Source organism: Gambusia affinis, linkage group LG18 (assembly GCF_019740435.1).
Source record: "Gambusia affinis linkage group LG18, SWU_Gaff_1.0, whole genome shotgun sequence".
NCBI lineage: Eukaryota > Metazoa > Chordata > Actinopteri > Cyprinodontiformes > Poeciliidae > Gambusia > Gambusia affinis.
Window position 1 is genome coordinate 6,586,922 of NC_057885.1, and position 50,513 is coordinate 6,637,434.

A 50,513-nucleotide genomic window follows, 5' to 3' on the forward strand; every position below is an offset into this window, starting at 1 on the left:
GACACGTTCATTTTTTTATTCCATCTATTGTCTCTAATCATATCGTTCTGGACTAAAAAAAACAAACACTTTAACGTTCAAATAATAATTCTGATAAAAATATAGGGTGAAAAATAGGAAAAACACACAGAGAGCGCCTCTGTTGGCGAGGAGGAAGTACAGTAGTTGTTCGTGGTCACACTCACACAGATCAGCAAACTGAATTTGCAAAAAAGCAGCAAAGTATCGCCGTATCAGAGCTATTTAGACCCTGTTGGAGCTCAGTGAGCCCTCAGGTCATAACATCTGCACACCTCAAGATAAAAATAACTTTATTGTCATATGCTCCAAAACAAACTGGGTACTCGAAATTGTACTCCACAAGTTCCCCTTCAACACCTCTCCTGCAAAAAAAAAAACAACATCTCCTGTACTAGTACTTTTCCCTTTTGGGGAAAAAAAAACAAAACTTTATTAAATATACCAATATTGCCAAAAAGGAACAAAATATGTGGCACCTATGCAAAGAAAACTCCAGCTTGTTGACTGTGCAAAATGTTCAAATGTTGTCCTTGAAAAATGCCTGAAAAATGACATCACTCCTCAGAAGGAAAACATAAAGCCTCAGCAATCACTACAGAGAAAATGGAAAAACGCCATGTCAAGAAATGTAAACCATTTTTTTCTTTTTTTGCTGGCTGATGAAAAAGCAACATAAAAAAAACATCCGGTTAAAAAAAACCAAAAACAGTTCAGATCATCCTGGAACAATCCTCCACATTTCTCTCCATGAAAACGAGCCAACCGTCAGATACACGACAAGAGACCACAACATGCCGGAAAAATGGGGGTTTTAGAAAAACGGAGCAAAGACACCGAGGTGAATGTTACAGCAAACTCGTTTGTTACTGCCGCCACAAAATGAACGCCATAACAGTCAGCCAGCCAGTCAACACAGTCTCGGGAAAACCAGCCAGGAAAAATTGCAATATAAAAAATAACATTTAAAAAAATTAAAATCCCAAAGACGCTTCAAAATTCAGAAAAAAATGAAAAAAGCGCGAAAAATCTATCGTTAAAAATACTCACCAGGACCTTAACACTAAAAATGAGAACAACTGAAAGCTTGCTTTACTCGGGAGATGGATTATCCTCTTAATGTTCTGCTCGCCGAATGTAGGCAGCACCTTAAAACCGGCTGACACGAAATGGCGTCGACTCACACACTGTGAGCAGAGCAGGTCCAGCCCCCTCTTTGTATTTCTGGCTTCTGATTGGATTCCCCGACTTCCCCCTTCTGGGAAAGTCTATCACGGATTGGTTGCTACACCGGACAGACGCGTCAGTCAACAGAGACTTCTGCAAACCGCTGTCGCTCGACCCAAATGACGACGTGAGAAAGTTCAAGCCGAAAGCTTAAACAAAAGACGATTAACGTCAGAAATATTGAAGACTAAAACTCAATACGAAGGCTAAAGACTGAATATTTTGTCAAATTGACTTAGAAACAATCTAGCATTCATTCTTGTAATTGTTCATCTGAATTTTTTGATTCCTAAGAACTTAATTTTATGTTTCCACAAAATAACAATATTAAACTTGGCCATGGTTACAAAATTTGAATTTACGATTTTTACACTTTTTGAAGACTGCTAGCCACTCAAGACAATTGCATATAAAATCTGTATGCGGATAAGATTTGCCCATTTCTACCATAAAATTGATTGGGGTTTAAAAAAAACCTTTACAGGTGACTGCAGTTGCAAAATGCTATAAAATTTTAATATTAGCTTGTTATTATTTAGACTACAGCTGGGCATTTTAATTTTTAATTTTTATTTATGCCTTAAAGCTCAGCTTCAAACACAAGTATTGTTCCTTTGCTAAATCATTTTATTTCTTTTCTCTAAACACACATATGTCAATATGCATATTTAAAAAAAAAATCAGTTTATTACAAACAACAGCAATTTATGACCACTAAATGCAAATTAAAATATTATACAAATGCACATTTCTTGCCGTCAAACAATGGTGGCAATATTTTTGACTGAAAACAGAAAACCTTTATTGCATAAAGTACCAGACAGCAAGAAAAAATATGAGCAATACAACAAGCGCAATGGTTTGACTCATGCAAATTACAAATATCATCCTCAACGCAAAGTTTCCCACATATCCCACAAAAGCTCTGCCGCAAAAAACACCGGCTGTAAAATATGGGAATATAAGAAATCAACATTTCAGTGTAACAACAACATCATAAATAACTTTCTCCGGTGACTAAAAGGGAACAACAGCAAGGTCATGCCTTCAGTTTTCTTGAAAACGAATCTGAAATAGAAACAAATGAGCACTCAAGTCAACAAATCATACAGTAAACTCACATTAAATTAAGCAGAAAATCTTATAAAAAGTAAGAGTAATAAAATTTTTTAAAATGTGTGAAATACCTTTGATGTCAGCCATCCGTCGGCGGCTTCGTGGTAAAATGCCATCCCTCCTCGGAACGGACTCCGGCGTTCTCAGCACTTCCTCCAGGCGACTTTGCTCATCGCTTTCCTGCATGGCAGATCAAAAGTAGTTTACTCAGATCTTTTGGAAGAGAGGTGCTGTTCAAAGATGATATATTTCATATGGCTCTGAGTTAATTTCCCTCTGTACCCACATGTTGCCTTTTTCCCCTGTCTGCCAAATTGTCCCCTTAACAGCTAGAGGTGTTGAATGGTTTGGTTTGGGAGTGTTTGAAACACCAACCTGTGACGCTGGGGTTAGCTGACCTTTCCTCCTGCCCACAGGCGTGCTGGGCCCCGGGCTTTCACCTCCGATCTTCTGCCGCTCCCTCTGCAGGAGGACGGCCTGCCTCATGGACCTGTACTCCAGCGAGAAGTTGCTGATGGTCCTGCAGAAATCCTCCGCTCTGGTGTCTCGCACCATGGCTCGGGAGTAACCCAGGAACATGAGGAACGAGTGGAACCTTGAAGAAGGAAAGACAAACGGCAGGACAAACGATAAGTTCTAAATCACGGGCGAAGATGTTCAACGTTCGGTGTGTGGTAAACGTGTGCAGCGTGCCTGTTGATAACCCGACGGTGGACGGCTCTCAGGACCTTCAGCCGCTCCTCGCACTCTTTCAGGATCTTGGGCAGTTTGTGACGGAGCGAACCCTCCGGAGCGAACATCTCCACGTCTTTCCCTTTCCGCTTATCTCCTTTTCCTCCTTTCCTCTTTTCCTCAGCCTTTTCCAGAACCTTCAGCTGCTCCCATGATGCTTTGCACATGGCCTCCAGCTGCGCAAAGTTGGACTGGACTAGAGAGTAGTCACACTGCAGAGATGAGGGAGACCTTTGAGCACCAAATGTGACTTTGTTTAAGTTTTAACATTTGTTTTTTTTCGTAGTTATTTCCCACCTTGCTGGCTTTAGTGACGGCGGTGATGTCAGAGTAGAGGTCAGAGGATTGTGGGTAGAGCTGCAGCAGGAGCACGCAGACGTGGTGCAGCAGCGGCTGGCGCGTGTGCGTGTCCCGCACCTGGGACAGCTTTCCGAGGTAGCTCAGCTCAAAGCCACGGGCCTTGGGGAGATGAAACCACTTCTCAAACATGGATGAAATTAAGTAGAAATGAAAAACGAATCTAACAGCTGCACTCCCTCACCTTACAGCCGTTGAGAAAGTTACCGATGGCTAACACGGTCGCTAGGATGCACCTGAAGGTCTGGCTGGCGGCCAGCTGCTCCATGGCCAGCTTGAGGTGGAACAGAGGCTCAGCGATTTCCTATAAAATGGATGGACACACATATAGAGGGCATTGTGGGAACTAGAAAGCACACTGTGCCTTGCAGAAGTGCTCATTAGTTGCTACAGTCAAGGATTTTATATAGACTTACACAACTTAGTGTGTCAGTTTTTAAAAAGTTTCACAACCGTAAAATGTGGCTTTAGGAGTTGTGCTCTGTTCAAGATTTTCCTCACAACAACGACACGTGGTGTGACAAGACGTTCCGGTCAGAGAAAACCATGTGAGTAGAACATGTTGCTGGAATATGCTGATAGTTGCCATTAGCAGCTTGCTAGCAGGCAAGCGAATTAGTTTCTCGTCGGTCGCTAATTTGCAAGCAAGTTGTTTTTTAAGACAAAATCTAAAATGAAACCAGCCCTTGATACAAGGCAAAGCATAAACATTTTCAATGACAAATAAAATCTATTTGCAGTTAGCAACAATTTGGTGCTATCAACAAGTTGTTGCAACAACAATAAGTTGTCGGCAACAACCTGTTGAGCGTTAACGTATCAGTCAGATGACTTGTAGCGCCTTTATTGAATTAAAATTTTTAATCTCTGGACGTTGGGAGAAGCAGCAGAGCTACATTTCCGTACCATTCGGAGATCAGTCAAAGTGACAGTCATGACAGGTGTCGCTGCTTCTGTCTACCTTCTCTAAGGAGTCGTAGTCCAGAGCGAAGGTCCAGAGCTGAAGTCTCGTACTCAGGTGAGGTATTTCCCCCAGAGTGAGCAGGCACAGTTCAGCCTGGGCCAGAGGAGTGTGGGGGTTCTGGGCCTTGGCTTCGTTGATCAGGCAAAGCTCTTCCTCTGTTGGGATCAGAGCTCCAAGTCGCTGTTGCAGAGGAAATGTGAAAACGGTTCAAGCTCGTGCTGAAGAGAGCAACGTAAACGCCCTGTCAGAACAAAAGTTTACAGGTCAAACACACAGGGTGGGTGTACCTGAATGTCCTCTCTGTCCAGCACGCTGCTGTCCATGCTGTAGATAGCAGGAGGGAGGAGGCGAGGTGGAGGCAGGCTGCTCAGGGCGATGGTTATGATGTTACTGCGCTTCATGCCCAGCACTGAAACAGACGACTGCTTCTGTTGAAGAGAAACAGGCAACACACTGTTATGATGCGATGTAATGTGTTTTTGACTGCCTTTTGATTGCAACACAGAGATTTTGTTGCCTTATAACTTAGAATTTGATATACATTTGGATGGTTGCATCATTTTATAAATCACATAAATCCTTCAAAGGACATGGACGCCAATTTCTGCCACTATTTAAAAAAAAAAACAACTTGACTCTTGACTCCATTAAGTCTGACATGACTATGACTATCTCATAATGAGATAGTTTCTCTCATAAGAATGAAAAGCTACCTAATAACTATGACATTCACCTGAAGGGTATCTCATAATGAGATCATTACTGTGAGATATAAATTTATTTATTGTTTTCATCAAAGTGGCATGAATGAGCCTCCATATGTTTGAACTAGTGTTTCCTAAAAAAAAAAACAACAACAATGTTTTGACCTAAATTCAAAGAATACAAAAAACACACAAAATCTGAACATTGGAGATAAAATAAAACGTACCTGGTGATGAATCTTCAAACATTACCATTTTGCTGCATTGATTTTAAAATCATTCACTTATACACCTACAGCAAATTGAATGCGGACTGAATGACCCAGTTACACTGAATTTAATAGAAAAAGTAATGGCTAAAAGATTACTGTCATGACAGCTTTTTGATTTTGACTGGATTTTCACTAGACTTACCTACTTTATAGCTGCTGATGAACTATAAGCCATTTTTATTGATCAGCTGACTTCAAAAACCACCAAGTCATCCAATCTTTTCATAGATCGTCTGTCTCATATAAAACTGTCACAACATGGCAACAGTTTCAACAAATATGGAAGAAACACATATTTGTAAAGGTTGCATACTGCTGCTTTAATAGAAACATGAAATTGTGTATTTTTGACATTAGTGGAATGTCCACAAGTTTTTCTGCACATTTGTAATGGAAACTTGATTATTGCTACATCCAACCCTCAACACACATAGAGGCTTACTAAATCAGCTGCTGGGCCTGACATAACCAGATCGCTATGGCAACTCACTTTGCCATTTTGTCTTTTCATAAAACACTTCTTATAAAACAGAAGTCATTACAATAGTCCTGGTTTCAAGGGTTTTATCATTCTCACCTGCCGCCCAGAAACCATCTTAAAACTGGTGCTGGTGGCCTTAGACTCAAACAAATACTCCAGATGGTTCGTGTCCAACTGCACTGGCTCCAGCCCGGCCCATATAGTCTGCTTCCCAAAGCGCGTCATCTTGGGAAGCGGGGTCAGGTTCTGGAGTTCCCTCCAGTGAAGCTTCAAGGTGTGGCTCTTAATCCCTGCACCTTCAGATGGTGAAGGTAAAGCGGGAGGTGCAGGAAGAGGTGGTGGAAGAGGTGGCGGAGGAGGTGCCACGGACAGGTGTTGACTTGGTGGTGAGGTGAGGAGCCGCTCTTCCTCTTCACTGTCGTCTTCATCGAAGAGGTCCGAGAAATCCAAGGTGTTTAGGCAAAGGCACGCGGCCGGTTTAATGATCGAGTCCCAGGATTGGTCAAAATCCCAGGTCAGGTCCTTGATTTGATCCGATTCCTTCATTGGTCTCTTTAAGAAATGAACGTGTTACAAAAAAAACTTAGAGAAGTTATTTTTTCCTCAGCTGACTCCAAAAGGCATACCTCTTCTTCATCCTGAAAATGAACGAAAGCCTCGTTGAGGATCTACCAGACCTCGTCTTCTGTGCCCTTCATTCCTCATGGAAAAATAACTCCTTGCTTTTCCTGTACTGTCTCTTCTCACTGCGCAGTCAGCCTCCACCTCACAGACACTAAATCTCCATCTGAACGTCTGTGGATGCTCTGCCTCACTTGTCCACCACAGGAGTGCTGCGCTCCCACGCCCAGAGTCCCAATTTCTGAGCCACCTCTGGCCAATCCTCACTCCACCGTAACCTGTAATTGCCTCCGGTGTCGTGTTTGTTCCCTCACATTCAAAGCGTCTGACCTAAACGTCCGCTGTTGTTCTTTTGCAGCAGAGCTCTGCAACCTCAGAGAATTCTTGTGAGCCTTGACGGGCTGTGTTTAAGTCCTGGTTCCAACTCTGATGAGAAAATTCACGGAATGCCTTTCCCTGCTGCTCTTTCAGAAGTGCCTCTGCAGCTGCCCTCTGACTTTCATCCCCCCCCCGTGTGTGTCCTGAATGAACGTCCGGCGAGTTTCGGTTGGAGAGCGACGAGGGCGAGGGATGCACTGGCGCATCGGTTATGGTTTATTTGAGCTGCGCCCTTTTCCTTCATTTCCTTATCGAGGCCGAATCTCCTGTTTGTGTTAGTATCATGGTGTATATACAAGCCTCTTTATCTCGTTCTTTAGATCCGTTACTTCCGTCCACTTCAGTTAACACACACACAGAAGAGCACATCTTGCTTTCAAGCAATTTCCTCTGTCAGTTTTATGAAGACATATTGTTCTTACGTAGGGCGGTGAACTTTTTATGAGCAGAATTGCTCCAAATATGGAGGAAATATTCTCTTGAAAGCAGTACAATGCTTTTGTCACATCAGTACTAGTTGCTTGTTTTGAAAGAAAGCCAGGTAAAGGATACTGCAAACAAGTTCTAGTCAGATGAGACCATGCAAAACACTGCGGGGAAGCTAGTTACTGGTGCAAAAGATCGAAGTACAGGGCTTCCAATGCATCGTCAGTGTGCATAATATTATGAGTATTACATTGCACATGTCATAATCTCACATAAATAGTATATTTTGCTTATCAGATGGAGTCTCACTGCAGTAGATGCTAACAATGCCGACGTTGGAGGGCCATTCTGTACCAATCCGGTACAGAATTTATGTTTGTGAGTCTCGTACTTGATCTGCTTTAGGTTTTATGTTGGATTTCCCTTCCTGACACAACCCTCTGCATTTTCCAGACTTGGGTCTGGTATGAGGAATCACTGGCTTGTGACCTCTTATAGCTGCGCTTCTATCGATGTAACAAAATATTTGCACAAGGCGACTGAATTCGACAGGATGCCACAATTTTCGGATTTTATTTGTAGAAACAAAGAAAATTCTCAGTATTTGTCTATCGCATTAAATATCAATAAAATACTTAACGTTTGTGAGGCAAAATGTGAAAAGACTTAAGGACTACTGCCAGATGCTAGAACAGTCTCTAAAACAGTATTTGGTTTGTCCCCAAGGGTCTTTTGCATGGTCCACATGCAGCCTTAATGAGGATCCCACCCTCGGCCATTAGGTCTCCCCTAATTACACTTTATCTCACTCAGTAGTCCTGCTGTCTGCAGCAGAACTCATGGGAGAAGTCAGTCAAAATGAGCTCCATTTGCCAGACTTAATATCGTTTAGGCGTTTATTTATCAACACGGCATTTTAAAAGTCTGCTCCCAAATGTACATATTCACTGCTTGTCTTGGCAGTGTCTAAACTTTTACTTCTTCAGCCTCCCAAAGACAGCTTTTACTCACAAATAAGCAGCAGACTTGTTTTGGCCGGGCTCCAGCTACCAGACCCGATAAGTGCAGCTGCAGAGTTGTGGGGACGATGCGGCGCCCTTACAGAAAGGGACACGTTTTCTGTGGGAAAAAGCAATTTTCGGGATGCGAGGATGTTCTGTGTCTCGGTGTGTGTCTCTGTGCGGTGGTGGCTGTTTAAATAAACGCTTGCAACTCCCCTCCCCCTCTTCCTCTCTATTGCGGGTCCCTAAATGGGAACTCAACCGTCTGTAGATCGACTCTAACAGCGCCAAGATAAAGATCAAGACAGAAATCACATGTAATTGCTGCATGTTTGAGGGTTTTTAAGATGTCAGGGTCAAAAAAACTGAACTTTGACTTCGTCATGAGAAAGGTCAGCTTGAAACGGGACGCTCTTCCAACATGTTTAAATGTAGTTTTGTAAAACTCAAGCCTGGTCTAATTTTTTTATTTTTTTATTTTTTTATCACCACGCCATTATTGTCGTCTTGAAAACTTTACGTGTCTCCACAGTAACTGTCGAGACCTGCTACTCAACACTTTGACCGTGCACCGTTTTACTTCAAGTAAACGTCTCATTTTCCTCAAAGACAATAACATAGCAGTGTACCAGATTGCCTCGCAGCACGTATTCAATACAACAATGAAAAGTGGCAGCAGTGACCTGCAATCCCATGTCCAGTTGGTATGCGCCTTTCTTTGGGAAAGATGATTTACGGGTTCACAGAACCACTTTTAAGATGTTTTCCAAAGCAAAGGTAGAGGGAATGCAACATTTCAAGTTTTTTGCATCAAAACACTTTTTTTTTTTCCAGCAACTATTTAACTTAAACCAACACTATTTGAAAGATGCATCTTTTGACACACAAAGGTTGATTTCCATCATCTTCGCCGTGAGCAGGATGGAAGATGAAATGGAAAAACCTTCAGTCCATTAGATCCACATGTGCTCTGAATATTGCTCTCAATTCAAGCGTCACTCAGTCTTTTTATAGTTTTCTAAACGCACCCATAAAAGTCATATAATGTTCAAAACACAATAACGTAAAACACTTTGCAAACTCATAAACCCTGTGATTAAAAATTTATTCTGTCTGGTCTCACAACACAAGTTAATCAATTTCTTTAGCAATTTCCTTTTTGCATGCACTAAACATACATTGTCCCTTTGATTAAATCGCAATTTAATCAAAGTTATCTACTGCATTTTTCAGAGTGAGAAACAGACTAAATCCACAGTGAGGGGAGCAAAACAGTGGCAACGATTCCCAACAGAGCACTTCAAGACGGTCTTCAATGAATTTTAAACCAACTGTTCCAAATGTTTTAGTTTAGGTTTTGTTTCCTATAATTGGTCATAGTATCTTTGTTTTTTATCCACAATGATTTTTTTCTGATCCTTCAAAAAGTATAGCAATTTATTTTTATATGACAGAATACATTGTTAGTGAACTGTTATGTAACAACATGTGGGAATAAAATGCATGAACTTTCCTTTTTAGATACCATTGTGTTTTTTCGCTGTCCTGATAAAGTAACGTTTATAAGGTAACACCTTATAGATCGTAGCAATCAAAAATTCCTATGATCTCAGTATCTGGCATGTGTACCGTATCTGTTCAAATCGCATATTATTGCACGTTTTTATGTCGAGTATTTTTTTAAAAAGACTGCTGTTAAAGAAGAAAAAAAGATGGTGTCCCTCCTTTTTTTAAAAAAAACCTATCTTCTTAATTTGGACTAATAAAGGAGAATACCTCCCAGATCTCAAGTTACCAGCAAAAACGTCAAGAAGTCAAAGAATTATTTCACAATAAAAACATTTCAAAATATGGATTTAATATTAATAGAACATGTTTTTTAAACGATTTTATAGTTTTATTTTTTAAACGATTTTATAGTTTTTATTTGTCTTTATTTCTGTACAGAAATAAAGACAAATGAATACAGCGCCACTAACCTCAGAATTTAAATGATCCGACTAAAATCTTTACAACTAAACTCAACATGTCAAGACATAAATAGGGGGATTTGATGAAGAAAAGTTTGAAGAGACACTTGTTATATATTTATTACGTATTATTTACTATGATAGAGCAACAAGCTGTAAAACGGAAGAAACGTGCACGTGTCATTGTTTTCAGGTCGTTCTAATTTCACCTCGTTCAACTTATTTTGAAAGCCACGTTAAAACGGAAGTCGCACCGATCTCTGGCTCGCGCTCCCGCGGTGCTTGGTGTACTGTGTGAGTGAGCGCGCGCGCGCCTTCCCTGACCATAGCTGCCTGTCATCGCTCGCGCTGACATCACGCAGAGGATTTGCCACAATGTCAAACATAAGCGAACAGCGCGAGCTCATGGCTTCACCGCGCCACAATGACACGCACCGCCGCGCGCGCCGGCTCGTTCTCTAATCAAAAGACTCTGCCGACCTTTTATGGGTTTATTCTCTGTCCTACGATGCTTTTCGGGTAAGATGGGTTACTCCGCTCTTATTTTGTTATGTCTTATATTTGGGAAATGCCGGAAATATTGAGTACTTATTCAGTAAATATATGTTTGAATGTTTCGATTTTAATTTTAAAAAATCGAAATATGTTGTCCGCGTTTATTCTTTATGTGAAAAGTTCTCAGGCTACCTATAACAGTGATGCTCTTTGGTTATTACGTAATGGGAGTGCGGACAGTGCTGAGCAGATGTTAGAGAGGTGCTGTGATGATGTGATGTGATGTCAAACCCCGCTGTTTGCGTAAAGACAGCATCACTTCTACACCACTGCAATGCTGGTTTTCGCAATCCATCAGTGAATCATTGTTTAAAAAAAAAGAAAAGAAAGTAGAGCACTCAGAAAATTTTTTTATAAATTAAACCTCCAAATGAAATGAGTGTTAGCATAAATAATTTTCAGAACAAAGTCAAGTCCATGAAAATAATAGTTTCCCCCCCTCTAGATCCACGTAAGTGTTTGAACCCAGTCAGAGGTCATGCTGCGGAGGGAGTCTGACACCCACAGCCTGTTTACCTCTGGAGAGACGTCAGATAATGACTGTGAGGTAAGGCTCTAAATCCTTTTTGTTTTTATTATTATCTTTTTTTTTTTTTTTTCAAAACTTGTTTTTGGATTACCTGGCTTTTGACGTTACATTACCGTACGTAGAAATGAAGTCATACAGCCAGCTGAGACACCTAACAAGCTTTCATACCGCCTAAACCAACTTAAAATGCAATTTATAAAATTGAGGTGACAAATTGCATGCATTTTATTTTGCTAAATTTGAAAAACTATTTATGTTTAAAGGTCATTTAAATATATCTTGTCATGTTTAAGTGATGGCATTCTATTTTGGATGTAAAATATTCAACAATTGTGTTGGCAAAGTTCCCAGCTCAAATATGAGTTTATAAAGTGAAGCTTTGTATTTGAACAAGTGATCATTTGTAAGAAAATTGTAATTTCAAAACAACTCGTTTGTGCTTCAGCAACTTCCTCCCAGCAGCTGTTTCCTAAATAAACCCCACTTTTATTTAGGAGAAGAAGAGCTACCAAAAAGTACATTCTGAGGACACCGTCTGTGTCACAAAAATAAAATCTAAACACCTAATCAAACAACATCTACAGTCAAACTGAGAAAAAAAAGCTAATTATTGCAACTAAACATCCAGAAGAATAATTTGGAGAGAGGATTTTGACTCAACACAAATGTGGATTTCAACAGTAGTTGTCAAGTTTGTACTAAGAGAAAACACATAAAAGTAAAAATTGTTGTTAAAGAGTCAGTTTTAACTCAGTAAACTTTATGCTCACAAACAACAAACAACGGCTTTGGTTGATGCCTTGGTCTGACTGTTGACTGCCAACTTCAGTGTTCTGTACTATCTCACTATAACATGAACCGAACCCTCAGATTTTCAATTGTTTCATAATTTTGGGGGCAATTACATCTTTCCAGTTGACATACTGTTTTCAGTCAGCAGCAAAAAATCCATTTCGCTTCCATGGTAACCCATTCGCATTTCCTTTATCACTTAAAACTTGTCCCAATGCAAATAAACAATACAGAAAGAAAGAAACCCATTTTAATATTGATAGGTTTTATGGCTTTGAAATAAAATGGTGTTTGGCTTTTAGTAGCTAAAATATCCTGTTACAGTTTCCAAACATTTAACCGATTCTGGAAACCAACGTTCTCAACTATGTAGCTCAAGCGGTTTGTCATTAAAGCCCTAAACTCCACTGACGTAGGAGTTAGCTTTTAATATTTGGGCTAGTAAAACTGCTAGCATGTTAGCTTCTGCTAAAAATAAGCTTTAAAAAAGCTTGTAGAAAAAATCTGTCAGCTTAAAAAAGCTTAAGAGCTTAACTTTTTGACACAAGTGAACCTTTCTGCTAATAAAAACCACAGCTCCGGTGTGCCATTCATCAGCATTATATTTCATTTTCAGACCTCTGCTGAAGTGGATAAGTTTAGTGGATAAAATCGAATTCACATGTAAGCATCAGCTGATATCAGCTCAGCCAAAAGTAAGGAAATCGGGGCAGTCGGTCGATTGATCAGTGCAGAAATTAAATACAACCCATATAAATATCTCACCCTTCCTGTTCTCTGCTCAACGTTGACGGACAAAAATAATGGTTTATTGAAAATTTTAAGGAAAATTCTCCAGATCAAATGTTTATGCAGCGTTTACTACCAAAACAAATTCCTTGATATTGTTGAAACGTCTGCGTTATTGAACACTGGGATTGCAAACTAACATACTTGATTAAAATTGTAATAATTTGTGAGATCAACATACAATGCTCTCAAAAAAACCAACAAAAAAAACCCAACTTTATTATGTAATCTACAAAGAAGTGTCTTTTATGATAAGTGGATGTGATGTTAATTCCTTCCTCGGCTTTAATTACCCCGGTTTTTAAGCATTCATGATTTCCAGCGTCTGGCAGAGGCAGCCTAATCAGCGCCCGGTTTTCAGCTCTTGAAAATACAAGTAGGTGGAAAAGGTTACATCACAGAGCCATTAGGAGATGCATAATTTAAAAAAAGAAAAAAAGTTTAAGGAAACAACATCTTTAAACTTCCTTCACGCAGCTTTGCTAATCTGCCGCTGGCAGGCAGTGAAAAGGGGGTAAGAGGCATCAAAGAGTCACCAGTCCGTCCTCTCTGTCTTTGTGTCTGTCTCAGATGGGGGCGAGTTGTGGAGAGGTAGATATAGTGTGCCTGTGCGAGGCCGGTCCCCGTACACTTTATTCAGAAGCACACGCGCCTACGCTGGTGAGTGCTCAGGCTTCCCACTTAAGTGTCTGTGGCGCGCGGCAAAAAAAAAAACTCCACCGCGCTGCGCCGCGCCGCTCACAGCTTTTCTCTACATGTAAATACGCGCCTTTCACCTCCCGCCGACTTCTTCCGTGTCTCTGTTGCTGCTTCTGTTTTTCTACTGTATGTCTTACAGGAGCAGCTCAGAGCCGACAGCTGTCATGTTGCGTGTTTGTGTGTGTGTGTGTGTGTGTGTGTGTGTGTGTGTGTGTGTGCTTGTGTGTTTTTCCCCCTCAAAGTGTTTTCAGGATCATTCACTCTCGGCTGTCTTCTTGCTTTTCTGTTGTCAGGGCACTCTGCTGTGTGAACACTGTGGAAAAAACAGAGTCATGTTAACCAGGTACTCTGAGGGATATGGCACAGAGGTAATATATATAGCATATGTGTGTGTGTGTGTGTGTGTGTGTGTGTGTGCGTGCGTGTGTGTGTGTGTGTGTGCGTGTATGTGTGTGTGTTTATCAGTTAGCTAAAGCACCCCATACACTGAGCTCTCTATATTATACTGAACATGTCAGACCTACATTGTCTTGGAAAAGCATTCAGAACCCATGAAATGTTTCACATCTTGTCACTATCTTCTTTTTTTTCTTTCACCAAACAGAAATCTAGAATGTTTGGCTAAATAAATTATACAGTATCAATTCTTAAGTGAACCATAGTTTAGTGAGAAGTAAGCCTTCTGAAGTTCAGACCACCTCTAACTACTTGATCAGTTTTGGTTTCAGTGGCCCCAGATGGGATAGTCATGGTTTAAAGAACCTTCCCTTTCAGACACCAATTATATGCAGAAGTCATTCAACATTTTGAGGTGTTCATTCAACTCTTCCAGAGGAGATCAATACGGCCGGGATATAAATAGGATAACATTTATATAAGTGGTGAGCTCATTGGTCATGCTACCGAAGGAGGCATCATCTGGCTCATGCATATTAACAACCGTGACATAATGAAAAGTCACACATGAGCACATGCGGTCAGACACATGCCACCACCGCAGGTTGTTTCTGACAACCAATGGCCGTGATTCACCGTCTCTTTTTTGCATTTTTTTTTAATTGAACGACGACTGATATTTTGATCATAATGTATTTTAATGTTCCTCTTCGCCGCAGGAGGAGTGCGCGTTATCCGACCCTCAGGGAGAAAGCGATGCAGACGCTGACATAGAGGACACAGACTGCAGGTTGGTCTTACAGCGGGACCTCTTCACCACGTTTTGCTTGGCTTGCACTTTTTTTTATTTATTTATTTTTCCGTATAATGTATTGACCTTAAGTCTGATTGGTTCAGAATCCAGGAGCACAGCTCTCTCCAGCGAATCAGCTCGCGCAGGCGCAAGCGTCCTCGCGTGGCGCGGCAAGACACCACGGAGAGCGAGGACGACGGAGGGCGGAGCCACAAAAGCCACCGCTGGAACCTGCGGCTCAGTCCCGACAGAGCACACAGCAGGACCATCCTGGAGGTAGAGGGACAGTCATCAAACCGATTGGTTTCATTTAAAATAAAATACCCCATAGTTAGTAGTTTATAGTTTATCATTCTTTAACAATGGATGGTCTCGAATCCTGAGTCTTCTCTCTTCTCCTCAAGTGAAAAGTTGTTTTACACTTTGATCCAGAGAAAAACATTGATGAGTTTCTTTAGATTTTGATGCAACAATGAGTCCTTTAAGCTTTGAAATGTTCTTCAGCTGATAGAAGGCCGATTTTGTAACTGTCTCTATGTGGATCTGAATGTAAAAGTGAGAGTACATCAACACACACAGATTGTTGTTTCCAGTTGTAATAACTGAAGCTGTGCATTGATCGTTTCTCTTTAGGTCCAATAATAACTTGAGTTTTGTTCCTAATCAGCTGGAGAAAGTTCCGGCACATCCACACACTGATCAGTTCTAAGAATCTGTTTAGTGCTTGAACAGGTTCAGAGTCACCTGGTGACATTGTACTGTAGAGCTGTGTATCATCTGCGTAGTTATGGCAGCTAATCTTATTTCCTGTTACAACCTGAGCTAGTGGGATGATGTAGATATTAAATAGGAGGGGCCCCAGGCTTGAACCTTGCGGTACCCCACTCTTGATTTCCGTCTGTTCTTCTCCTCTCCTGATAAAATAGTCATGGAAAAAAAGTAGATTTTGTGTTCGGTGAACCATTTCTGTAATGATTTGGCCTCATGTTTGTGGTAATTGTCCTACTAACAGACCGAATGACGACTTGTTTTCAGTCTACAGGCAGAATTTGCCAGTTTTTGTTTTAATATCCTGTTATTTGAGAGCTGATGAATAATTAGCTCACAGCACATCAGACCTGCCGCACTTTTGTGCTTTTGTAACGTTCGTCTTTTGCTTGTTGGCAGATTGACCTGGAGTGTTTGTTACGGCTAACTTGAATATTAGTTTGATGTAATCAAAGCAAGCAGGTCTAGTTAAAGACCCAGTGAACTCCATGTTCACAGAGTTTCCCAAGTGAACAGTCAAACTTCGTCCTTAACGAGAAAAGGGTTCTAGGCTAGCGTTAGCCACATCACGATGAATTTGACCATTTTCATAGTTCACCGGCTGAACATTCTGAACTGAGCTTGTTGATTTGTCGTACTTTATATTAAATAATTTTTCTTTTGAAGTGTTTATGTTGGTATTTATGATCTAGTGACATACTGATTATGTAATCTCCAAGCATTTGTAACTTGCCTTGCTTCTGTTTCATCTCTTGTCTTTGCTCTCACTCTCGCCCACTGGCCAAAACCCTTATTTACATATTTTATCTGGTGTTTTTATTTTATTTTTTGTGTTGGGTCACAGGGCAAAACGAGTCGGACATTTGGACAGTAAAAGAGTCCGTTTAGATTCTCTCTCTTTTAACCCTGTTATTACTGTCCGGTCAGCGCAGATGGGATTTGACAGGAGCTTTTTGTTTCGCCTCATAAGCTGTTATCCCACAGTCAAAAAGTCATAATTAGACCCAATAAATGCCAGCTGCTGAACGATGAATTTGTTGTGGAAAAAGGGCAGAAGCACTTCAAATCAAAGCCATAAAATCTAAATACGTGATATATAACAATAGTTAAAACAGTGACAAGAGTTGCTGTTTGTTTCTAATTAAATCCACCTGCTGTTTAAACTCATCAGATGTCCAAAAATCTAAATTAAAGTCAACATCTTTGCTGTCGTTACATAAAATTTCTGACTGTGAGAAAAAAAAACCTGACATGGTTTCAGTTTGCTCTGCTTAACTTTGCAGCGTCTTACGCTCATAAAATTTGAAATTGGTGAAATAAATATATTTCCATTTAAATCCCAATGTTTAAAGCAAAGCCAAAAGTGTGGTAGCAAGTAGGGATGAAATTATTAATTGTGTTAATCATGTTAATCGTGACTAATGGATTATTGAAATAATTGTAAACTAATTTAATAATTCATTATTAACTGCAATATATGGACTCAAAAAAGACCAATAGAGGCAAAACTGTACACAAATATATACATGTTGCATTTAAGTTAAAAAATATCTTTGCCTGCAATTATGTTTCACTCAGAACTCATCAAATAGTTTAGTTTTAGCTTCACCTGGTTTAAGTTTTGTAAATAATAATAATAAAAAAAGATTTATTAAGTGAGTTTTGCTATCCAATTATTAATTGGTTAATCCTACATAATTTTTTTTCCATATGGTTTATAAGACATAAACCATTTTATGCCTTATAAAATGCTTCTATCGACCATTTTATAATACATTTTTCTAGCTTGTTTTGATTCTTACATTTCTTGGTCTCTAAAATCATGACAAAAAACTGAAAAAAATTCTTTGACTTTTCTCTGGTTTGAACTGAAGGAGGAATCCAGACGTAACATAACGATCCCCGTCCTTTGCCTTGTTTCCATCCCTCAGGAGAGCGTTTCTCAGGTGAGGCCGCTCATCATCACCGGGCCCAACGTGGAGAAGCAGAAGAGTCCTTCGGATGGGTCCCGAGGCTCCAAGCTGACCTCCCTGTGGCCCTCGTCTCTGCCTCTCCCCGTCAAGCTGCTGCTCCTGCTGCCCGTCTCGCTCTCCCTCGTCATCGTTATAATCTCATTCCTGCTGCCCTGGACCGCCACATGACACAGCATCATGTTTTTATTTTTTTCCCTCAAACATCGCACAAATGTCATCGAGTCTTATGATGTAGTCAATAGCATACTTATTTTTTATTCCTTTTTTTTTAAAAAAATAAGAATTAGAAGTGATTTGATTATTATTTCTGTTTATATTGCGTCGTATTGAAGGATGCTAAACACGTTCTTGGCCGAATCTTTTCAAGGAGCTTACAGTTTCAGTTTCTCACCCCCTCGTTTGTAAAAATAGACTTCTCATTTTGTGGCCCTCATTGTAATGGGGGGGTTGTGGGTGGGGAGGGGGCACCAAGGTGCTCAGGAACCTTCAAACAGGGTAACAACACACTCCATAGGAAAACTTGTGAAAGACGATGCTGCTACACTATGCAATTCCTCTGTTCCTCTGCGGCGCTGTGAGTGCTGTCAATGATCTTCGGTCTCGTCGTGTCCTTGGCCCTGACACTACCCTCCTCCCATGACCTCTTCCCATTATTCTGCCTCCCCCCCCACCACCCTCCTAGGAGTATCTTCTGTTAGCGCAGGGACCTGTGGCTCTAAATAGCCTGCAAACCAATTTAAAAAGCAATAGCAACGGAGATCAGACACACGTTTGCCGTGTATAATCTACTGAACATCTGTTGGTTTCATGAACAGATTACAAGGATCTTTTCTTTTTTTCTCTCTTTTTTGAAGATTAATTTAAAACACCAAACCATAGTAAAAATGAGCTGACATCAAAATAAAATAAGCTTTAGAAAAATAAAAATACTGTAACTATGTACAATAAGTTCATATACATCCACATATTCACATAAAGCCAACATGGTAAATATGAATCTTACGTTACGTATGTTATTGTATGATTGCTGTTTAGAAAAACTGAGCTTGACAATCAATCATGCTAGTTGTTACAAGCTGAAATGCAAACTGGTAAAAAGCCATTTGGCCACTCTGTACTGTATGATGTATTTGTTTTACGATGTTCTTTCTTTTTTTTTAACTTATGAATGATATTTAAACATCAGAAAAGAGAAGTGGTTATTATTCATTATCATGTAACCGTATTCTAGTAAGTACTGTGGGTTTAGTTTAGTCTTCAATCCTGCTGTATTGCTCTTCCTAAAGCTTGCATTTCTTCCACTGTATACATATTTCCATTTTTGTGTTTTATGGGGCAATAAAATGTCAATAAAACTAGATTGTATTTTAACAAAAAAATAATGATTTAAACTCGTCTGGTTTGAGTTTCGGGGTGCGGAGGGATCTATTAACACAAGAGTTTTTGCAGCATTTGAAAGATATTTTCAGTGCAATATATGGCATTAGAATTGATTGGGGATGAAAATTTTTTTCACATTTTTTTTTTTTACATTTTCAGCTGATGTACATTGCAATAAAACAAACTCTCTAAAAAAACCCTTCCCCTCCCTCACCTGTGGGGGCGCTGCACTAAGAGGTATTGAAGGTAACGACACAAAAACCTCTGAAGAAGTTATTGAGCGCAACTTCCTTCTTCACAAAAACGTTAATAAGAATGCAGTGGCGTCATTTAAGCGGCGTAGGACTTTTGCTATAATTTTAATTTGAAGATGTGTGTTTTAAGCTTGAAAGGAATTTGTTTTTGAGACGCGCATTCGGAGATAAAAAGCAACTAAACTAATAAGGATTATGTTAGCTTCTGCTTCACAGATTTATTTTAAAATATGAAATGGAAAAATGTAAACAATGTTTTGGGAATAGAAGCACTTTACATTAAAACAGGCATTAGGGCAAAAATATATGAACTAGTCTGACATATTTTACTCTTTATTCTTTAAAACACAATTTTTTGGATTTGTTAAAACTTTGCCCTGTTACTTAAAACTAGACTATTGAGATTTACTACAGCAGTAATTTGTAAGAATTTCCTCAAGAAGCGGTGAGAAAAACGTAATTAAAATCAAATTTTAGAAGGACTTCGACAGAGACTTGCTTAAGCTGGCTTTGTTTTTATCGAAAGAGTTCTGCTTACTAACTTTTTCCTTCTCCGATTTAAGTTGGATCTGCTTTTCTTCTGTTTGCGACACAAGCAACACTGCCATCTACTGATGAAACCTTGCCTCATTTTTTTATCCACTCAGACTCAACTCCTGCTAAAAAAGACAGATTTTCTATAAAGCTGCATTAAAAAAAAAGTTCTCTCAACTTTAGCTGCCAGTGAATGTTACCCCGCCTATTGACTTTCAGAAGTGTCAGCAGGTTTCGTAACCACTAATACTCTTGTATATGTCTTGTGGTGGTTCAGTGAATGTGTCTGAAATTCTCTTTGCATTGCAGCTTATGCATAAATTTACTCACTAAAGTTAATGAATATTGCACTGATCTCATTTCCTGCTGATTTCAGTGTTTTCACTAAGGTCGACCTTTTGGATTTTGGTTTCTAAACGTCTGAAAAACAAACAGTCGTCTGAAAATCAGCATTTGTCCAGTTCAATTTTTCTTCATATTTTCCAGTGTTTTCATGGCAACATTTTGGAACTGAAATGTTTAAAATAAAATGGATTAAAACATGTTCTTGCGCCTGAACTTTTCAGAAAAGAGAGAATCTTCCTGGGCATTGCTGCTGCTCTCGATCAGACGGCCTAAGGGTAAGGCTTGTGGAGGAGGGGTCCCATAACGAGGTTAGATTTTCTCTTGCTACATGCCGTTGTTATGGTAACAATCAGAACTGCTTAGAGAAAACAGACTTTTCATAAGTAGATTGTACCCAGAGTTTAACCCTCTGTTTAAACGTCAGTGATAAAGTGATCACCACGATATCTGCTCACCTACAGTCCTACAGAAGTATAGAAAAAAATAAATAAAAAATCTTTGTGCCCTACTCACATCCAACTCATAAGGATGATAAATGTGGAACGTACTTTATTGCATAGATGTTTTGTTTTGTTTGTGCATTTCTGAGAACCACCTGACTCATTTGCCCGCCTGTTGTTCAGGAGTTTCACTTTTCGTGTGAATGGCCAGGAGAGTGACACAGCTGCAGTGGATTCAGGTAGGAGTTCGTTTTGTGAAGCGAGATGTTGCCCACCAGCTCCACTTCCATTTCGCCCACACGCAGCGCTTCAACTTCGGAGAATTTCAGCAGGATTTGATTAGAGGCTCACTCTGTGTGTGGACGCAATCAAAGACCTGGTGCAGAGGTTTTCAAAGGCTTTTAAAGGAGCCACAGCCAGGAAATAAAGTTGGACAAATTTGTAGTAAACATTGGCAAAAAACTAGACTTTGTTGTTATTCAACAAACTCATTTTAAGGTACACAATTTAATATTGTTTTACATTAGCAGACAACCTAATATCAATGTTATCTATAACTATAGAAGTTGCTTTTTTCTTTAGATCGGCCTTAATTATTCATGGCATAGATTCAACAAGGCGTGTGAAGGATTGCTCTGAAACTCGTTTCATTGACATGATATACGTCAAGAAATTGCTGCAGATTTTGGCAGCTGCACATCCATGATGCAAATCTTGAAAATCCAGGACAGAGAGCTGCTGTCTGAGGAGCCTGGTGGAGCTCAGTGTCATGTCTAAGAAACCAGCTTGAGATCATTTTAGTTGCATGATATGTAGCAGGGGAAGTAATTATTAGAAGTGTTGGACAAGATAGGCAACAATACTTAGGCCTAATCAAGGAGTCTGGTGATTTGTGGGAGCAGGCAGTGTTTTTTCCAATTTGTTGTTCAGATTTTGTGAGTCAGCGCAAATTGTACCATTAGTTTCCTGTTTTCTTTTGTTATTTTTTTTAAAATACAGTGGTGACCCCTAGTGTTTGGCTTGGTTTTTGCTTGAGAAATATTGACCATAAGGAATCCGTTTTGTGTTTTTGTCCACTTCAAAGACGGGGAACGGTACTTTCGAGTTCTGCTGCCATCAAACAAGTCTAGTTTACAGTGTCGCCCACCTGTTTCTACTCACAGCCAACATCAAAGTGAACGAGCCAACAGGTGCTGTGTGGGTTTTTTCCTTGCCCTTTTGGCCTCCTCCTTTCAGTTGTGTCTCGAGATCTGTGACCCAGATTCCACATAGCTTGGACATGAAGGAGAAACGTGATGCCTCTGTTGACCCTCTGGGTATATTCATGGGGCAAGAGTAAAGATGCTTGCCAAGACTAGAGTGGACGAATCAGACCATTGTGACTTGCTTCCAATTGAGCTACATAGTCTGAACTGAAGGTCTGGCACTTGATAAGGACAATCACAGGTTGGAACGTGGAATCCATCTGGGAACTCAACAATAAAATATATGAAGAGTAGCTATAAAACACATGTCCAAAAGAACTTGTGCTTCAACTGCTTTCAAAACTGTTTGATCTGAACGCGACAACAGACAACCAGCTGAGAATTTTACCTACTTATGTTACACTGTATATATGTGGCACCTTGATTATAACAGGAACTGTGGGAACTTGTGCTCCTTGAATGTTTCCATGCAGCTGGAGAGAGAGAGAGAAAGAGAAGGTGTGACTGGAGCAAACATGTAACACTTGCTGCTTAGGGGATGAGAAGCAAAGGAACACACAGCAATCTCAGCAACTCGAGTGGACTATAACTTGGACATCCACGACCTGCGCCTGCGTCAGAGCTTTTCCTCAAAAACTTCAAACAGTAAGGGATCCACTGTCCTTGAGCATCTAGAGGCCAAAAAAGCATCAGCTAATTAAAGGGAGAAGGAGCAAAATGGCAGTAGCTAATCCATGCCTCCAGAAAGAGTCGATGGAATGGAAGAGAGAGGTGGAGGAGAGCAGGAGAAAACAGTGGAGGGGGAGGATATGCCACCAGGCTATGGCTGAAGTGAGAGTTGAGGATGAGGTGGAGGAGGAAGGTAAGGATGCCAGCAGCTTTAAAAAGGTGAATGAGGAAGAAGAGAACAGGGAAGTAGGAGAACCTGAAAAAGAGAAGGAAGAGAAAAGTGATCACTCGAAAAGAAGGGAAGATGAGGAGATTGCTGAAGCAAATACAAAAGACGATACAGATAAAAGAGATGAAACGGAGGGGGAGGTTATGGAGTGTGAGGAGGCAAATGAAGACGAAGAGAAGCAGGTAAAGAAAGTAGATGAGAGTCAAATAATTGAGGACTTGAGAGAAGAGAGGGCAAAGGAGTCAGAGGAGAAGGAGAGGATGATGGACGGAGAGCATGGTGATGAAAGTGAGGAGACCAGACATCTGAAGCCAGAAGAAAATGACGCCTGTGACCTCAGAAAACCGATAAACGAAACGCAGCTTCGGCATTTTCAGAAAAATGAAGAAAATGACAAACAAAAACGTGTGAAATGTGAACATGATGGCACAGTTTTAGGTTCGGCGCAATCAGTTTGCAGTGAAGATCATCAGAATACTGAGAAACAGAATCAAGATGAACTAAACTATTCTAACAACAAATCATGGAGATCTCACAGGAATATTAATCGAGACCGTAAAACTCTGGAGAGCAGCAACGATGGAAGCAAGACATTGACATGTAGCAAAATGACAGAATCTTGGAAAGCTCAAGAAGAGACTGAAAATGATGTTGGAAATCTTCAAGAAGAAGATGCAAATGGTGTGGTATCTGAAGGGCCACTTGATGAGGATGAGAATGAAGAGGAAAGTTTTGTAAAGATGTACTATAAAGATGATTATCCTACAACCGTTTTCCTTGCCTTGAAAGAGTTCAGGGATTCTTTTATTCTCACTGACCTTACGCTGAACACAGAGGATGGCAGGAGCTTATGTGTCCACTCTGCAGTACTGGCTGCTGTCAGCTCACTCATCTGGATAAAACTGAATGAAAGCAGTCTGACTGAAGGTAAACCTGCTCATGCTAGTTCTGGAGGCCGTGGGTGGTCAGTGTCTCTTGGTCCAGAAGTAGATTCTGTCGGATTAGAGGCGGTTGTGGAGTTTGCGTACACTGGACTCATATCATGTTTGAATGACCAAAACGTTTCTCAGATACAAGTTGCTGCTCGAGCAGTGGGCTCCCCTCGAGTTTTGGCCCTGTGTCACCTGTACGAAGAGAAACCCACATTACTTTGCAAAGACAATAAAAGGGTAAAACTCTCTGCTGCAGAACAAATGAGCATCAATCTGGAGTCTATAAAGCAGTTGTGGATGGACAGAGTTGGTTGTGATGTCCGGTTGGAAGCAATTGGTGGATCGGTTCTTGGTAAGTACTCAGCCAGTCTTCATAGACCACTGTCCTACAAGACATAGATGTGACTGTGCTCCATATGTTTTTTTCAGAGAGTTATATTGTACCCCATCAGCCCATTATTGCTTCTTTTAGTTAATTCAGCCACTGGGAACTAGAGCAATATCCAACCGATGAAACTGGAGATCACAGACCTCTGAGGACTATTATTTTATTTATTTGTGATGCCTGACTGAGACATTTCTTTACCCTACAAAAGTAAGCTAAATTGCACTAAGGTCTACAGTTGCACAATGGATAAATTAACAACTATGATTTCTAAGATCAAGAAACATCAGAGTTATTGGCATATACAGTTGTTTCCACAATTTTATATTCATTGACCAACTGAGTCTGTGTTTAGAAACTAGCTTAAGCCTGAACAGCACCGACAGAGTTAACATTTGTATCTAATACTCATCACCTTCTTCTCTCTAGTTCACAGAGTTATCCTAGCTGTCAGTAGTGACTACTTCCGTGGGATGTTTACGTTGGGTATGAAAGAGTCCCTTCAGTCTTGTGTGAGTCTTCCGTTCCTCTTGGCCTCAGATCTAGAAGTTCTGATTGGCAACTCCTACAATGGGACTCTTCCCCTCAACTGGACCGGTGTCTTTGAGATCGCTTGCCTTTCTTTTCAGCTCCAGTATCAACCTGCCCTGTCCTTGTGCTTTAGCTTCCTTCAGCAAGAAATAAATGCTCACACTTGTCTTGACGTGGTATCTTTTGCTGAAGCCTATGAAATGGCACATCTTCTTGAAGCTGCAGATGATTTTGTCCTTCGGCAGTTCCAAGAGGTTGCCTGCACCTCCAAGTTCAAGGACCTGTCTGCCAAACAGCTCGTGAAGTACCTGAATAGCAACTCACTCTGTGTTTCATCTGAGCTTGTTGTGTTTAATGCTGTCCTATCATGGATACAAGCAAAGCCCAGTCGAAGGATTAGACTCGCAGATGAGTTAATGAAAACGGTACAGTTTTCCCTGATGACATTTAAGGAATTCAAAGAGGTCCAATCACAGAACATTTGGTGTGATCACATCTTGACAGAGGTTTATAAAAACGTGTCTGAAGACTTCTGCGGCACCCGGACTCCGCAAAAGAGCCAATGCCGTATCTATCTGCCCAAAGAGAGTCTTGTCTTGATTGGGGGCGACCAGATCTCTGAAGACCTGTGCAGCATGGCGTCAGCAGAGATGTTTGGTTTGGAAATTCTGTAAGAAGTCTAACAGGGACAAACAAGGCAATTGAGTGGAGAAGATTGGGAGAAATGCCAGCTTCACCAAGGTTCAGTCATGAAGTTGCTGTGCTCAATGGGCAACTTTACATTCTTGGAGGCAAAAAATATTACGGCAAGGGTGACATCTTTAACTCCGTTTACAGGTGAGGGAAGGCAATATGACAAAGACAGGAATAAATTAGTATGTCATCTATTACAGTTTTAACATCTGTATTTATCTCTGCACTCCACATGTAGGTGTGACCCACTTCAGAACAACTGGGAGTGCCTGTGTGAGATGCAAGAGAAGAGATCCTCTTTCTCTGTGGTTGTACTGGATGGACGATTATATGCTGTTGGTGGATACTGTGAACCTGATCATATGGATACTGTTGAATGTTACTACCCCACTACAAACTCCTGGAGGTAATCTAGAAAGAAGAATAATCAAGAGTTCACTGCCACGTGTATGATTCCACAGCATTCTTTTACCTACTTTATGTCTTTGAACACATTAACACATATGGATTTGTTACTAAAAATATCTTTACTAGTTTAAATGACATGAATGTGGCTATCCTTTGCTTACATCAGTCTCTTCCCTTTCAGATTTGCCTGCCCATTGGATCTACCATTGGGTGGGCATGTAGCAAATGTTTTCAAAGGGCAGATCTTTATCTCAGGAGGACAAAACACTGACCAGTTATGTGTTGCATCTACGTCCCTGTATCACCCGGAGATAGGAAGCACCTTCCTGACAAGCATGAGCAAGCCTCGAGCTCATCACAGCATTGTGGCGAGACTAGGTTGAAATCGGGAAATTTAAATTTCTGAACCCAAATAAAATTGCTTCACAGCGCCACCTTGGGAATTTCACCCAAGGAATATTACTCCCCTTTTTGATAGGACACACAAGTTCGCTCATGCGTGGATTAAGACATCTGAGACAATTTTAAAATGTACAAACAGCTTTTTATTAGATGCTTCTTAAAATATTCTTTTTAAAACCAATTCTTTATAACACTAAAGGGAAAAAAGAAAAGTAACTACAGTAGCTGAGGTTACCGGCGGAGGGGGGCCACTATAGGACGGTATCCACCCAAACACAGCAAACAAAACCCCTGTAAAGCACCAGTCGCAGTGAGACAACCCAAACTCAGGAATCACGGCACACAAAAAAGAAGACACCGTCACCACACCAACACCGCCGCCGGGCCTCAGCACTGCCAACAGAGAGAGAAAAAAACAATTAATAAAGACAACAATCCAAAATATACAACAAAAGAAAACAATATCAGCCTAAATGTATAAATCGTTATATCAAACCAAAAGGCTGGAACAAAAATAACGCAAAACAAATTAAAATGTCCGAATCTGGTGCGACCCTCTGGCCACGCCGCAACAGGAGGTGAATTGAGCGCGCCGGTGCCGCACGCCAATGCCGCACACCAAACACCACTTCAATTAGGGCGTGTAGCCGCCACCACAATCCGAGGTTGATGATGCGCAGAATCCGGGATATCAACAGAGCAGCAATGGTAATATGGGGAGACCTGTAAAAGTTAGTCACTATTTAACAGAACTGCAACAAATTGGCGCTAACGATGAGCGTTACTTCTTACCTCCCAATCCAGACAAACTCATGTACGCGCGCACACACACACACAAACCGATGACGAGGAGGAGAGCCGCAGAGTAGCGTTTTGCCTATGATCACACCTGGATTTAGATCTTCTGTGAACAAGCAGCAATAGTGCAAAGAGAGGGGAGACCTACCACCACAAGATCAGAGCAGCATGCACCCGATGTTATGCCTTTTGGCTGTCAGCCCCTGAGACGCAAGTCACAGCCAAAGCTTGAGGAAGACATGTGTGTCCGATTGGGCGCAGCGGCTTCTTATATACCACGCCCACTTTGTCCAACCGGAACCTCGCACCTGAAAGCTATTTGTATAGCAATACATGTATTTCTATACCACTACAGCATGGAGACTTTGGGAGAACACCTGTATGTAGCAGGAGGAATCACCACAAATGATAACATGACTGTTATTGACCAGCTTGCCTATGACATGTACAGTCCAGCTGCAAACTCCTGGACCGCGTTTACATCCCTGCAAGTGCCACACGTCGGGGTGGGGAGTGCAGTTTTGGAGGGAAAGTTTTATTTGTTGGGTGGATACAGCCAGGAGGACTTCAGTGACACTAACATGGTCCATCGCTATGACAACGCCACACAGAAATGGGAGAACATGGGACAAATGCCAGGGCCCAACAATGAAATACGAGCATGTGTGCTGCGTTTGCCACAACATTTACGTCTGTAAAATGTTGTCAGCATATCAGCGATTTCAGACATAAACTTTCAGGAGCTAATATTGTTTTTTACAATGACGTGTGTTGGGCTTTTGGCTTCTAGTATCTGAAATAGGATTTTTGTAAGGAGAAACTCAAAGTTCAAGTATTCAAGTGTTGAAGTGATCATCTTAAAATCTAAATTATTCATCTCAAACTACACAAATTTGGCAGTTTTATTGACCTTTGCTTCCATTTTTTAAGTTAAAGTTGCCTGTTAATTATGTGCATCCAATAATGAAAAAACAAACACTACTGCAGTAGTAATTTGAAACTTGTAAAGTTTTCAAACTGACTAGAGATGCTATGGTCCCTGTATATTGTAGTAAACAGGTTATTAAGTAAGTGCATTTTTAACAGTGAATCAAAGTTTATTGTTTATGTTTAATATATGTCTTATGATAAATGTGTCCGAACACTGCGATATATAGCTGCAGACGTTTAGAGATATTTATATGACTGAGAGTTTTGCTGAAATAAATTCTGTAAAGTCTCCTTTCATCAGTGGATTTTTTTATAATGTATGTAACATGGGGAATAATTAGGTCTGTCACAATAAATTCATCTGGATGATAAATTTCCCCAGAAGTTAACATGAAAATAATTTTCTCCTTGCAATACAAACCTATAACCACAAGAGGGCCCTGTCCTCCCACTCCCACTTTGCTCAATTGAGACACTAGTAAAAGGTTTTAAGGCACAGTAAACCTTGCAATGAGATAAAAACAACAATTCATACTAGGTCTACAGATCTTCATACCTAACTTAATACATCTACGGTTTAAACTAATTAATTTCCTTTTAACCAGACACTGCATTTTTCTTTTTTTTTTTAAAAAAAAAGTTGTTAAAGTAGCTTTGATTACCATAGAAAGGCTTCCTTCTTACTTTGTCCCACTCTTAAGAAAATATGTCAAATTTAGTTGCATTTTGTTGTCAGTAGTAGATTTTCTCATAGTGAACAACTGTAGCTCTCCTCACACTTAACATCAACTCACCACCTCATCCATCTGGCCTCATCCTTCAGCAATGATATGAGAAGGATAACCGCACTGGGTTATATTCGTCTAGATCTGCAGTGTTGTTCAGCTGCAGTCATAACAGAGAACACGTATAGAGATGAATCACTATACGTGTCCATCTTCCTCAACAATAGGTTTGTGTTTCACACCAATTCTTCAAGTTTACCCAAAACCAGGATGTATGTCAGTAATAAGATCTTCTGATGACAATTTAAAACAATAGTTGCAGTTTATATACCAGACAGCCAGTCTGCCCTCAAGAGCTTGGTGTTGGAAAATAGGATTGTGGTGAAACCGGCAGAAGAGAAAGTCCTAAAAAGGCTGTTGTTGTAAAATTTAACTATTCTCTGTCGTGTTTTTCTCCAAAAAAAAAAATCTTGGGGTACTACTAAGGATGTGAACTTTTGCTTTCTAGTCAATTGAGTTCCTGTATCATCTTGTCTACCTCTTGATTGATCACAGCTGTGTCCTGTTTCCCTGATTACTCCCTTGTGAATTTAATCCAACCTGTGTCTGTGTTTCGTTGTTGTGTTCTTGTCATAGTCAATGTCAATGTCGTGTCTACGTTCTGTTGCGAGTATTCCCAGTTGCTACCAGTGTCTGCGTTTCCTTGTCTCATTGCTCATGTGCTGCCTGGATTTCTGTACTCGCCTGTAAACGTCACTAAAATGATAATTTTCACACCACAACCTGCATCCTCTGCATTCCATTCATTTCCACATTGTTCATCCTAAAACATTACAACGATAACGTCCAATTACAAACAAAGCAATTCGTTTTAGTTACACAAAAGCCACAATTTACTTTTAGTCAGATGTTTTTGAGAAATAGTGTGTTTACTGGATTGTTTTAAAAAAAAGGAAACAAAACCTAAGAAATTTTTTTTCTTGTTCTGTCAAATGCCTGTATAGAAAATCTGAAAAGAGTATTCAGTCCGAATCACTCTGATTCAGCTAAATAAATCTCAGTATAATTTCTGTTCTGTAAAGGCCTCATTGGAAAATATGAGTGAACACAGCAGGCAGGAAGGGCAGCGAAGTGTCTCATGGTAAGTCTGGAGAAACTGCAGGTATCCACAGCTCAACACGGACGATATCAGGCTTTCATAAAAGAAAACTAGCAAGAAATGCTGAAAGAAAGTCATAAGAAGTCCTGTTTGCAGTTTGGCTAGAAAAAGTACAAGAGACATGTGGAAGAAGATGGGCTAGGTTGAAGACGAATACAAATCCAGTTCCCAGTTCTGCACTACTTTGTGTTGTTCTGTTTATTAAAGCGTGAATACTTTGCAAGTCCAAATGACAGATTGGATTTTCTGTAGCGGTTTATGATTATGACCATCTGTTTAGTGTCTGAATTGCTGGGGCAAGTGGAGAAGACAGGCCTTAATGTCAGTAACAGCCCCTGGTAGCTTGCCCATGGTCTCCCACCGCTGGAGGCCGGGGTCAAACCGATGGACCAATCCCGACTCGCTGTAATCGTCCTGGCAGTATCCTCCCAGGATGTAGAGCTTCTCCTCCAGGACAGCCGAGGCAGAACCAACATGGGGCACTGGCAGCGAGGAAAAATCAGCCCAAGAGTCTTTCACTGGGTCATACACCTCACAGGCAAGATGATCGGTGTAGAACGTCCTCAGGTTGCACAGCCCACCGGCAACGTAAAGGCGTCCTCGCAATGCTTCCATACAGTGTTGGGCTCGGTCACGGGACATGTCCGCCAGGTAGACGCTTCCTCTCTCCGGGTGGTACAGGAGCATGGAGACCAGGCACACGTATTTACAGTTAAAACCTCCAGAGATGAAAATGCCTCCATTTAGGGCAGAGACTCCATAGCCACTGAGAGGCTGGTCCAGAGGATGGACGAAGCTAGGAAAAAGAAAAGAACATACATCAGTTAATGATGATACAAACGTCTAAAATCAGAAACTACTTTCAGTTAAGCTGATAGAATTTTGCTAGCATCTGTTTTTCTCTCATGAAAATTAAATAACTAGACATATCACTAAGGAAAATGATTCCTGGGTTGATTGCCAGTGCCAGCCAATAGCGTGTCAAGCGGCATTGCTCTAAGGTATTTTTGCTTCCCAAGCCACAATTTCTTAAAAATATTTAAGATACTCCATAAAAAAAATTATAAACAGGCAAATTCACCCCAAATAACTTGAAGTTATCTACCAAGTAAAAATATCTGTATATTAAACTGTGATTAATCATATTTCAATATTCATCGTCTTGTGCAAATGTAATTTCAATCACCCAATTTATCATCCCAAAGTACAGCAGTTATCCTTCTAATCCCTGTTACAACTTTCTAAAAGTATGTTTCTATTTTAAAAGGTAAACATTTTTTTAATTAATTATGGCAAATATTGCCATCTGGTGTCCAGTCACTGGCATTGCATATTAATAAGTTAGAAACTTATGAAGTTCATAATCATACGTTCATCATCTTATGAACGTATGATTAATAAAATCGTAACACAATACAGTTTTACTGGAGCCTGTACTTTCTAACCAAATAAAATCTCAAATATTGATGATTACATTTAAAAAAAGATGATATGGTTCAAAAATGTCAAAGTTCAACTCATTGGTACACTGACACAACTGAGCTTTTCTCTGAGAGAATTTGCATTGCGAGTTCTTCTCCAGAGGGATTCATTTACATATGTTCCAAAAACAAGTTACATTTAGAAACGGACCCGTCACCGAGCCGAACCCTGACTGCAAACCAGGAAAAGACCACGTACACCTGCAATAAGGTCAAAGAAAGGTGAGCAGGAAATTCAAAGAAATAAACTTTAATCCTTTCATGGATAGTGGTCACTTTTAGACAGCTGTCTAAAAGCCATTTTCCTGTGCTTCTTTTGGGTTTTTATGTTGTAAATGCACACAGACCACTGAAGTGGACTCTAATGTGTCATAAAATACACTATCAACTACTGGCCATCAGCTGCAAATGCAAGAAATTATTTTTGTTAAATCCAATATGGCCGACAGACAAAAAAGCATGCCGACCGACCCCGTCCCTCCATCTACTGTAGAAAAAAAAAACTATTGTGACATCAGATAACCAGTAAAGAACAATACTACTGATGTGTTTTTCAAATAACAACTTTGAATTTGGAGAAAATTACAATTGATCAACTAAAAAAAATTTAATAATTTTTAAAAAGTTACAAATTTATTTCTACCTTAAGAAAAAAAAAAAATTTAAAAAAAAAAATCCTGACACAAAGGATCATAATTTGTGCATGAAGGAGTTAAAATAAATCAATGAGTAAATAATAAATGCATTAAAAAATAAAACATCCAACCACTGTTCCAACGATAGAAAAACTTCAGTAAAGTCTCACTGAAGCTCTGAATGTTTTGATTATGTTTTGTTTTGTTCAGTAATAATATTTAACACAGATATTAAGCAGCTTGGCCCAATAAAACCCTTTGTTAACTTCTGACGGGATTTTAAACTACTGAAATCTTTAAATATGTATAATAAGTTACAAGATCAGTAATGTTGAAACAAATCCTGTGTAATAACAGTTATTATTTAGGAAGTTTTTCAAAAGTATTGGCTCCTAAGCATGCCAACCTTTAACTAACTATTTCAGACAGACCAGGTTTGGTTCCTCTTTGTGCTACAACTCTGTAAATCACATGAGGGCTTCACCGCATCATCATGGGATGGAGGTGAACAGGTAGTGTACCAAAGAGCCCAGATTGCTTCAGCTAGCATGCTTATTATACCAGTCTATAATACAAAATTAGCCATATTGCTAACATTAGCTCAAACGCTAATTGTAGCACAGAGGTATTCTGCTAGCCTGTCTTCTACAAATGACTAGTCCAACACGTCCAGCACCTAAGAAATTTATCTACTACAGTTTTTTATGTTGCATTAACACAGAGTGTCTTGAGTTTAAAGATATAGCAATAGCTCCTAAGTATGATACAGTATCAAGTAAATTATATGTCCTTATAAAACCAGTATGGCCCATCTTTATTTGTCAGATATAACATCTTCTTTAGCTAGACTCTGATCCAGTTTCCATTTATCCTCTGTTTTAAACATTTAAAATTGTGTTCAGGAATTTAATAGCAAATGACAAATATATTACCTCCACGAGTTGCTATCTGGTTTATACATCTCAACGCTGTCTGTGTTGGTGTCAATCTCTTTGTCTCCGCCAATGGCATAAAGGCGCTCCTCATGCACCACCAATGAGAAGTTACTTCTTGGCTCCTGCATGTCAGCCAAACCTTTCCAAATGTTTGTCACGGGGTCGTAGCTATATGATGTGGAGTAAAAGACAGGATATGGACGATGAGAACTGAAGTCTACGAAATGGATATAAATGCTGTGGTTTGTTTCCTTACCTGTAAGCTGATGTCATTATGTTATCCTTGGCATAAAAGTAATATCCACCAGCTATATACAACCTTCTGTCCATTACTGCCACACCATGTCTGAACTTTGGCTTATCTGGAATCTCACCTAGTCTCCTCCACTCTATCTCCTTCACCAATCCTGTGCCATTGCGCAAAGAGTTGGCAAACCAGATATCCTGGCTTGGTATACGTTTACCCACATCTGGATCTAGTTGGTCTCCCCCGACCACACAAAGAACATCTTTAGGTCGCCTGATTCGGCAGTATTCATCAGACTTTGGGAGACTGAAACCAAATTCCTTGAGAGCGGATCCATAGAGTTCCACTTCTTTGTCTGCAAAGCACTCCATATGCAGATTAATTGCTCTGACCTCCCTGAACTCACGAAAAGTCATGAGTGGGAAACGAACTCCGCTCATCAGTAAAGCAGCCTGGGCCAACCTCTCTTCGGGATCCGCTTGAATCCAGGAGATTACAGCACGAAATGCAGTCAACTCTGAAGGCACGCACAGACCATCGCAGCGGAGGAAGTCCAAGAGCTTCTTTGCGGGAAGGTCTTGAAACTTTGCTGTTGCTGACACTTCCCTGAAGTTCCTCAGTGTAAAGTCATTGGCTTCCTCGAGGAGTTCTGACAAGCCATACGCTTCAGCGAATGATTCCACGTCTAGACACGAGTTTATCTGCATTTCTTCTCGCATGAATTTCAGGCAAAGCAAGAAAGCAGGTTGAAACTGAAGCTGCAGGGCAGTGCAGGCTATCTCAAAAACACAGTCCCAGCTGAGATGAAGAGTCCCGCTGTAGGACCAACTGATTAGTGTCTCCAATTCACAAGCCGGTACAAAGGGAAGAGCGATGCAGGCCTGGTGAGATTCCCTCATTCCACATGTGAACATCACATGGAAGTAGTCGCTGCTTGCTGCCAGGATAATTCTATGAACTGGAGTCAGACAGAAGTAAAGGTCATCTTTGGCTACTATCATAAAGTAGTCAGTACAGCAAGCTAAAGTCATACTGACTTACCATGGAAAGAAATCTCATCCAGTTCCAAAATTACATCACATCCAACTTTGTCTTCCAACAACCTTTCAATGGATCGTAGAGTATTCGTCAGATGTACGTCTGCAGAGATTCTATCTTGTTCTGACTTTGGACATTGATCTTCCTTTGTCGCGTTTATGCTGTTGCAGAGATCCAGGAGTTGTGGGACCTCCAGTACTTTAGCTGCAGTTTTGATCTGAGTTAGTGTGTCTTTGTTTAAAATTGATATATCTCCACTGTAAGCAAACTCAATAACCGCCTGAAGCCCAATTTGGTCAACTTCATTACCCATGTGTACTGACCACATTGCGATTTTCCCTTGAGTACTGTGAGACTGTCCCATGTTTTTTTCCTTAAGTTTGTCTAGAATCAAGGCGCTGACTGCAGCTAGAATTAGGGAATGCACACTAAAATTGCTGCCGTCCTCAGTAGTCAGGGTCAGGTCTGTAAGAATAGAGGAAATCTGCAGTTCCTTAAGAGTCATAAATATCTCTCTAGGAAAGGTTTTGCTTGAGAATGTGTAGGCATGATGTTCAATTTCCTCGACTCCCTCATCACTGATATGTCCACCAGCATCGTCCTTATTACTTTGAGTCTTTCTCCCCTCAGACTCTTTAGCTTTATCTCCTTGACTAGCTAGGCCCATCCTGGAATCGTTGTAAGCAACAATTCGCCTCAACTCACGGTTATCTTGTTCTAACCCTTCTCCACCTTCTGCAACCACTCTTTTCCTCCTCTCTTTTTCTTTCCTCCATCGCTCTTCCCACTCCATCGGAAGGTAGTGCCTGGTAAACTCCATGTCAAAGGTGGATTTTTAACTTTGCTGAAGGCATTTGGCAAAATCTCTTGGATATAAAACGTTCACCTCAGCGCCAACTCTTCTTTCATACACAGATCTGTCTTCCACTTCTCTTCAGACTGAGATTTCTACTCCACATAAACAAGCAGCTTTTTATAGCAACTAGGCCAGAGAGATTCAGTTTCAAGAAGTCTCTTGGCTTCACTCAGCTTGTAGTGGTTTTTAGTGTTTCTCTGACAAGCTGAATACATTTGGAAGGTAAAAACAGACAAAAGTAAAAGTTCAACATAGAGTTTTAAGGTCTGAGAAAGATGGCAGCCATATCAAGTTACAGAAATGTCAGATGAATTATTTTTCATTTGACCATGAAATTTGTTTTCAATAGTAAATTAGACAGGCATCTCTCAAAGATAACAAAATCCTGTAAAAGGAGAATCAATTTGGAAAGAAATAAACGTAGCTATTTTTTAAAATGTGAATTTCAAAATGAATGGAATATTATAAGTAATTTCTGCACTTATATTACATGCAACACAAAGGTCTTTATTGCCATTACAGCAATTGAACCATCACCCTAATCTTTAGCTCTCTCCTTACATCCTTTATCAGATTTAAGTCTGGACTCCAGTGGAGTCATTCAAAAACTTTATTATCAGCAAAAAAGCAAGTAATTTTGGTAAATTTGCCAGAGGTATGAATCATGCTTGGGTTCACTCCTTAATGACAGTTTAGGTGATGATCCAAAATGCAAATCACTGGTTAACATTCAAAATCATAAGAAGCCTCACCGGCTTACTCTGCTTTCAGCTTTAATGCTATAAACAGAAATGACAACATTTAAAGCGCCATATTCTAAAAACCTGCCAGAAGATTTCTCATCAAATTTCTTTAAGTATCACTATTTGCACCATTTTTCTGCTTCTTCAACCCTTGCATCATGTGATCTATTTAAGTATTTGGCTTTCTGAACTCACGTGCCTTTGACCATGAGCATGTTTTCTTAATAAAGACTAATGCATTTCTCCTCTGGATTCTGTTGGTGAATTTTGTTGTGGATTATTCAGAACCTGTTTTTAGATAGAAAGGTAAAATGATCCTAGGCTTTGGGGTTTCATTGCGTGATTTTTCTGAACTGAATCTCATCAAGTAGAACTTTGTAGCAGTGCCCTTCCTGAATGGTAATTCACTGTATAACGACCAATGGCTCTTTGTAGCTAGTAGTGGAAACGTGGACTCACGATTGGTTGATGAGATCGATTTCATACAGAAGTTGTTCAGTTGGGAAGTTAGCATCAAATTTCCCAATTGGACTAAAAGAGTAGATTGGTGATGTACAGATCTAGGTTTCTATGTTTGTATTTTGTTGTTTTTTCGCATCTTGCCCTTCATTGTATCCAGCTGACTCTTGTTGATCCTTAGTCATTGTTGAGTCCATCCATCCATTTTCTCTACACCCTTGTCCCTAGTGGGGTCAAGAGTCATTGTGGAGTCTTTCTTTGGCATTGATTAGTTGTTCTGAATACTCTGTTGACTATTTCTAGTGGTCTTGGCTCTGTCAACTGGTTTTTGGACTTTGTTAAACTCATTCTCTCACTGTGACCTTGGGACTTGCTGCATTTATCCTGATCCTCATCACAACAAACCACTTCATGATGTCCTCAAGGTCCATTGTCCTGTTTGGTTTTAGATTAGTAATCTAAAATAATGAATCTAAAGTCAGGAAGGATCAGAGCACATCCTTCCTGTTGTCAACCTGGTTCTTTATTTACTTCCTACCTGTATTACAGTAAATTGTAACAACAACTGACTCTGACAAAGACACGTATTCAGAAACAGCCAATATGTGCAGCTTCGTCATGATCAGAGATGTATTACACATTTTTTATAAGGATTTTACAGGACGATAATGTTTTACATGGAGAGATCAGTAGGGTTCTGTGTTTTATTGTAACACAATACAGTTTTACTGGAGCCCACATTTTCTAAACAGAATCTCGATTATTGATGGTTTTGTAAAACGTATATATATATATATATATATATATATATATATATATATATATATATATATATATATATATATATATATATATATGTGGTTCAGATATGTCCTTAAATTTTAACTTATTGGTACACTGACACAACTGAGCCTTTCTCTGGGAGAATTTGCATTGGGAGCTTTTCTCCAGAACTATTAATTTACATGCGCTTCAAAAACAAGTTACATTTAGAAATGGACCCGTCACTGAACCAAAGCCTGACTATAAACCAGGAAAAGACCAGGCACACCTGCAATAACGTTAATGTAAAATGAGCAGGAAATAATTAGTAAGTAACAAATAACCACTGTTTCAATGACAGAAAAACTACGCTGTATCACTGAAGCTCAGAAGGTATGAATGTAATTAAAGAAAAAATTTTTTTCCTGAAAAACTGTTAAATGTTATGTTTTGCAGCATCCTGAGATAAAAGAGTCTCTCTGTCTCCAAAACAAAACTGATTTTGTTAAGTCAGTAGAACATTTCTCCCCTCCGCCTTTAGAGGTTAGAACAAAACAAAACCCTGTGGTTCTTGCTTTCTTTGTCATGAATGGATTCAAAATAATTATATTTCTGAGAAACAAGTTTGGCATTTTGAAGAGCACCACTTCCTGTCCCATGTTTACTCTATTCAAATTCTGACAGCAAAATCATATGAAATTCCCATTGCAGACTTGCTCTTTGGACAGTTTTCAACAGAATATTCAGAGGAGACTTTCTGTTTGAAGACAGTAAACAAACAGAACTAGACAAGTTTTTTTTCTAAATACATCCATTTCCATACTATATAAACGCCACAGCATCCACGCGCAAAAACCTTTCAATGAAAAATGTGAATTAACTAGAAATGATCATGCTTCCATTAAACAAATTTACTTTTGTAATTTCAATTTGCTCAGTTCTATTCTGAATGGAAACTCAGTTAATGTCAATCTGTATGTGGCTGCAAATGTGTGAGAAACCAGGAAGTGTCTTCTTCTCTCCAAACACAAAACTCTGAGGTAGATAATAACTCAACCCAAAACAACCCAGATGAACAGTTATCACTGTCATCAGTTTGGTCTTTAAAATGTCTGCAACATTTTTATTAGAGAGACAATCTGAAACTGTAAGATTGAAACAATAATAAACAGTGTTTTTATTCTCAAAGAGCAGCAGAGCCTCAGCAGTAAGACGCCATAATGACTGTTAATGTTTCTCTGGAAGATCAACCAGGTTCCCAGGATATGGAGGTTGGCTCAGCTTGTTTATATTTGTCCTTCCTGTTAATACTTGAATGTTTCCTTGTGAAATATGTTTTGAATATTTAAATAATGAAATGTTAAAATTCAGCTTCTGTTTAGAGAGCAGCAGTTGACCTGGGACAGTTTCAGCAGAGCATCAAGAGGAGAGAGTCTCATTCACTGAGGGGGAAAAGGAAACGTGTAAGTTTTAGAAAAATGTCTGTCGATAAGATTTAATCTCAATAACATCATTTCTTTTATACGTAATATATATATATATATATATATATATATATATATATATATATATATATATATATATATATATATATATATATATATATATATATATATATATATATATAAATGATTCAAAGCTTTATGTTGTGAAAATGTGTTTTCTTTCTGCAATTTTTAATTTTGATTTGATGTTATTAACTTTTTAAAAAAATATTCTTCAAATTTCCAGAATTGACATAAAACTTTATATTGTTAGATTTCATAGTTTATCACAAATTAAATCATTTTCTTCCATTGAGTTCTTTTACCAAAAACTTTTTAACTTTTACTTGAGCAACAATGTGAAAATTTATTCTATTATTACCAAAGTGAAACAACTTTTAGTTGCTCCACTTTGTTTCCAGTTTATGTCTAAGATCATGAGATGTAAAGATATTAATAGTCAGTTATTTCTGTAACTGTAATAAATATCTGTACTTTAGTCAATACTCCGTCTGTTCTGGATCCTGATTATAGAAGTTGTTTTTTTTTTCACATTACAAACTTTGTATGGATTAGAAATGATTTCTTTCATAAGCAGAACGACTCCACCACGTCTTGCCCCACCCTTGGTTTGAATATCCAAATGATGAAATTTAAATTTCAGCTCAATAACAGAGCTGTGTTAGTGGAGCTCTGCTTGTCATGAATGGAAATATTCTACTGAGAACAGTTTTAGTAAAACAAGACAGAAAGAAAAGGAAGCAAATGGAAATGAAAACTCTGAGTCTGAGCTTTTGGTACATGACAAACTTCACTTTTAAGTTCATGTTAAGTCATGTTTAATGTTTTAATGTTTTATTTCTAATTAGAGAAAAAGGCTGAGCAGAATGTCTCTCTGTCTGTCTTGGTCTCTCTGCTCTCATTGTTTCTCTGTCCAGTGGAGGGAGAGCTGCAGCTTTTCACTGTTTAAATGTTCTTCATCCAACAGAGACAAACTGCTGGAGGAAAATCATTCATCTGACAGCAAAGATGCAGTGGAGTCTGATTCTGCTCTTCCTGATGGGTAAGTTGATCTGAAACACAACTAGACTACAAGGAAATAAAGTTAACTCTTTGTTATCACACTGAAATGTTCATGAAAGCAGTTCATGAACTGATTGGGAAGAAATCCTCAAAATTTAATATGTTTTATCTTCACAGCTCAGTGTTGTTTCATTGACTGTCAGCTCTATCAGTTTCACTACATTAATCAGAATAAGAACTGGACTGAAGCTCAGCAGTACTGCAGAGAGAAACACACTGACCTGGTCACAGTGACTAACATGAAGGACATGGAGAGACTCAACATCTCAGCTGGAGGTCAGAGTGGAGCTTGGATTGGTCTGATCAGTAAACCAGAATTTAATAGAACATGGTACTGGTCTCTGACTGGAGTGGAGTTCAATGAAAGTGAGACAAACTGGAACCCAGGAGAACCAAGTGATACAGGAATTATAGGAGAACAGAACTGTGGGGCTGTGTATAAAAATGTCACATGGAACGATCAGGGTTGCAAGTGGTCTGAATATTTTCTGTGTTATGATGGTGAGTATTAAAAAACACAGAATCTAAACTCTATAGATTGTCTAATAAAAGTATCTGGATAAAATATTTAACACAAAAAGAAAATGAAAGTCTTTACTCTCAAAAACAAGTTATTGTTGTTTTCAATGCATCTGCCAATAAACCTGATTTTGTGTTTAATTTAATAACAGTTATAACAGATTAAAAATTTCTGTTCACTCCACAGAAACTAATACAACCCATAAATATCACCTGATTAAAGACAAGAAGACCTGGCAGGAAGCTCAGAGTTACTGCAGAGAGAAACACACAGACCTGATCAGTGGAACGAAGCAACTAGAGGATGAAGAAGTGAAGAAATTGATGAACTCTTCAGATCGTAACGCATACTTTGGTTTATTCAGAGACAATTGGAGGTGGTCAGATGGAAGCAGTTTCTCTTTCAGACACTGGAATAATGAATTAGTTAATCCAGAATCTGTCAGTGATCTTTGTGCCAAGATTGATGATGGAGGCAGATGGAAGAATGAGAACTGTGGTGTAAGAAAACCCTTCATCTGTTATGATGGTGAGATTTTGTTGCAATAAGACAAATTATTTAAATTTAACTGAATATGTAGGAAGAAATAAAAGATCTTCAATATACTGTTGAAGTTTTTCTGTCATTAATACTAAATCTATTAAAATAAATTGTTACATTTACACATGAATTGAATAAAACATGTAGAAATATTTAACATTTTGGATCTTTTAAATTATTCCAGGCTCTGCATGTTGACATAATTGAAGCTCCTGTTATGATTTATTGTGTTTGTTGCTTCTTTATGTAGATAATGTGATCCTGATCAAAGAGAATAAAACCTGGGAGGAAGCCTTGTACTACTGCAGAGATCATCACCATGACCTGGTCACCATCACCAACATGGATGATCAGAGATGGATCCAGGAGAAAGTCAAGAACGCATCGACTGATTATGTCTGGACGGGTCTGCGCTACACCTGCACTCTGGATTTCTGGTTCTGGGTCAGTGATGAGGTGGTCATCTATAAGAACTGGGCCAAAGGTGAACCGATGGATGACTGTGACATGTCTGGAGCCATGGAGACGAGAGGAAAACATCAGTGGAGGAAGAAAAATGATCTTGAGGAATTTAATTTCATTTGTTTTAAAAATTAAAATCAACTCTGTTATTTTTTTCTTTCATTGGCACTGAGCTTTTTACATAAATCTTGTTGTTTTTGGTTTTCTTGTGGTTTTAGTAACATTTTATTCACATATCATCATTTTACTGAATATGAGATTGTTTTTTGTTCTGTGGATTTACTGCACTGAAACAAACTTCATTGTGATTTATTTACCATGACAAAAACATCTGATTCTGATTCTCATCATTTATGCTTTTAGTTTGTCAATTTTAGCTACTTTAATATTATATTTTATTATTATACGGTAACATGGCTTTGCTCTTTAAGTTCTTAATAATTGTAACACATTATTTCAGAATATTATCATTAGTTATTCACTAGGAGTCATCTTCTATGAAGCACTTTGTGTTATATCATACTGCATATAAAGTTCACCATGAATAAAGTTTGAATTGAATTTTTTCTCCTTGTAGTTCTTTTAATTTAAGTTTTTCATACATTTTCCACTTATCAATGGAAACAAAACTATTTTAGAAGATCCAAAATCAAAACTTTGCAATAACTGCTGAGCAGCTTTTTAAATGTTTCCATTATTGAATAATCTTTGGTGATGACCTCCTTGTATTTGTGACTGGAAGGCCTCCTGGTCATCACCCTAATCTTTCGCTTCCTTTAAAGTGTGCCATTGAAATCCTGACTCTTTCTGGCCCGTCCCAAAATGTTTCCAGTAAACAGAAATCTGTATGAAATCTATCTGGGCAACCAAATGTCTGTATCACATGTGACCAGAGCACCTGAACTGTTTGATCTTTTGTTGGAACAACCCATGAATAGCAAGTGAACCAATCAGTCATGACCAAAATATTCTGATACCTATCTGTTTGTCTACCCAGAGAAAGAAAATCTAGGCCTACAACCTCAAGGGGGTAAGACACAGATATGGGGTGCAGTGGGGCCTCAGGCTCTGCAAGCTACAGGCAGCACAGCCCAACTGAACCCGATGCAACTCCTTCTCCATATTGGGTCAATAGAAGAACTGAGGAGTTCTGGAGTGGAGTCCTCTCCACTCCTGCATGGTCAGTTTCTTGATGGTACTTCTCCCACACCTCTCTGCTCTTGCTTGTGGGAGATACAACTTGGAAAAAAGTTTCATTAGTTTTACAGTCTGTTACTTTTTGACAAACAACACCATCCCGGAGTATGAGTTTCCCCCACTGTTTCAAACTTTTACATGCAATGGCTGACAAGTCTTTTCTAGTTTGTGCTTCAGGTAAAGTCCCCTGCCTCACATACCTTTGCACAGCTTTCAAGTCCACATTTAACTCTTGAGCAGCCTTCCAATCCTGTGTCTGTAGTTCAGGCTCCTGAGGATTTGGACAAGCTGCTACATTGGTTACATATGCAGATTGATCTTCTGATGACAGGCCTACAGGAAATCTGGACAAGGCATCAGCATTAACGTTTTCCTTCCCTGCCCGATATTTCATGATAAAATCGATGGAGGCCAACTGTGGTACCCAGCGTTGTTCTGTTGCCCCCAGGTGGGCAGTTTGAAGGTGCACCACTGGATTATCTGTAAAGACTGTAAATTTGGCTCCTGTCAGATAATCTTTAAACTTTTCAGTGATTGCCCACTTTAAGGCCAAAAGTTCCAGCTTGAAAGAACTGTAATTCGCATCGTTCCTTTCAGCAGGATGCAAACTCCGACTACCACAGGCGATCACATGTTCTCTCTCATTTTGCACCTGGGCTAGGAGAGCACCCAAACCATGTTTACTAGTGTCAGTATCAAGGACAAAAGGTAGAGAGAAGTCAGCATAAACGACTTGTGTAAGTGCAGTTTTTAACTGTTCAAATGCTTCCTGACAATCGGCTGTCCAAGTAATCTTTGTTTCCTCCCCCTTATTAGCAGGTATCCCAATCAACAGAGAGTTCAAAGGGCGAGTCATTTTACCATACCATACCATACCAGCTTTATTTATAAAGCACTTTAAAACAACCACAGTTGATACAAAGTGCTGTACAATCCAAAAACACAACAAAATAAAAATAATTTTAATTAAAAGTAGTTTAAAAACAAAGACATACACTTTAAACTAAATCTCACTTTAAACTAGATCTCACTGGTGTTGAAAGCCAAGTTAAATAGATGAGTTTTAAGACGAGCTTTAAAAGTGGACAGAGAAGGGGCCTCTCTGACCTGCAAAGGTAAGTCATTCCATAATTTGGGGCCCATAACAGAGAAAGCCCTGTCCCCTCTGAGCTTCCTTTTAGTTCTCGTACCTCCAAGAGCAGCTGATTTGCTGACCTGAGAGACTGATGGGGTATATGGGGATGAAGAAGCTCGGTGAGGTAAGCCGGGGCGAGATTATGCAATGATTTAAAAACAAACATAAGAATTTTAAAATGAATCCTAAAATATACAGGCAGTGAGGCCAGGACGGGGTTCACATGGTCCCTTTTTCGAGTACCTGTCAACAAACGTGCAGCAGCATTTTGTACCAGCTGCAGACGTGAGAGCAGCGCCTGACTGACTCCCAGATAAAGTGCGTTACAGTAGTCCAAACGAGTTGAAATAAAAGCATGGATCACTGTTTCAAAATGCTGCCTGGAAAGAAAAGATTTCACTGACGCCAAACGCCTTAAATGATAAAAGCTGGACTTAACCACGGCTCTAATTTGGCTGTCCAATTTAAAATCACTATCCACCTTAAAACCAAGATCTGTAATAACAGGTTTAAAATATTCCTCCAAAGGTCCCAGGTCAACAGAGGAGGACTCACAGGAGCCACTGTGTCCAAACACCATCACCTCTGTTTTGTTTTCATTAAAGTTTAAAAAGTTCAAGGCCAACCAAGCTTTAATATCTCCTAGGCAAGCCAGGAGATGTTTGATTGACTGTACATCCTGCTGCTTTATGGGCAAATAAATCTGACAATCATCAGCGTAACAATGAAAAGAAATCCCATGTTTCCTAAGGATAGAACCAAGAATTGAGCCCTGTGGGACACCATAAGACATTGAGACAAGAGATGATTCAGAGCCGCCAATATTCACCGAAAAAGTTCTCTCCTCCAGGTAAGACCTGAACCATTTAAGAACAGTGCCATCAATACCAACAATGTGGTGTAATCGCGATATTAAAATGTTGTGGTCTACTGTATCAAAGGCAGCAGTTAGGTCAAGTAACATCAGAACAACATGGTGACCAGAATCACATGCAAGAAGGACGTCATTAAAAACTCTAATCAAAGCAGATTCTGTACTATGGAGAGTTTTAAAACCTGACTGAAATACCTCCATGATGCCATTGTCATCTAAAAACTTTGTCAGCTGACAATACACAATTTTCTCTAAGACCTTAGAAAGAAAAGGCAGCTTCGAAATAGGCCGATAGTTAGCCAGAACAGTAGGATCAAGGCCAGGTTTTTTAAGCAGTGGCTGCACTACTGCATGTTTAAAACTAGCGGGAACCACACCTGAAGACAGGCTGCTATTTATAATTGCAAGAACAGGCTGCCCTATACTAGGAAAAATATCTTTAAAAAGTCGTGGAGGCACAGGATCCCGGGGGGAACCTGATAGCTTAATGTGGCCAACCACATCCTCTAAAAGTGAGACAGTCACAGGCTCAAACTGATTGAAAGCAGCCGAGCAGGGAACTGAAATTGAAGGGTCAGAGTCAGGTGCTGTGATACGAGCCCTGGTACTACCAACCTTTTCAATAAAGAAACGCATAAAATCATCACACACCTCAGGAGAAGCTTCCAAGCAGGCATTCTGAGAACTATTTAACACAAAGTCAATGGTGTTAAACAAAACACGTGGATTATGACTGTTTGAAGAAATGATATTTGCCAAATATTCCCTTTTTGCCTCTTTAACTGTGCTCTGGTAGCGACGCCAACAGTCTTTTAAAATCTGAAGAGTAACTTGCAGTTTATCCTTTTTCCACCTGCGTTCAACACGACGACATTCCTTCCTTGCAGCACGAGTTCTGTCATCAAACCAAGGCTCAGGTTTAATCCTGGGGTGCCTGGTTTTTAATGGAGCAACCGAGTCCAGGATGGTTTGACAGGAAGAATGAAACCAGGACCAGAGCTCTTCTGTATCGAAGTGGAGGAAGTCAAATGATCCACAGAGCTGAAAAAAAGCAGTAGAAAAATGAGTGGCAGTGGAAGGGTTAATAATGCGACAGCGCCGAACAGCAGTGCAAGTTTTTACTGAGGTAGGTGTCAAAGCAACAGTGAATAAAACAGGCCGGTGATCCGAAAACACAGAGTCACAGATTTCCAAGTTAGTCACAGGCAGACCGCAGGAAATGACCAGGTCCAGTGTGTGTCCATGTTCATGTGTAGGGCTGGATACGGCCTGTACCAGGTTCAGAGAGTCCAAAAGGGTTAAAAAGTCCTTTACCAGAGGCTTATTTGGACAGCACACGTGTATATTGAAGTCCCCAACAATAAGAACATGATCGTAGTTAGTTAAAATCCCAGATAAAAAATCAGAAAAGTCGCTTATAAAATCCTTATCATATTTGGCGGGCCGGTAGACGACAGCACAGAAAACTGGGTCTACGTATCTCATCTCAAAAGACGTAAACTCAAAAATGGGGAATGATGTCTGTAAAAAACACTGCTTACATTTGTAGTCCTGTTTGTAAACAGTCGCTGTGCCTCCGCTCTCCCCGACGCCCGTGGTGAGTTAAAATAAAAACAATCCGTTGGTACAAGCTCAGATAGAACACTGGACTCACCAACACTCAGCCACGTCTCAGTCACACACAGAAAATCCAGGTTGTGGTGACCAAAAAAGTCCCGAAGAATAAAAGTTTTATTCACAAGCGACTGGCGTTTACCAGGCCAATCCTAACAGGAACTTGATCCTGGGCTCTGACAAGTCGGGAAACCCGGCACAGCGGTCTCAGGTTTTGGTAACCCCGACGGCGCATATAGAGCCGAGAAAAGCAGGGGCGACGGCGTAAAGGAACTTCAACGCCGACCACTGGCACCAAGCAAACACCAACGGGATCCAAGAAACGCAGAGGCAACCGAGAGCCCAGAAACGATCCTTGCGATGATCGAGCAAAAGTAGAACAGTGCGTCATGTAACACTTCAGCTTCACCAGCCGGCCGCTTCGTCTACCGCGACGACGACGACGACAACTCCTCCGTGGAAGCAGCTCAGGAACCCGGAACAAGTGGCTCGGAATCTCCGACAGAAGCGGGGGCAAAGATTGTCGGCCCGCAACATTTTGGCAAAACCAGGAACAAACCTCCTATAATATCCAGCCAGGCCCAGAAAAGCTCTGACCTGACGAATGGTATTTGGAACAGGGTAATTCTTGACAGCATTAATTTTTCCAGGATCAGGTCTCACCCCATTCTTGTCAACAAGGTGGCCAAGAAACTTTACCTGAGTTTGAAACAACTTGTCCAATGTAAGTTTCAGGCCATGCTGACAAAGTCTCTGGAAAACATTTTCAAGGTGTTGCAAATGAGTAGAACGCCAAATATGGACAGTACGAAGCGTACTACCAGCAATGTTAGATAAATTCTCAACCGGACTTGATACAACTAGTCTAAGAAAAACTTCTTTACGAGACAATGGCCATCATTAACAGCAGACCCTTAAGTGTGGAGTATCTTAATGATCCCCTGGGTCCAGAGCCATTAACTCCCAATCACATTTTATCAATGAAGTCTTCAGTTATTCTTCCCCCTCCAGGACAGTTTTACAGAGAGGATTTGTACTTGAACAAAATATGGAGAAGAGTGCAATTTCTGGCAAATGAGTTTTGGCAAAGATGGAAACGAGAACATCTGATAAATCTCCAACAGCGACAGAAATGACAGAAACAGAACCAACAAATGCCCATTAGATCTGACCTCTAATGTCTTATAAAATGGTTTATAAGACATAAACCATTTTATGCCTTATAAAATGCTTCTATCGACCGTTTCATAATACATTTTTCTAGCTTGTTTTGATTCTTACATTTCTTGGTCTCTAAAATCATGACAAAAAAACTGAAAAAAATTCTTTGACTTTTCTCTGGTTTGAACTGAAGGAGGAATCCAGACGTAACATAACGATCCCCGTCCTTTGCCTTGTTTTCATCCCTCAGGAGAGCGTTTCTCAGGTGAGGCCGCTCATCATCACCGGGCCCAACGTGGAGAAGCAGAAGAGTCCTTCGGATGGGTCCCGAGGCTCCAAGCTGACCTCCCTGTGGCCCTCGTCTCTGCCTCTCCCCGTCAAGCTGCTGCTCCTGCTGCCCGTCTCGCTCTCCCTCGTCATCGTTATAATCTCATTCCTGCTGCCCTGGACCGCCACATGACACAGCATCATGTTTTTATTTTTTTCCCTCAAACATCGCACAAACGTCATCGAGTCTTATGATGTAGTCAATAGCATACTTATTTTTATTCCTTTTTTAAAATTTATTTATAAAAAAAAAAAAAAAGAAGAATTATAAGTGATATTAATGATTATTTCTGTTTATATTGCGTCGTATTGAAGGATGCTAAACTGTTCTTGGCCGAATCTTTTCAAGGAGCTTACAGTTTCAGTTTCTCACCCCCTCGTTTGTAAAAATAAACTTCTCATTTTGTGGCCCTCATTGTAATCGGGGGGTTGTGGGTGGGGAGGGGGCACCAAGGTGCTCAGGAACCTTCAAACAGGGTAACAACACACTCCATAGGAAAACTTGTGAAAGACGATGCCGCTACACTATGCAATTCCTCTGTTCCTCCTGCGGCGCTGTGAGTGCTGTCAATGATCTTCGGTCTCGTCGTGTCCTTGGCCCTGACACTACCCTCCTCCCATGACCTCTTCCCATTTTTCCGCCTCCCCCCACCACCCTCTTAGGAGTATCTTCTGTTAGCGCAGGGACCTGTGGCTCTAAATAGCGTGCAAACCAATTTAAAAAGCAATAGCAACGGAGATCAGACACACGTTTGCCGTGTATAATCTACTGAACATCTGTTGGTTTCATGAACAGATTACAAGGATCTTTTCTTTTTTTCTCTCTCTTTTTTGAAGATTAATTTAAAACACCAAACCATAGTAAAAATGAGCTGACCTCAAAATAAAATAAGCTTTAGAAAAAGAAAAATACTGTAACTATGTACAATAAGTTCATATACATCCACATATTCACATAAAGCCAACATGGTAAATATGAATCTTACGTTACGTATGTTATTGTATGATTGCTGTTTAGAAAAACTGAGCTTGACAATCAATCATGCTAGTTGTTACAAGCTGAAATGCAAACTGGTAAAAAGCCATTTGGCCACTCTGTACTGTATGATGTATTTGTTTTACGATGTTCTTTCTTTTTTTAACTTATGAATGATATTTAAACATCAGAAAAGAGAAGTGGTTATTATTCATCATCATGTAACCGTATTCTAGTAAGTACTGTGGATTTAGTTTAGTCTTCAATCTTGCTGTATTGCTCTTCCTAAAGCTTGCATTTCTTCCACTGTATACATATTTCCATTTTTGTGTTTTATGGGGCAATAAAATGTCAATAAAACTAGATTGTATTTTAACAAAAAAATTATGATTTAAACTCGTCTGGTTTGAGTTTCGGGGTGCGGAGGGATCTATTAACACAAGAGTTTTTGCAGCATTTGAAAGATATTTTCAGTGCAATATATGGCATTAGGGTTGATTGTGGATTATTTTTTTTTTTGAGTCCAATAAAACAAACCCTCTGAAAAAAACCCTTCCCCTCCCTCACCAGTGGGGGCGCTGCACTAAGAGCTATTGAAGGTAACGACACAAAAACCTCTGAAGAAGTTATTGAGCACAACTTACTTCACAAAAACGTTAACAAGAATGCAGTGGCGTCATTTAAGCAGCGTAGGACTTTTGCTATAATTTTAATTTGAAGATGTGTGTTTTAAGCTTGAAAGGAATTTGTTTTTGAGACGCGCATTCGGAGATAAAAAGCAACTAAACTAATAAGGATTATGTTAGCTTCTGCTTCACAGATTTATTTTAAAATATGAAATGGAAAAATGTAAACGATGTTTTGGGAATAGAAGCACTTTACATTAAAACAGGCATTAGGGCAAAAATATATGAACTAGTCTGACATATTTTACTCTTTATTCTTTAAAACACAATTTTTTGGATTTGTTAAAACTTTGCCCTGTTACTTAAAACTAGACTATTGAGATTTACTACAGCAGTAATTTGTAAGAATTTCCTCAAGAAGTGGTGAGAAAAACGTAATTAAAATCAAATTTTAGAAGGACTTCGACAGAGACTTGCTTAAGCTGGCTTTGTTTTTATCGAAAGAGTTCTGCTTACTAACTTTTTCCTTCTCCGATTTAAGTTGGATCTGCTTTTCTTCTGTTTACGACACAAGCAACACTGCCATCTACTGATGAAACCTTGCCTCATTTTTTTATCCACTCAGACTCAACTCCTGCTAAAAAAGACAGATTTTCTATAAAGCTGCATTAAAAAAAAAGTTCTCTCAACTTTAGCTGCCAGTGAATGTTACCCCGCCTATTGACTTTCAGAAGTGTCAGCAGGTTTCGTAACCATTAATACTCTTGTATATGTCTTGTGATGGTTCAGTGAATGTGTCTGAAATTCTCTTTGCATTGCAGCTTAGGCATATATTTACTCACTAAAGTTAATGAATATTGCACTGATCTCATTTCCTGCTGATTTCAGTGTTTTTACTAAGGTCGACCTTTTGGATTTTGGTTTCTAAACGTCTGAAAATCAAACAGTCGTCTGAAAATCAGCATTTGTCCAGTTCAACTTTTCTTCATATTTTCCAGTGTTTTCATGGCAACATTTTGGAACTGAAATGTTTAAAATAAAATGGATTAAAACATGTTCTTGCGCCTGAACTTTTCAGAAAAGAGAGAATCTTCCTGGGCATTGCTGCTGCTCTCGATCAGACGGCCTAAGGGTAAGGCTTGTGGAGGAGGGGTCGCATAACGAGGTAAGATTTTCTTTTGCTACATGCCGTTGTTATGGTAACAATCAGAACTGCTTAGAGAAAACAGACTTTTCATAAGTAGATTGTACCCAGAGTTTAACCCTCTGTTTAAACGTCAGTGATAAAGTGATCACCGCGATATCTGCTCACCTACAGTCCTACAGAAGTATAGCAAAAAATAAATAAAAAATCTTTGTGCCCTACTCACATCCAACTCATAAGGATGATAAATGTGGAACGTACTTTATTGCATAGATGTTTTGTTTTGTTTGTGCATTTCTGAGAACCACCTGACTCATTTGCCCGCCTGTTGTTCAGGAGTTTCACTTTTCGTGTGAATGGCCAGGAGAGTGACACAGCTGCAGTGGATTCAGGTAGGAGTTCGTTTTGTGAAGCGAGATGTTGCCCACCAGCTCCACTTCCATTTCGCCCACACGCAGCGCTTCAACTTCAGAGAATTTCAGCAGGATTTGATTAGAGGCTCACTCTGTGTGTGGACGCAATCAAAGACCTGGTGCAGAGGTTTTCAAAGGCTTTTAAAGGAGCCACAGCCAGGAAATAAAGTTGGACAAATTTGTAGTAAACATTGGCAAAAAACTAGACTTTGTTGTTATTC

At 39.7% G+C, this 50,513-nt stretch overlaps 5 protein-coding genes and 1 pseudogene across 12 annotated transcripts in view; 3 read left to right on the forward strand and 3 right to left on the reverse strand.

Moving 5' to 3' along the window:
* LOC122820790 (heterogeneous nuclear ribonucleoprotein C) overlaps positions 1 to 1,225 on the reverse strand; it is a 10,369-nt gene extending 9,144 nt beyond the window's left edge. For 2 of the 5 annotated variants that reach the window (XM_044098393.1, XM_044098391.1), the window contains exon 1: positions 1,069 to 1,192. The gene's annotated coding sequence lies outside the window, so the exon portion shown is untranslated. Of the gene's footprint in view, positions 1 to 497 lie in introns of all 5 variants that reach the window. The other 3 variants (XM_044098395.1, XM_044098394.1, XM_044098392.1) reach the window with 3 other exon arrangements.
* Positions 1,226 to 2,022: 797 nt separating this feature from the next.
* Positions 2,023 to 7,070, reverse strand: si:ch211-63p21.2 (FH1/FH2 domain-containing protein 1). 2 transcript variants are annotated; one of them, XM_044098114.1, is made up of 10 exons: positions 6,498 to 7,070; positions 5,968 to 6,423; positions 4,702 to 4,842; positions 4,412 to 4,594; positions 3,635 to 3,754; positions 3,391 to 3,552; positions 3,055 to 3,305; positions 2,737 to 2,956; positions 2,433 to 2,541; positions 2,023 to 2,313 (listed from the first exon to the last, which is right to left on the reverse strand). In XM_044098114.1, the coding sequence occupies exons 2-10, from the start codon at positions 6,415 to 6,417 to the stop codon at positions 2,285 to 2,287; spliced, it is 1,665 nt and encodes a 554-aa protein (XP_043954049.1). In that variant the 5' UTR covers positions 6,418 to 6,423; positions 6,498 to 7,070; the 3' UTR covers positions 2,023 to 2,284. The 2 variants fall into 2 exon arrangements, with proteins under 2 accessions (XP_043954049.1, XP_043954048.1); XM_044098113.1 differs by having other exon boundaries at positions 5,968 to 7,069.
* A 3,491-nt stretch (positions 7,071 to 10,561) lies between these two features.
* On the forward strand, positions 10,562 to 18,940 carry si:ch211-63p21.1. 2 transcript variants are annotated; one of them, XM_044097480.1, is made up of 7 exons: positions 10,562 to 10,786; positions 11,268 to 11,369; positions 13,503 to 13,592; positions 13,925 to 13,999; positions 14,747 to 14,817; positions 14,925 to 15,096; positions 17,520 to 18,940. In XM_044097480.1, exons 2-7 carry the CDS (start codon positions 11,301 to 11,303, stop codon positions 17,727 to 17,729), a joined length of 687 nt encoding a protein of 228 aa, XP_043953415.1. In that variant the 5' UTR covers positions 10,562 to 10,786; positions 11,268 to 11,300; the 3' UTR covers positions 17,730 to 18,940. The 2 variants fall into 2 exon arrangements, with proteins under 2 accessions (XP_043953415.1, XP_043953416.1); XM_044097481.1 differs by lacking the exon at positions 13,503 to 13,592 and having other exon boundaries at positions 10,604 to 10,786.
* A 3,532-nt stretch (positions 18,941 to 22,472) lies between these two features.
* On the forward strand, positions 22,473 to 25,949 carry LOC122820657 (annotated as a pseudogene).
* Positions 25,950 to 26,278: 329 nt separating this feature from the next.
* Positions 26,279 to 34,836, reverse strand: LOC122820225 (kelch-like protein 33). Its single transcript, XM_044097465.1, has 4 exons — positions 33,920 to 34,836; positions 32,888 to 33,836; positions 32,629 to 32,799; positions 26,279 to 30,376 (listed from the first exon to the last, which is right to left on the reverse strand). The coding sequence occupies exons 1-4, from the start codon at positions 34,734 to 34,736 to the stop codon at positions 29,857 to 29,859; spliced, it is 2,457 nt and encodes an 818-aa protein (XP_043953400.1). The 5' UTR covers positions 34,737 to 34,836; the 3' UTR covers positions 26,279 to 29,856.
* A 3,290-nt stretch (positions 34,837 to 38,126) lies between these two features.
* LOC122820231 (C-type mannose receptor 2-like) lies at positions 38,127 to 41,392 on the forward strand. 2 transcript variants are annotated; one of them, XM_044097472.1, is made up of 5 exons: positions 38,127 to 38,199; positions 39,209 to 39,283; positions 39,421 to 39,804; positions 40,010 to 40,351; positions 40,614 to 41,391. In XM_044097472.1, the coding sequence occupies exons 2-5, from the start codon at positions 39,250 to 39,252 to the stop codon at positions 40,958 to 40,960; spliced, it is 1,107 nt and encodes a 368-aa protein (XP_043953407.1). In that variant the 5' UTR covers positions 38,127 to 38,199; positions 39,209 to 39,249; the 3' UTR covers positions 40,961 to 41,391. The 2 variants fall into 2 exon arrangements, with proteins under 2 accessions (XP_043953407.1, XP_043953406.1); XM_044097471.1 differs by lacking the exon at positions 38,127 to 38,199 and having other exon boundaries at positions 38,883 to 39,283; positions 40,614 to 41,392.
* Positions 41,393 to 50,513: the final 9,121 nt, after the last annotated feature.

What these genes read in the sequence shown, in the direction of transcription:
- si:ch211-63p21.2 (XM_044098114.1), bottom strand. Translation starts at nt 6,417, where the DNA reads ATGAAGGAATCGGATCAAATCAAGGACCTGACCTGGGATTTTGACCAA. An exon ending in ACTACGACTCCTTAGAGAAG is followed by an intron (nt 3,755 to 4,411) that starts GTAGACAGAAGC and finishes TCCATTTTATAG; the next exon opens with GAAATCGCTGAGCCTCTGTT. An exon ending in CCGTCACTAAAGCCAGCAAG is followed by an intron (nt 3,306 to 3,390) that starts GTGGGAAATAAC and finishes TCATCTCTGCAG; the next exon opens with TGTGACTACTCTCTAGTCCA.
- si:ch211-63p21.1 (XM_044097480.1), top strand. Translation starts at nt 11,301, where the DNA reads ATGCTGCGGAGGGAGTCTGACACCCACAGCCTGTTTACCTCTGGAGAG. An exon ending in AAGCACACGCGCCTACGCTG is followed by an intron (nt 13,593 to 13,924) that starts GTGAGTGCTCAG and finishes TTCTGTTGTCAG; the next exon opens with GGCACTCTGCTGTGTGAACA. An exon ending in ATAGAGGACACAGACTGCAG is followed by an intron (nt 14,818 to 14,924) that starts GTTGGTCTTACA and finishes TGATTGGTTCAG; the next exon opens with AATCCAGGAGCACAGCTCTC.
- LOC122820225 (XM_044097465.1), bottom strand. Translation starts at nt 34,736, where the DNA reads ATGGAGTTTACCAGGCACTACCTTCCGATGGAGTGGGAAGAGCGATGG. An exon ending in GGATGAGATTTCTTTCCATG is followed by an intron (nt 33,837 to 33,919) that starts GTAAGTCAGTAT and finishes GTCTGACTCCAG; the next exon opens with TTCATAGAATTATCCTGGCA. An exon ending in ATAATGACATCAGCTTACAG is followed by an intron (nt 32,800 to 32,887) that starts GTAAGGAAACAA and finishes CACATCATATAG; the next exon opens with CTACGACCCCGTGACAAACA.
- LOC122820231 (XM_044097472.1), top strand. Translation starts at nt 39,250, where the DNA reads ATGCAGTGGAGTCTGATTCTGCTCTTCCTGATGG. An exon ending in GATTCTGCTCTTCCTGATGG is followed by an intron (nt 39,284 to 39,420) that starts GTAAGTTGATCT and finishes TTATCTTCACAG; the next exon opens with CTCAGTGTTGTTTCATTGAC. An exon ending in ATATTTTCTGTGTTATGATG is followed by an intron (nt 39,805 to 40,009) that starts GTGAGTATTAAA and finishes TTCACTCCACAG; the next exon opens with AAACTAATACAACCCATAAA.